The sequence below is a fragment of the Anser cygnoides genome, chromosome 3, assembly GCF_040182565.1.
Source record: "Anser cygnoides isolate HZ-2024a breed goose chromosome 3, Taihu_goose_T2T_genome, whole genome shotgun sequence".
In the NCBI taxonomy this organism is placed as follows: Eukaryota; Metazoa; Chordata; class Aves; order Anseriformes; family Anatidae; genus Anser; species Anser cygnoides.
The window spans coordinates 16,167,535-16,239,623 of NC_089875.1; the positions used below are offsets into that span (position 1 = coordinate 16,167,535).

Sequence of the window (72,089 nt, forward strand, 5' to 3'; positions counted from 1 at the left end):
TGAATCAGAGATCCCCTGACTAAATTCAGAGTTTTACTGAATTTCTGTAAGATTGCTGTGCTTGTGTTTCATGACTTAAAATGTAGTTTTAATATTAAAATTATGTTTACTTGCAACAAAGTGGTCTATTTCCAAAACAGTAATAAATGTTGAACTCTTCTACACATATTTGTGCCCCTCCAGGGGCTCTGATAATAACTGATCTTTCAGTTTGTCAGCAAAACTGAAAAGCTGCATCCAAACAAGCACTGGACAGTAGATTTTAGCCATTAGCCCAAGGACACCAATATAAAGGATGTGCAAAGTGAAAGCCTTTGTATGAATAGTTGAGATTTTCAAGGATGTTCGTTCTATGAGCAATCTGAACTAGTGGAGGTTATTCCTGACTGTGGCAAGGAGTTGGAACTAGATGATCTTTATGATTCCTTCCAACACAAAACATTCTATGATTCTGTGGCTCCCCAGTTTAGCATTGCAGAAACAAAATGTTATTTTGCAGAATTCCTTCTAATAGGAATCACATTTTTTTCTACTTGAACATTTTTCTAATCTGCCTTTCTAGGAATTGCAAAATAGTCTGCTCTGCAAATCTGCAGTATCCTGGATAATTCCTATAGAAGTTTTCAAGTTATGTTTTTGTGTAGTCTACCCATTGTAATCATATAGGAAGTCTTAAGAGGCATGAATTCAAACTAAGCTGTGGGTGTCTTTATCATTCACCAAGTGTGGGCAGTATGCACAGACGTTCATGATATGGATGCCTCTGATTGGCTGACATTTGGTAAATGCCTGTGGGTAGGATGGGTTTAGTATTAATCATTTGTGACAAGGCTTAAAATGAGGTTATATGATTCAGTATACTTTGATCTGTAAAAATCTGGACCTTTGATTTTAGGACAATCCTTTCTGAACGAATAACTTGACAACACTGATTTAAGAGTTGTCTAAATTATCTTGTTCAGTCACACAAACAAACGAACATATGTGTAGTGATAATATGAAAATGTGTCATTTTGCTATATATAGGAAGCTATTTATATATCTGCTAAAGAGTAATATGTAGTAGAGCATAACAAAACCTCAAGTGTCTTCTGCATTCTTGAAATAAGCTTTTTTGATTTCACTATACATTTAAAACACTGGATGAGTAAGAAAAAAAATATATATATATATATATAAAAGCAAAACAAACCAATAATACCTTTTACCAATAATTTCTAAAAAAGTAATGCACTTCTAGAAACCTTAACAGATACCATCTCTATCCACATGACCAGTGGGTGGATGACTTTCATTGATACCTCCATGTTCACTGTATGACCTTTATTTAGCATTATACTCATCATTTACTCTGAAAACAGATCTGCTATACTTTTCTTCTGCTTTCATTGGCTCTGCATGCTAATAAAGTTACTGATAAAGTCACTGTAACCTAATGTAGGAAGTATTATTTAAAATAAAAAAAAATAGTTTAGACTAAATTTCTAGAGAAACAGGTCACCTTTGACAAACCTTTCAAAAGAAATTAGAATTTCTGGCTATAATCATGGAGCAAGCTCATAGTTTCCGCATTCTCTGTGGGTGTCCCTATTTATCTTGGGGCATCTACGACCTTTTCAACATTTTGAAAATTTCTATCCTGGTCTAGAAGAAAACTTACTAAATTGTAATAACATCACTGTGTTTTATCAGAATATAAACTACTTTCTGATTTAACAGATTAGTTATGGAAATTTTGAAGTACTTTGGCAAATTTAAATAGCAATATGTGAATTTATGCTCATATTACATTATTCCACAGTAATGCAGGCAGAACTTAAGTAGTATTTGAAATATGTAAAACATATATTCATATGTAATTTATTCAGCTGTTCGAGGAAATCCTGATAATAGTATAATTTTGTATAAATATTTTACTCATTGGTACAGCTAATTTATAAATAATAAACTTGACTTGTTAATATTTTATTCAATGCAAAATACCAAAATCCACTGGATAAATTGCAACAATTCATATACTTATAATTGCTTTTCACTATCCAAGGATTCAAAAGTTTATTTTTATGTGCTTATATTAAGTCAGTAATGCATGAATATATCAGTGGTCTTTTTTGGTGTGGCATTTATTTATTTATTTATTTATTTATTTATTTATTCATTCATTGCCTGTGTTTACCTTTGTAGTCACTTACAGAGCAGTTAGATAAGTAGTAACTCATGATTCCGTAGTCAAAAAAAAACATCTTTGCCTAGAAGTTTGCCCTAGCTCAAAGAGCAGAAACTGGAAAAAAATAGAAAAAGCTTAGTAAAGAAAATATATATATATATATATAAACTCAAATTTCAAGAAATGAAGTGTATGTTTTAATGCAGGAAATTAAAAACATCAAGGAAAATATCTGTCATTTTGGAGGTTTGGACAACAAGGGGATTTAAGCATACCAAAAACGTCGTGGTGATGTAAGCTTACAATATGAGAATAATACAACTGCCAACAATTATAAAAAAAGAAAGAAATGTTGAGCAAATACTTTTTGCATTTCAGTATAGGTATGGTATACCCTCATTCCACAAGCCTGTAAAATATTTTCAATCAAAGATGGATAAAAAATATATGATATAGATAAATATTAAGAAATCTAATGGTGAATAACTTCAACAGTCCTAAAAATGTACCTGAGAATATCTGCAAATAATAGCAATTTTAAAAATAAATTTTGAAAAATTATCAAAACCAAAAACACTGAAGGAGTGTTAATATTTTGTGAATGTTCACAACAGGCAAGTAAAATAATCCAAATAATCAGAATATGCTGATTAGTTTTCAAAAGAAAATACTTCCAGTAAATGAATACTGATTTTTTCCTCTAGTATTCAGAGAAAGATAACTTTCTAAAGCTAATATATATGAACCTTAGCATTTGATGCAGTACCATCTAATATTCCAATTAAAAATACAGAAAGATACAACATTGACAGTGCACCTGTTAAACAGATTACATGCCACCTAATAATTAATTTGCAAATATAGTTTCCAATGGGGAATGACATGAGAGTTTCTACTCAGATTTTGCAGGGACCAATACTAGGTTTCTCACCATTTAACATTTTCACTGGTGTCTTAGATACTCTCACCAAGAAACTGTGTGACACAAAGATAATAGTGCATTTCACTATATCAGGTATTTAGCTTTCTTGAGATCTTGAATGTATTTGTCCGTCTGTGTTAAACTTGAAAAGCTTTTCAAGTCTAGTGAAGATTGTAAAAGTGGTTTTATGTTCACTCTTGACAAAAAGTCTTTGAAAGAAAGCATATACAGTATTGAAGTTCCCACACAATAAAACCATAAAATTTTTATATCCATTTTTACCAACTGCTAAATATTATTTAACTTTTTATTTTGAGAAAGCCATGTTAACTGATGTATCTTCCACTTTACAGATGTCCTTGAGTCTTTAGCCTAATACCATGACATTGGATTCAGAAATGTAAGGGGATGGGGAGGGATGGGTGAGGGGGGGGGACAGAGGACTGGGGACTGGGCGGGAGAAGCTGACGGGTGCAAATCAAATTTAAATCCCTCTTCTGGGGAATTAAACACTAGTTTAAATCAGACGTATAAAAAACGGAAAATGTGTTTTCCAAGTCTGCTACCAGCATTGTCTCCTTTGCTGAAGTAATTCTAAGTTCTATTGTGGAAAAATATTAATTCCCTATTCACATTAGTTTGCACCATAATGCATAATCATTAAAGTCTCAATGGTAGCTTAAGCCTGAAGGGATGAGCAGTTCAAGACCTTTACCCTGCAAAGATTTGTTCAGAAGATTAAGTTCTATTAACAGTAAGAAGAGTGAAAAAATGTACAAATCTAACTAATTAGTCTAAATTTTGCATTGAGGAAGGGGTACCAGTGGTCTAAGTGGAACTACTCACAGAACATTAAGTATTGGGATGTCTTTGATAGATCAAGGTTATACGTGGTGTTTCTTGCCTTTTGTACTGTACATGATTTCTGCCTTTTCTAAATGTGGGGTGTCAGACAAGAATTGCTGCAAGATGAATTATTGTTCAAATAGTTACTCTAATCCCCTCAGCCATACAATATGCTGTGACTCATTGGCCTGGGATATTTCAGCAGTATATCTCTTATTAGCTTGCTTTTAATGTCACCTCACTAGAGTGTTATCTGAAAAATAAGTTGCCATTGCAGAATAAAAACATTTTTATTAGCCTTCACCTAATCAACTCTTTGGCACATTTGTGTTTTTATACAATAATGTATAAAATGAGTAATGAACCAAATGGAAATCAAACTACATGTGAACTTCATAAAGAAGATGCGGAAAAGACGCTTCACTTTGAAAACAGTATTGAAGTAAAGTGCAACACACGGCATGAGCCCAATTCAAATAATATTTTTCAGTCTTATGAGTCGAGTCCTGAAAGATGTTTGCATAAAATCTGAATCTTCTGGATTTATTTCCCCTAACATATATCACATTGTTAGATAACTGCACTTTGGATTTCTTTCTATCTTAATACATAATAATAAAAAGATTTTTAATAAAAAGGTCTTTTGAACATACACACACAGAAAAAAAATAATGTTTTCTAAACAACACTATTTGCTAGCCTAAAAGGCAGACATTGGAAACTGTTTGACTTTTGCACCTTAATTTTGAAATATCATTAAATTTCTCATGTGGGAGAACTAATATAAGCATTCTTTTTTATATATTTGACAATATTTCCACTCACTGCAGCATTTTTTAATAGAAAAGAAGAATATGAATAGTCAAGATGTAACTTGAAATACTTAGTGCTTGGACTGAGGTTTCTTTGTTGTAAATGTGACTTTGTATCTGAATTTTTCATCTGCATTCAGAACAAAGGATTATTTCTAGTGGACACATTTTGTGTAGGTGATTATCCAAAATGAAACAGGCAACACAGTACTTCACACAGTACTGATTCCTTCCCACTGGATTATATAACCTTTGTCCTGTCACCCACATTTTAATCATTACATATAGATCACAGAATCACAGAATTGCAGAATCACAGAATGGCTGAGGTTGGCAGGGACCTCTGAAGATCATCTGGTCCAACGCCCCTGCCAAGCAGGGTCATGTAGAGCACATTGCGCAGGATGGCATCCAGGCGGGTTTTGAATATCTCCAGAGAAGGAGACTCCACAACCTCTCTGGGCAACCTGTTCCAGTGCTCTGTCACCCTCACGGTAAAGAAGTGCCCCCTCATATTCAGCTGCAACTTCCTGTGCTTCAGTTTGTGCCCATTGCCTCTTGTCCTGTCGCCGGGCACAGCTGAAAAGAGACCAGCTCTATCCTCTCAACACCCTCCCCTCAGATATTTATACACATTGCTGAGGTCTCCCCTCAGTCTTCTCTTTTCCAGGCTAAACAGGCCCAGCTCTCTCAGCCTGTCCTCGTACGACAGGTGCTTCAGTCCTCTCATCATCTTTGTAGCCCTTGTCTGGACTTGCCCCAGTAGCTCCATGTCCTTCTTGTACTGGGGAGCCCAGAACTGGACACAATACTCCAGGTGTGGCCTCACCAGGGCTGTGTAGAGGGGAAGGATCACCTCCCTTGACCTGCTGGCAACACTCTTCCAAATGCACCCCAGGGTATCGTTGGCCTTCTTGGCCACAAGGACACATTACTGACCCATGGTCAACCTGCTGTCCACCAGGACTCCCAGGTCCCTCTCCGCTCCAGCAGGTCAGACCCTGGCCTGTACTGGTGCTTGGGGTTATTCCTCCCTAGGTGTAGGACCCTGCACTTGCCCTTGTTGAACTTCACGAGGTTACATCATTGATACACCATTATTTGTTTATGCATATAAGCTCATTATGTTGATATTAATTTTGACTATAAAGTGCAAGGTAAACTGCAAATTACAAAACACAACTGTCTGCTTCTTTCTATAAATCTTGCTGTATCAAGTAGTTGTATGTAAAGTGAGTTGTATGTAAACATCCATTTAGGGTTATAACTTTAAATAGCGAATTGCACTGTTGGAATATCTTAGCAAAGCGATTTCAGATTTAAAGTGTAATTTGTGGATTTATGATAGTGAAACCCAAAACCATGTGTTCATATTATGTTAAGACAAGTTTCTAAATTAAATCCTTTTTCCATGAAAGGTCCAAAAGTATGTATCACTAAGCTGAAGACTATAAACATGAATCTATAAATATCCAGCAATAACATTAATCATAGAATCATATCATAGTACAGCTTGGGTTGGAAGAGACCTTAAATATCATCTAGTTCCAACCCCCCTGCTATGGTCAGGGATGCCACCTACTAGATCAGGTTGCCCAGGGCCTGCCCAACCTACCTGGCCAGGGATAGGGGACCCACGACTTTTCTAGCAACCTGTTCCAGTGCCTCACCCTTCACCCTAATCTTTGAAAGAACTATAAAAACTTATTTTGCGTCAATGAATAGAAATGTCTGTCAGTATCTGCTATCACCTGGAGGTAGAAGACAGACAAAGAAAGGAAAAATCCAAGCTTTCTTTCTCAATTTCATTAGCCTGTGAAAGCTGTGAAATTTTTGATTAGCAATTATTCAAAGAGAAAAATTACTCAAGTGCTACTTAAAATAAGCTGTCAACAGGAAAAGGATAGATATACTTGGCAGACTCATGAAATAGGGTTAAGACTGTAAATCAGTAGTGTAATTTAACATTCAGATTACCAAGGATGAAATAGAACAAACAAAAACTCACAAAATGTGGAATGGCAAGAAAAGGAACCGTGATAGTTCAGTATCCTGAATCCAACTGGACCCATAACGGTTAATCAGCTACACCCCTCAATGCGACAAAGCAATAATGGCTTAAACTGAAAGAGGATAGACTTGGATTAGATATTAAGAAAAAAATATTTGCTATGAATATGGTGAGACACAGGAACAAGCTGTGAACAGAAATTGTGGATGCTCCATCTCTGGAAGGTGCCCTTGCCTATGGCAGGGGGATTGGAACTAGATGATCTGTAACATCCCTTCCAATCCAAACTATTCTATGATTATATGATTCTACTAGGCTCCACAACATCATGCCTCATGTTTAGATTTTAAATGTAAGGAGATCCTTTTCCGTCTTTAAATTGCACAGATGTTCTAGTATGCAGCACTAAGATTTGATTAAAAAAAAAAAAAAATAAAAAAGCATAGCCGTACTCATATGACCAATTATTTTTCAGAGAAACTTCAAAGACAATTTTTATTTATGATACAGAAAGCATTTATACACAGAAACACATTATGTTGCTTCAGACTATTTCTAAAGATATCATGGAAAACAAGAGAGTAGTTTGAAACCAAAATAAATCTCTCAATTTTAATGTCAGTAGCAATGCTGTTATCTATTAATTATTTTCTTCAGAATGTGCAGGCCAAAGAAATACTTTGATCAGAAATAAAAGTAGAGCTGATCAAGAGTTTTCTGACAAAAGTTCCAAATTGGAAGTGTCCATCTGCTAAAATAGATGCAATGCAAGAGCACACCACTTGCAATAAGACTGCCTTTGAAGTGGTTTTCCATCCATGTGAATGTGTTAATCAGAATGAAAGCTATCTAGAGCAAGAACAGTCTTTCAGTCAGAGACAGCAATTGAAATCTTGGTCTTCTACTCTTGCATCATCCTTCTCTGAGGAAATGAGCAAACTGTTAACTTCTAGTCTCTCTTGATTTCTTCCTTCCTCCTCTTTGTTTCCCTAACATCTCTTCTCCCTCCTGTTCCCCCCAGAAAAGGTAAATCAAGAGTTCTTTTTGAAGTTTGCTTTGTCTTTGTGCATAACAGGAATATGGATGCAGGAAGTGCAAAGCATCTCCTTTCCAGGCTTAAATTTAGATTCCCCCTGCCCCCCGCCAGAACAGAAAGAGATAGCTGCTGCGAGCTGTATCATATTATATCATATTATATTTCTACTTTTGCTCCATATGTCTTATTTAATGTCTCTAATCATATTTTTAACTTTTTGTAATAGATACTTTCCTGAAAGAAATCTAGTTGAAGGCCATGACTGGTTTTAAAGTTTTTGTTGTTGTTTTTATTCCGAGTCAGCCTAAGCTACAACAGCACATAGTAAATATAATGAAACATATTTAAAACTTCAACCTTATATAGCAGAACAGTTATGAAATCTATTCAGTACACACCATCCTAGTTCATGTAGTTTGATGTCACTATAAATACTGAAAAGAAAAAAAAAAGAAAAAAAAAAAAAACAGGAATGATCATTGCCAGTACCCATTTTGATTCCCTAGTTGGGTCAGACTACAAATATCCATGTGTAATTAACTGAGCTCTACTATATTTTAGTGGGTTTTGGGAACCTAACATTAGACTACACAGTGAATGTATATTACTATTATGACTGTGTAGTTTAGAAAAAATAATTTCCATTATGTCCAACAACTTTTTAAATAGCATTTCTTAACATGCCTCTTGACTTTGTACTTTACGAGGATTAAAAAATTAAAAATAACTTGGCAGAAACATATTTTGTGGTGTTACACTATTTAACATCACATGGTTACACACACAGCAGATGAAAGTGAACTCCTATGAACTCTTATCTCTAATGACCTGACTAGACAAATACAAACCATCAGCCAACATGCTGCATGCTTCAACTGAAGGTGTACTTCACCTTACATAATAAATGGGTTGTTTATTCATGTTGGTATTTACAAATAAAAATAAGATTGTTTTTTATTAATATCACTATTTTATGTTTCTGTATAATAGCAAAATAAAAGGTGGTTGGGTTGTTATCCTTTCTGACTAATATAAAACACAATAAAAATTCTATCTCTTAAGTCAGGGAATATATTTACTACAAATGGAAGAAAAGTTTCATAATCACAGAGAAATAATAACTAGGCTACATCTGAGGCTCATACCTCACTGTATTGAGACAGCTCTTCAAGAGTGAAAACATGCCAAGATTAACTTCAGTTTAGATTAGCAACAATATTTCTTAACAGGAGACAGCAATGTGGATTTTGCATCAGATAATGAGGCCCATAATGTAAATGATTTGTCTACATTGTCTATCATATTTTTTGCCATTGAAAAATCACCATTTACTTCCCTTCATTTCTAAACCTCTATCCTGCTATCAGTATCTGTATTTCCTTTCCTCCTTTGGCATTCAGACTTTATACTTTATACTGAAAACTAACAAACAAACTTGTTTGTTCAAAAAAAAAAAAAAAAAGGTTTCCTGAGCACATATTCCATAATCATTTTTATTGATTATTTTTATTACTTCTTATTTATGGAGCTATTGCTTGTCTTATAATCATTGTTTCATGAGGTCTGACAAAGCTGGAATAACATCTTACTGATTTTCACGGACATTTTTTTTTGTGTGTTCAAAAACTTCTAATCAGATCTTCCACACTGATTCAAGCAAAAGCAGATTTTAGTCAGACGTTTAATGGCATGTTCTACCACAAAGCATTTACTACCATTCTGTTTAATACCTTATAACTAGAAGCATAACTGATGAATATTCTATGTACAGAGCTGTATCTGTTGACAGCCACAGAAATTTGACAGAGACTCTCCACTTTTTCAGTTAAAAAAAAAAAAAAAAAAGAAAGAATTATATATGTAATTAGAAGACTAGTATGAATATGTGTGTATATGTGCATGTGGATGAATCAATTAGAAATTTCATCGGGAAAATGTACTAGAATTTGGTGAAAATAATTTATAGGCATAATATTAACATGAAATCAGAAATGTAACTACATTGCTGAATTTGTAGACAAAGCAAATAAAATTGTTAATATCAGGATTGTCTAACATCTATCAAAGTAAATTATTCATATTGTTTGTGGTTTTGGTAAGTTTGAATGAGTCCAGTTGAAATTTTGCTAAGGTAGCTAGCCCATTTGTCATAATGAAATGCGTGCTTTCACCAGAGTAAAGGATCAAGAAAAACTAGCACTGTGCTTTGAAGTATCACAGCAAGTGTCCTGATTTGAGGGAAGCCCTGTATCATTGTTATCAGTTATTACCAATGAAGCGTTACACAACGTGATGGATTCATACTTAAATTATACAGACCCTGACAAGTCTGTCTCTTTTTCCTTTTTTAATTTTTTTTTTAAATTGTAAAACATCTTTATCAGCTTCTTCGAAAAAAAAAAAATGAAGTTTTAATGTTTGAAAAAATTCCAAGACTTCATGAGAGTAAAAATCCAACCCAGAAAAGTTACTAGATCAATATTTGGATACAATAAATATTGTATTAAACCACACGAACAAATATTGAATAAACATACCATGCTACGCATCTCCCCCTTGTGGAAAGAAACACAGCTAAAAAATGAAATCCAGCAAATAAATGAATTTTGAACAGATCTTTGCACAGAAATTCTTCCCAGAGATAGCCAAAAGGCTGAGGATTTTAGTTCTTCTCTTTAAAGTTCTTGTACCTCCACATTCTTGGTTTGCTTTTGCTAAGAATCTACTTGCCCAAAACACTGAGTACTGAAACAAACACCATATGCTTTGCTGTTCTCAACTCAAATCCTTTAGTGCTGTTTATTTAAGACATAGAAGCTTCCTGTACCTTCCAAATAATTCCTTGTCTGCCTCACACTTGGAAAATGTTTCTTCTTTCATTAGACTATGAAGTTCATGTTGAAAAACTGCAGTGAATGACTGTACAAAAATCATTGACCTGAGAAAAATTCCTCTCAGGAAGAGGTTGGAGAACTCAAGAATCATTTATGTACTAATTAAGGAGATGAACACATTTCAGTAGGCAAATTTATTTGATCATATAATCAAATAGAAATGTCTTTCAGAATTCACAACCTGTAAAGTGCCATTTCTAAAGTATGCTGGATAGAAAGAACTATTCACACTGAAAATCTAGTAACTTACTACAGCTTCGTATTGCTGTTCCATAACACCCATGAGACAAACTATAGCTCCATTCCATTACAGAATCTCCCAAGTTGAGGCTTAACATCCCATAAATAAATAGGCTTTTGTTTTGGTCAACCAATTTCACTGCAGATGATCCAACAATAAAAAACATTCCAATCAGCTGCTCCTGATCTTAACTAAATATTTTCCAGAGCTTCTTTGGCATCAAAACAATTCTAAAGGTCAATATCACTACTTACTCTTAAAAATCTAAAACATAAATGGGAGAGATATTGATGACCTCACACCATAAAAGAAACAGGACCCAAATCTCTGGTACTTAAACCCTAAATATGTTGCATGGTAAACCACTGTAATTTCTATTCTATAAGGAATTTTTCATTACAAGTTGAGATCATCTTGTTATGTTATTCAAGGAGAATTATAGGCTTTATATTTTTAAAGGCTAAATCCCTCTCCTATCCTACTCCATTTATTTATCAAAGACAGTTTTCAGACCAGTTTCTAGATTACCCACATAAGTAAAAGGCCATGAGAAGAGACTTCACTTCTGGAAACAACATACATGAACGGATATAAATCCTCTATAAACATGAACACTGAAGAAGGATATCCTTTCCTTTCAAATTAGATGCAAACACACGACTGCACAGATAGATGCACAGAAGTACTTTTGTGAAGTGGTAACCCAGAGAAACAATATTGTTTGTGTCAGTCAGCAGCAAAACTAATTGCCTTCCGAAGCGTCCAGGATTCATACACAAAGACATTAGGAAGAATGAGGTAACTAAAATGTCTGATAAATCTCATGTTTTTACTTCAAGATTATCAGAACAACAGGCACAAAACTGTGGTGCTTAGTAATCTTTTATCATTGAAATCCCACTTAAGCAACTCCAGACTAGTAAGCTGAAGAGGTAACTTTACCAACTGGTACCTCTGGAAAGGAAAATTTTATGTATTAAACTTCTGATTGCCCTCAGAAAATAAAGTACCTTTTCAGAAACATGCACTTCTACTTCTGGTTCCCTTTGGTAAAGGAGGTTTTATAGTCTTTCCCAATGTCCTTAAAAACTCTCGATTTATGCAGAAGGGTATTTTGATAGATATTCTTTGTTAGCCTTTTCAAAGGACCGTAAACTATACCAACTAACCACATAGTCTACAAACTGATATAGCCAGTCATAAAACAATCTGCTTTCAAACCTGTTGAAAAACAAACTTTAAAGACTACTTAGTAAGAGTTTTCTGTCTCCAAAATCTGTGCACAGAAAATAGCAAACACTTGTGTAGATTTATTTATCTGTAATAGAAGATTTTAACCAGCTTTATTTCTTCCCTTCCTTATGTTGTTTCCTTTATAATGAATTATCTGACAATATCAGACAGACTAAATTACAAAAGGTCAAAAGCCTTTTTGTAATCCTATTTTATCATATCATATGCCATGGTAATATTACAACTTAGCAGAGAATATTTTTTTATTTAATATTCAAGCTGTTTTATCTCTTGCTGACAGACTGAAATACTCAGGAGGACTTTTGTACTGAAAACTCTTTTCTTACAGTGACTATCTGATATTTTATTGGATCATCTATTTTAAACTTTCAAAGGCAAATACCTAAAATTTGGAAGTTTTTTCTCCACTACGTTTTCCAGGAAACAGTTTTATTAGTATAAATCACCATTTCTTTCAGTCAGTGTGAAGCTATATAGCAGCTGACCAACAGTTCTTTTGCAAACTGGCATTTCAATACACATGTATCATTCTGTTTTTGAAATATGTATACACTCCAATATGCAGTATACTGAAATATGGGAGGCTTTTGATTTAAATTTTCTTTCAAAGCTGAAGCAAGAAATCTTAATAAATTTGGACATTTTCTGGAATAAATTAGAATAGCAGCTTAACAACTCAGTCTCTGGAACAACTTTTAGGATGTATTTTGACTCTCATATCTTTCCTTACCACTGTCACATGGGTAACCTACGGATTGATTGGGAATGGCCCTTTCAGGCAGGCCTGGCATCACATTCACCTCCCTAGATTCCCATGCACTCTTGAGAATACAATCTAAACTTAACAGTTTTAAATGAACAAACAAACAAACAAACAAAGACTAGCCTTAATGGTGAGAGACAATTTCTAAAGCAGTATTCCTTGCAGCATTGCTCTAAACTTAATATGCAACAAATAGGCATATGACCTAAACATTATTCTTGCTAGAGTGCTGCTGTGGAACTAAATTATTATGTATGCCCTGGGTTTTGTGGAGTCTGGCTCTAGAAAGTGTCATTTTTGCATTTCTTCCTTTAGAAGTAGTCCTACTATGACTCAGAGTCAAATAGTGATTCAGTTTCACAATACACATAGAAAATATGATGACGTTTCTCTATGGCACATTGTCTAATCTTCCAAAATTTCAGTTGAAAGGATTTAACAAAGAATTATTAATTCAAGGGTATCTTATTTTAAGCAAAAAAGCAAAAATTATGAGGGCTGCCAAGGCATTCATGACTCAAGGACAGCTACTTTGGTGTAGAGGCTGCATGAAGTCAATATTTATCTCCTGAGCTTGCCAGAAGTGAGAGAAATGGCTTGACTGCAAGCCCTGAGGGAATTTTGGGGCAGTTTTGAAGTCCCATGAGGCCATCATGAATTGAAAATCCCCTAGGATTTCTCTGATTTACAACTTAGGCTTCAGTCACTGTAGCAGACCAGAGAAAAAAGCATACCAGGCAGTCTCATCACCTAGAAACCACAGACAGAGACCTCCTGTGCTTTTAGTAGCTTGTTGAAGGATTGATTTTGTTTTCAATAGAATTAATGGCAACAGAAATTTAAAACTATATATCTGTATATATATATTAGCGTATATATATGCTAACTACTACTCAAAGCTACCGGTTTCCTGACCTAAACTTTCATTTTATGCTTAAATTGCTTATGCTTTCCTTTGATGATGTCAGTTTGATGTATGAAATACTATTTTTTAATATTCAAAATGAACATTGTATAGAAGATTCATACAGGTGATATTTTTCCTGACTTTATCCTGTCAATCCTGCCTAGCAAGATTCTTAGCTGTGATCCTATTCAGCTGTAATTTATTACCTGGTATTGGAAATCTTTGACCACAATCACCAGTGCTGCAGGTATCTCTGCAGCAAAGTATTAAAAAAATTGTCCACAGGGGGAGGCAACACTGCCCTCCTAATTCACAATATTTTAAGACCCTGCAGGATCCTTCCCATGGGTCAAAACCACCAATAGTCATCAACAAGGGAAGCCTGGGGTTTTCTGTGATGTTCCCACTTCAGGAAGATTTACTTCTCAGATGCAAGCCACAGCTTTCACTTCTCCCAGGATTATTTCCCAGGGTATCTCTAAAAGTGTCAGCATTACAATTTCCTAAGGTTGTACCATTGCACACTGTAACATTACACACTGTAACATTAGGCCAGCAATCTCCTTTATTTTCTCAGAATAAATAAATAAATAAGTAAGTAAAACTTTCTTTATTTAATTAAATATCGGTATTTGGATTTGGGGTTGAGTTTCTGAGATCTACCCTTGTATGACAGTGCCCACATGCTGCATAGATCAGTAGCTCAGGGCAGCTGGGCTTCACCAGACAGGGCCTAGCCCACCACACCAGTCAGGAGCTGGGCAGCAGGGGACATTGAGGAAGCCCCAGCACTAGGCACTGGGCACCCTCCTGGGGATAGGGATGTGCCAAAGTTGGAACAGGATGGCAGGCCTAGGCAATGGGCCCTGTAGCCAGGAATGTCCTGGAGGCTGTAGGCAAAGCAGGGCCAAATGGCTACTGAAAATGTCTCCCCAGAGCAGTGGATGACTCTGACTGCAGCCCTCCATGGAGCATCAGGCCAAAGTCACCAAGGAGGATGCACGTGGGCCTTTACAGATGAGCCAACACTCACAGAATTAAATGATGAATCTTTGGCATAAATTATAGAATGTTTTGAGTTGGAAGAGATCTTAAAGATTGTCTAGTTCCATATCGCCTCCTATGGGCAGGGACACCTTTCCCTAGAACAGGTTGCTTAAAGCCCTCTCCAGCCTGGCCTTGAAAACCTACAGGGATGGGGCATCCACAGCTTCTCTGGACAACCTGTTACAGTGCCTCATCACACTCTGAGTAAAGGATTTCTTCCTCATATCTAATCTAAACCTACCCTCTTTTAGGTTAAAGCCATTACTCCTTGTCCTATTGCTAAACTCTCTAATAAAGAGTCCCTCACCAGCTTTCTTGTAGGCCCCCTTTGGGTACAGGAAGGCTGCTCTAAGGTCTCCCTGGAGCCTTCTCTACTCAAGAGTGAGCAACCCTAACTCCCTCAGCTTGTGAGGTGCTCCAGCCATCTGAGCATCCTCAAATCCCTCCTCTGGCCTCACTCCAACAGGTCCATGTCCTTCTTGTGCTGGAGGCCCCAGAGCTGAACGCAGTACTTCAGGTGGATTATCACAAGTAGAAGTATCACCTCCCTCGACCTGCTGGTCATGCTTCTTTTGCTGTAGCCCAGGAAAATTATATCCAGCTGTTTTCAGACCTATTCCTCAGTAACAGATTTTATCATGAATTACAGAAACTGTCCAAATATTCTAAGGGGAAGAATGGAACACCCAAATTCTAACAAATCCACAATACTTTGCTTAAGATAAAATATGATCTATAACAGTCAGCTCTGTCAAAAAGTGTGAGGAACATTAGAGTGACCTTAATAAATAGCTTAATGCTGCATGAAAATCACTATTGATAAACTGGAAGTACTGTACACTCAATGGAAAAAATATGAACATATAGATTCTAGGTGATAAATAACTGTATTTTTTAAGGTTAAAGTACTTAAATGAAAACCTCTGCTCAGAAGATTGTTTTGGCCAAGTAAACATATCAGAAGTATCTATAGAAGAGATACATGAGTTTGCTGTTACCTGAGATATTGTGTAGTATTATTCGTTCTCTCTGAGTTTAAAAAAAAAAAAAAAAAGCTTGAAAAAGGAAAAAAGGATCAAGGACTGACAATAACGATATTTATCATCCTTGGATGGTTCTCATTTGAAAAAAAATAAAATAAAATGGCTGTAAAGATTAGGATTATTTGACTTAGAAAGGTAAGAAATAAGAAAGTTCATGACAAAAGCATATAAAACAGTAACTGGTGACAAGATGAAAATAGAGGAGCTTTAGTACTTTAAAAAAAAAGGAAAATGGAATCACTCCATGAAACTGAAAAACGGCAAGTCAGGATGAAAGGAAATACTGTCGTGGAAGGTGCTTTTACGCTATGGAATTACCTGCCAGAGGATGTCTTTCAGGCCAAGAGTTTTGTAAAATGACAAGAAGACTTTGTTATCTAATTGGCCAAAAAAAAAAAAAAAAGAAAAGAAAAGAAAAAAAAGAGTTTAATAACGTATGATAAAATAAGTTTTGGAAAAGTTAAACACATTCTCAAGGTAGAAGACTAAATTGGGAATACGTCCTACTCCATATTATTTTCCCATGCTTCCATCGAAGATCCAGGTTAGTAATGTTCTGTAATCCCTAGAGAAGTTTTAACCTCATTGGTATGTTCTATTGTTGGTTATTTGCATAAGGATGTATATTTTTGAGAAGAAAATACAACTGAAAGCACAGCAAAGGAAAAGTACTAAGTATCAGTATCATGGCATTTTCAATTACTCTAGAAGGATATTTTTACACTACAAAACCCAATAATCTAGAGATCAAATAGTTTTATTTTACTAGAGAAATTGTAATGTAGTTAGCCAGGTGAAGTGTGCTTGGGGAGCTTTATAGGCTCTCATACCTTGCCATTTTGATGAATATAAAAAGCATCCTTATTTCAACAAAATCATGGACTTGAGCATTTATTGTAATTGTTAACCGTTTATACAACTAATTTGTAGCACATTCTTCCAATTTCTGTCTAACATTGAAGTGTGCAAAAATCAGTCTGAGAATGTACTTCAGAATTTCACACAAGTATTGTGAATTTCCAGATTGATACTAAAGGCTTCCTTTATTGATTATTAATGAATATAAAGCGGTCGAGGGCGACTGCCTCGGATCCGACACAGCCGCAGACGCCCGACCCCGCGTTATGGGGGGATTGGGGCCGTACCTCGCCAGGGTGGGCCCGGGACAGCGGCGCGACAAGGCCGCAGCCGCCGGCTCTCGCGAGAGAGGCTGACGGGAGGGGGCGCTGGTTTATCTCGCAATTACAGGCCCTGGTTATCATAGGGGATTTCAACTACCTTGACGTTTGCTGAAAGGCCTACTCAGCCAGCCATCCTCTGTCCAGGAGGTTCCTCCATTGCATTGATGGTAACTTCCTGATGCAAATGGTGGGTGTGCAGACTAGAAGAGGAGCGCTGCTGGATCTTGTCCTCACTAACAAGGAGGGGCTGGTTGAAGCTGTGAAGGCTGAGGGCAGCCTTGGTTGCAGCGACCATGAGATGATGGAGTTCATGATCTCATGTGGCATGAGCAGAATAACAAGCAGAATTCCAAGCCTGAACTTCAGTAGGGCCAACTTTGGCCTTTTCAAGCAATTGGTAGCGGAAATCCCATGGGACAGGGTACTTGAAGGTAAAGGGGCCGAAGATGGCTGGTTAGCATTCAAGGACTGCTTCTTCCAAGCTCAAGAACAGAGCATCCCAACAGGTAGGAAGTCAAGAAAGGGAGCCAGGAGACCTGCGTGGTTAAACAAGAAACTACTGGGCAAACTCAAATGGAAGAGGAGAGTCATGGAAGATCATGGAAGGAGGAGCTGGCCATTTGGGAGGAATATGACTGTTGTCAGAGGATGTAGGGAGGCTACTAGAAAAGCTAAGGCCTCCTTAGAATTAAACCTTGCAAGAGGGGTCAAGAACAACAGAAAGGGCTTCTTCAAATATATTGAAGATAAAACTAACACTAGAGGCAATGTAAGCCCACTGATGTGTGAAGTGGGTCCCCTGGTGACAGAAGATAAAGAGAAGGCAGAGTTTCTGAATGCCTTCTTTGTCGCTGTCTATAATGCAGGAGGCTGTCCTGAGGAGCCCCGTACCCCTGTGGCCGCAGAGGAAATCAGGCTAAAGGAGGAGTTTGCCTCGGTTGATGAGGACTGGGTTAAGGACCAGTTAAGCAATCTGGACATCCATAAATCCATGGGTCCTGATGGGATGCACCCACGGGTGCTGAGGGAGCTGGCAGAAGTCATTGCTAGGCCACTCTCCATCATCTTTGTTAAGTCGTGGAACGGGAGAGATGCCTGAGGACTGGAGGAAAGGAAACGTCACTCCAGTCTTCAAAAAGGGCAAGAACGAGGACCCAGGTGACTATAGACTGGTCAGCCTCACCTCCGTCCCTGGTAAGGTGATGGAATAACTTATCTTGGCATTATCTCTAAGGATATCAAGGATAAAAGGGTCAATAGGGGCAGTCAACATGGCTTCACCAAGGGGAAGTCGTGCTTAAACAACATGATAGCCTTTTATGAAGACATAACCAGATGGATAGATGATGGTAAAGCAGTGGACGCAGTGTATCTTGATTTCAGTACAGCATTTGACACTGTCTCCCACAGCATCTTCGCAGCTAAACTGAGGAAGTATGGTCTGGACAATCGGGTAGTCAGATAGACTGTGAACTGGCTGAAGGGAAGAAGCCAGAGAGTTGTGGTCAATGAGATGGAGTCTAGTTGGAGACCTGTATCTAGTGGAGTCCCTCAAGGGTCAGTACTGGGACCAGTACTATTCAGTATATTCATCATCGACTTTGATGAGTGAATAGAGTTCACTGTCAGCTAGTTTGCTGATGACACTAAACTGGGAGGGGTGGCTGATGCCAAAATGCTGTTGCCATCTAGAGAGACCTAGACAGGCTGGAGAGTTGGGTGGGGAGAAAATTAATGAAATATAACAAGGGCAAGTGTAGAGACCTGCATCTGGGCAAGAACAACTCCAGGCACCAGTGTAAGTTGGGGACTGCTCTGCTGGGAAAGGGACCTGGGGGTCCTGATGGACAGCCGGATGACCATGAGCCAGCACTGTGCCCTTGTGGCCAAGAAGGCCAATGGCATCCTGGGATGTATCAGAAGGGCTGTGGTTAGTGGGTTGAGAGAAGTTCTCCTCCCCCTCTACTCTGCCCTGGTAAGACCGCATCTGGAATATTGTGTCCAGTTCTGGGCCCATCGGTTCAAGAAGGACAGGGAACTGCTTGAGAGAGTCCAATGCAGAGCCACAAAGATGATTAAGGGAGTGGAGCATCTCCCTTATGAGGAAAGGTTGAGGGAGCAGGGTCTCTAGTTTGGAGGAGAGGAGACTGAGGGGTGACCTTATTAAATATGTAAAGGGTGAGTATCAGGAGGATGGAGCCAGGCTTTTCTCAATGACATCCAATGATAAGACAGGGGGAAATGTGTGCAAGCTGGAACATAGGAGGTTCGATTTAAATATGAGAAGAAACTTTTTCACGGTGAGGGTGAGAGAACACTGGAACAGGCTGCCCAGGGAGGTTCTAGTCTCCTTCTCTGGAGACATTCAAAACCCACCTGGAAGTATTCCTGTGTGACATGATCTAGGTGTTCCTGCTCCGGCAGGGGGATTGGACTAGATGATCTTTCAAAGTCCCTTTCAATCCCTAATGTTCTGTGATTCTGTGATATTTCTGCAAGAAAACATTCATACCTTCTTTCTAAAGCAATCCTAAATTCCAATACTGATTTGTGAAAAAATATATTAATATGTCGAAAGTGAGTCAATTTTAATATATCCACTATCCCAGAATTATTTATAAAACTTATGAATTAATAGGTGGATTTATCAAAGATGTCATGTGTCAGATTTCAAGGAGATAAGAATTTGTGAAGAGTTCTTAATGCAATAGGAGGTGGAAAGGAAAAAAAATGTCTAGTACTCCTAAATGTTTGTGACTGACTGTGGCTGCCCAGGGACTGAGCATTACATTGGCTATACATTGGCTTCAGTGACTGAAAATACCGAAGATGAGTGTTATGTCATTTTCACAATGAAAACTATAATAGTAGTTTCTTCTCCACAAAAATGAATATGTGATTGCTATTGATGTCAATGAGATATCAAAGAATCACAGAACTGTAGGGGTTGGAAGGGACCTCAAGAGATCATCGGGTCCAACCCCCCTGCCGAAGCAGGTTCCCTAGAGCAGGTTGCCCAGGTGGGTGTCCAGACGGGCCTTGAATACCTCCAGAGAAGGAGACTCCACAACCTCCCTGGGCAACATATATGAGGAGAGACTTGAGCACACAGGGAAAAGTAATTCACTGACATATGACTGACTATTTTCATTTCCTTTCTCAATGTATTCTACAACATAATACTACTAAAATCTACTTTTTGTAGTTCTTATGTACCTGAGTAGATACTGCAAGACCTCAACACTGCAGAAAATCAGGATGCATAGAAGAAATGTTTAAGAATTGCCAATGACCTGTTTTTCTTGACAACTAACAAAGTGAAATGCCTGTAAGGAGAATATGATCAAAACAGTGCAATCATTTATTTTTAAACAAAATGTAGTATGGTGTGATTTCTAATGTGACTGATATTTTCATGGTTGATTTATGAGGTTATATGCCTTATTAATCATTAAAATCTACCTCAACATGGATGCATAAAATATGATTCAATGGAAAAATAAAATCTGATCAAATTGTAAATTTAATTTAAATTCATCCTGTTGAGATGCTGAATTAATTTTAGATTTAATCTATGCATTCAATAAATTGATTATTTTGATGCTGATTCATCTGATTAAAATATTGAACCAATTTAAACCTTAAACAACCCAAACTAATGGACAGTCATAGAGAGAACAGAGCAGCTGGTCAAAATACTACAACAGTGTATTCACTGTATCATGGTTTTAGTATTTTTTCTTGAAAAAGAATCATAATAAATATAAATGTAGAGCCATAGATAGAAAAGTTATTTATGATCCTCTGACATGCATGTGTAAGTATCACTTAATAACAGTATTTTTGAAACAGCTTTATTGTGGAGTTGCTCATTTTGAATTTTCCAATGTTATTATATTTTTTTTTGACAGAAATGCTGCATTATATACATGGATGTTTATGACAGGTTTGGTACTGGCATATTGGAAATGCTTGTGTTGGAACTGCATGGTTTAATGAAGAAGCAAGCATTTATTCTTGAAATCTAACAAACAAATGATCCCTAAATCACTGATAATATGACTTAGGAAATGGTTTTGATGGCAATTTTATATAACATTTGTCCTGGGTTCCATATCCGGTGCTTGTTTTATGGATGGTGAATTATCACTTAAGCCGGCTGCAAGAACATAAGAAAAATGAAGACAACCGTGAACAATGAAAGATAAGATTTAATGGCCAAAATGAGTATGAACATTGGAAACAAATGGTTTGAAGTTTATGGTGCCATAATTTTGATATGAAGAGAAACTGTTTTCCATGGATTTCTCCCCACTTACAGTCTGCATGCAATTTTGAATCAACAAGCACACAAAATCTATACAAAGTTAAACAGCAAGGTTCTATATTTGAATTTCTATATATGTAGATCTGTATTTGACTCAGAACAGATATTTAATTCTCTCTGATGGAATTGTACAACTTTTTTTTGTAAATGATGATTTAATAATGCAAGCTAGGAAACTGGACTTCTATTAAAAAATGTGGTATTCAACAAAGATATTTTCTTACCTGAGCATGTTACAAAAACTAGAGTATTCTCCAGTGAAGACAGCCAGCAGCAAAATGCAGACTAAATTTTAAGTCTCTTCCATCCACAGTGCAAAGCAGTGTTCCAAGTCCATGCAAATCTTCTCACCAGTTTTGACCTCAGCATAAAAGATTTTCCCTTGCTACTGAAATTAGTCTTTAGATCACTGCTGAACTTGAGCTTTATTAATTTCAGTGATTAATATTGTATAATGCTTCTTTCAGTGAGAACTAGTGTCCATGTTGAAGCTCAAAAAAGAATCTGACTGATCAATGTAAGAAAAGCTTGGAAAAATAACTAGATTTCATGAGCAAACCAGCTCAATTGACTGTTTACTCAGTCTTTAAGTCTTTCCTTCTAGAAACATCTGAGAGATGTACCTTATAAACAAGCTATATAAGGGGATTTAGTCCACTTGAGATGGATGGAGTCATTTTCTATGAAATTAGGATTCAAGTGCAAGCTACTAATGATTAACCAACTGATGATAAATTTGAAGGAGGAGGAGGATTCTCTCTTTAGAATTAAGATGGAAAAGATGTTAGTTAGCCAGGTACATTATGAACAGTTATAATATAATGGTAATGAGGGGTTATTCAATTTGGAGGGGGCGTTAGCAGAAACACAGTAGGATTTCTAATTCACTGGGAAAGAAGTCCATTAACTCCTCTTTATAAATCATTGTCTCCCATTAAGCTTTATTCATAATACCATAAATTATATGTAAGTACATTCCACTAACAGCACAGAAACTGCATCAAAACTGCAATTTAATAAGATACCTTAAACATCTGAATAATCGTACGGAACTCCCTCACACTACAGGCATTCTCAATTTAAGCATATGGGCAAAAATTTACAAATCTCTTACGAAATAAGCACTTTCATTCACTTTTGTGTTCCCAGGTATTAACATGAATTTTTCACTTGGTCTTCCCCTACAGTTTGTCTTCCTAAAAAAAGTTTCTCATCTCTTCTTAACTTTCCTCCTTTGTCACAGCTATCCTAAAGGAAGAAGCTGACTTTTTATTTCCAGAAGCCTTTTCACCTCTTAAAACAGCTGAAAAGAAGAGGAGTACCATGTTACCATTATGGACTCCCCAGGCAAAGGCAACTGCTCTAGAAATCTTCACAGAATGACAGGAATAGTAATAAAACATGAATATTTAGTTAAATACTTCTCGAGTGACCTAGAAGATATGAATCTGTTTCATGAAATGTCAAGTGCTACAACACTGCAGACCAAAAAAAAAAAAAAAAAAAAAAGAGTTGTATCGTTGTATCTCTGTATCTCTTCTCAGAAAGCTCGATAGCTGTCACTCTTTTATCATGTTTTCCACATGGATTCAGAAGCCTAATGAGCTCAAAGGTCTTTAGTCATTGATTCTTAAATTTATGATCAAATATGCTGTCTTCCAAGGAAGTGACCTATCCACCAGATCATGCACTAGAGTCAGAATTAAAGTCACAGGGTTATACTGCTCTTCTCCGTTACAAATAAATAAATAAATATGAAATTAAATACTTATATATTCCAAAGTACAGAATATTAAATATTGCAATAAAAATTAAAAAGTACTTGAAAACCAGGATTTATAATGGAAATATCTTCTTGTCCATAGCAGTTTTTCTAATCAGAGTAATGGTCCCTTTGAAATGATTCCTTTGTCTTACAAATATTTTTTCTATTCCCATTGCTTAGAAGCAAAAATTTACTACATTTCACTATCCAGATTTAGGAAGTTGGATACTTTTAATTTGCTTTTATACACAGAAACACTTGCACCAGATTTACAGACAAATTAATGCATAAAATGCAATTGTGCTTAAAAGGATTACATATCAGAAACCTAGGGTGAATCTTACATTCTTCAGTGAAAAGAGGGAGGCTCAGAGGTGTTTCTCATGGGAAGCAGAAAGTTTATACAATTTTGAACCAGGAAGTTTTAAGTTTCTGCATGGTTTCCAGTTAGCACCCAGAATTACAGGAATGTGTAAGGGAAAGGTGGTACAGGGCATAATTTAGCAAATTTGGGTGGGCTGTGGACCCTGTGGGGGAATGTAATTGAACTTCAGATGTGTAGTTTTTTCTACTTGACTTTTTCTTTTCTCCGGCAAGACATGCTTGAATCAAGTAGTTTTGTCATTGTGAAAAGGAGAAAATGGCTTCTTGTCCAGTTGATTCTGTTGTCAGTGTTGCCTTGAGTTTAAAACACTTGTGAAACTTTGGTTTTAAATAAACGCCCTTTATCTCTGTGGTCTATGAATAGTCAATAAGAATGAGTTTTATAGGTTCCTCCTAACCTCTTTGTCTTTTAAATAACTGCAAAGAGAGAGGAGACAATGATTCATTCATACAGCTCTATTTGTTGTTGCAGTTAGCCTTATACTACATTCTTAGACCATGTATTTTGTGTACGGTCTATAGAAAAAGGCAACATGCTCCAAGGAATGTGACCCTGTGGCTGGCTCTATCCTGAAGAACACACATCAAGACCTTTCATGCTGCCCTCACTTATTGAATGTCTTTACTGATCTGTCCTGACAGCTCTGACTTCTTTAGGACAGTCTGACTCAATTCCCACCCTCTGTTAGTTGAGTACGGAAGAGGCATTAGTATTAAATAATCATGATATCAGATCATGATGCAGTCTGTTACAAGGGATACCCAGAGTAATAAAGTTCTGATTACATTTAGACACGGCATTTTGCTGTTATATTGTGTGAGGAAGGGGTTAACCACTCTGCACTTTGCTGCTTAATTGCCCTGCAAGGAAGTAGTTAACTGTTCTCCATAGAAGCTAGGCACTGAGCCTTGGCACTGCGCTGCAAAAACTAGCCTGAGTGCTTTTGCAGGAGGTACTAGGAGCAACAAGCATAGTATGTGACAAAACACCAGTCCAGTTTTGAGAAAACTTAAGCTCCAGAGAAGAGCAAGGTCTCCATCAGACACAAACAGGAGACTGAAGGCAAGCTAAGACCTGCACCTCTCTGACAGAAGCTCCACTGTGCATGGAAATGAGGAAAGATGATTTGTGGAGTCACAACAGGTATAATAATATGATTGTTAAATTTTATGATGTTAAATTTGTTAAATCCCAGTGCAGGGGCAATCTGTAGCATCTGTCACAGAAAGGGTACATGTTCTCTCTAGTATAGGGCAAAATGGCCTTTGTAATGCATTTTAGCAAAGTCTTTACACCTAATGCACTAGCTTACTGAGGCATACCGAAGTCATTTCCACATTAATCTACACCCAAAAAGGCTTCTCTGATAAGACTTGGCCTCAGTAAGTAAATCCTTCTCAGCTCATGTTAGTACTCCTGCAAGGCTAATTGCACAAGCAACAATCACGTATCTAACCAGGGGATTGACTTAATTTTAAGCTCCCATTGGAGCTATACTGTTGCACAATTCAGTGCTGATTTGCTATATCCTGATTTCCTTGGTAAAGTCTTACATATAAATTTCAGTGCTTAGTTTTTGCTGACTCTATTTCTAATAAAAATGAAGCATTTCCCCCCTTCCACATATATGTGCATGCACCTCCAATTATTAATGTTAAACCCTTGTCTGTCTGTCTATGTTAGCAAAGTTTAATTCTTTGTAGCAGTTCTCATCTAAATCACTTCACTGCAATCATTCCGTGCATGAGAGGAGCAGCAGATTAAAATGGCTTCTCAAAATGGTGTTAGACATAAATGCAAAAGCTCTGATTAAAGTTAATCCACATCTTTAGATAGAGTTCACTGAAATGAGGATTTGTAATATTTCTGAGGATGACTCTTATTGCTGATACAGAGTGCAGCAAGTTCTGTGTTACAGGAGGAGACTCAAAACATGAGATGTGTTTGATTCTAAAATTGACAGTTTGTAGAAGAAAGGAATTTATATGTAACAGAGTGCTGTTTTAAAAAGTACAATAATGAGAATATTAATTGTGACCACTGGGCCCAGGATGGCATGCTTTTTTTCCCTCAACAGAGCATTGCAGTCTTCCAGTTTGAGAAAATGAAACTGTTTAACATGGTGGCTCCCCAAAAATAATGTGATTAGTATAAAAAACACAGATTCTCTCTCTCTCTCTCTCTCTCTCTCTCTCTGTCTCTCTCTGTCTCTCTCCTTTGGGGGGAATGTTTCTTTTAATTTGCTTTCTGCATCTCTTTAGCTCATGCCTTTAATCTTTTCACTGAAAGCATGAAGATGTTTTATTTTTGAGTGGAAATTTGCTGATTATCATTCAATTCCTGTAGAGGGGATTAGGGAAAAATACCAAATATACCAAGATCAATATAAAATTGCAAAGGCTGGCAACAATTTTTCCTCTTAGCTTGCCAATTCTGCCACTTGGTGAGAAACAGAGGTCCCTACCTTCCTACACTAGATGATGTGCCTCCAGGGACAACGATGATAGCTAGGAAAAGTGGCCAGCAGGTCAAGGGAGGTGATAGTCCCCCTCTACTCTGCCCTCGTGAGGGCTCACTTGGCGTACTGCTGCATTCATGTCTGGGGCCCCCAGCACAGGAAGGATGTGGGTCTGTTAGAGCGGGTCCAGAGGAGGGATACAACATTGATCCTCTAGAGGTCTGGAGCAACTCAGTTACGAAGAAAGGCTGAGAGAGCTGGGGATGTTCAGCCTGAAGAAGAGAAGATTCAGGGGAAGACCTCATTGCAACTTTTCAAAACTTAAAGGGAGCCTATAAAAAAGATGGACAGTGACTTTTTACGCAACCTGATCAAGTGGGTGGCATCCCTGCCCATGGCAGTGGGGGTGGAACTAGATGATATTTAATGTCCCTTCCAACCCAAGCTGTTCTATGGTTCCATGATTCTAAAACACAACTTCTTGTTCCTTAACATAGCTTTCTATGTCCCTTGAGTAGACAGGCAAATAGAAAGGTATCATCACATACTCAGAGTTTACAGTATTCTAGCCTAGGAATAAACAAAACAGTACCTGCTATGTGTTCAGAGGACAAACCGTGTGTGTCCCATCACAACATTTTCCCTTATTCCAAAGGCCTGTCTTACTTTCCTTTGGGAACTGAGCTCCCTTTTTCCATCTTGACTAAGAAGCACGATAGCAAGTCATTATAAGTATTTTATTATTCCTATGTACTTTCACAGATTCTGACACAAAAGGTTTAGAGGACAATATAAAAAAGAGTGTGGTTTGGCACAACCTGATATTTGAGACTGTACAAGATTTGGGTCGACTGGCCGCTCCTTGAACTGTGGAAGAGAGTGTCAAATGCTAATAAGGATATACAAGAAACTTGCCTGGATCTATAAAACAATACTGTCTGTCAGTTTGCAGTGTAGAAAATATTCCTTATCACTGCAATTTTATACATAATGTAGTTACAAATGCTTGATGCTTGTGAAATATTGCCAATCTAAATGTGATTTATTTCTAATATTATTACATTGTTTAATGAATGAAACAGGAAGGAAAGAACACAGAAAGTAAAGAACTGTTGCCTACTACCATAATTTCAGAACAGAAATTTAGTTTTTTTTTCCTGCAGTTATATAGTGAGGTTGTGGCTACAACAGAAATATAGCTTCCAAACAAATGCATGTAAAGAACTGATAGTAAGTTAAAGTGATTAACATAAATATAGTATAAAAATTAAGAGAAACAAACATCAGGGCATAAGATCTCATGCTAAGGAAATGAAATAATTTAACTGGCTTAGTTTCTGCAATTTGAATAGTATTTTTGCATCCACCATTCAAAGGAGTTGTGAGAATTAATTCATGTCTGCTTTGACCTATAGATTGCTATAAAATGCCAGGTTTTATGAATAGTTCCAGATTATAGATTTTTCATAGGGCCTTGCCTTTATTATTTTTCATTCCCATATGTACAGCATATTTTATGGGTTTTGTTTTACTATTTATATGTTTAATGGATTGCGTGTAGTGACAACTACTACAGATACTCATATGGATATAACACTTGTAAAAAAATGTTTTTTTTTTTTTCAAAATAAAATATACTTGTCTGTTACTTCAGGTTAAAGTATACATGCCATACGTACTTACTCATTCTGTGTTGTCCATGTTTCACAGGGATAACATGAATTTGTGCAGAAGAACTTGAATCTCTGAAATATCAAGACTTGAGCCCCCCACAGAGCATTCATGGAGAAAAGGTACTTCACACATACAACACACTCTTGCATTTTAGATACATCAAGTTGACTAAGTATGTCACGAAGAAGCAAACTACACACTAAGATCGTAGTTATTCAGGAGATAAAAGACTGGGTATTCCCATATCCACCAATTGCAGCTGGTTTTGCTCTGACAAGGGATGCGGTAGACATAGTGCTTTTTTACCTGTTAATATGAGAGCTCTGAACTAAGGTTATGAGTTTCATTTAAAACATCATGTGAAAATTCAAGATAGAATACCTTTAGCTGTTAGAAATTAAACAGAGGATTAGCTAACTAGTGAAAAAAATATGAAAACTAAGGCAACTGTTACTTATTTATTATTACAGACTATTCATGTGTTTGTACAATTGCTGTAAAAATCATCTTCATTTCCTTTGGTTGAAAGCCAAGTAGTTGTTACCAAATTGTCTGTTTGTTTTCTGACATTTCTTGATCTCATGTTCCTCTAGGGAGGTTTTTAAAATAATAGTAAGAAATAAGAAGAAAGGTAAAAATGAAAAAGTGCAGCTGTAAATTTAAAAGCTTGAGCTTTTTCTTCTTCTTTAACTCTAGCTAGTAACTTGGAAAAGCAGCTCCCAAACTAAACTAAGACTTGATGGAGCATTTCTAACTGAAGACAGAATCTTGAGGCAAACTGAGTGGAAATTGATAATCTCATGGTAAATATGAGCTGAGATGAATTTTTCTATTCTATTGTTGAGAAATGCACCTTGCAAATTGAACTGTGTATTAGTTCAGATGAAATATATTCTAATAGGGTAGAAGAAGGTCTTGCTGTACAGTATATACTGTTCCAATCCATTAAAAAAAAAAAAAAAAACAAAAAAAAAAACCTATGAGCATGGCCAAAAGAAGAAAAGATCCATATCAAGCAACTGACTGGATAAACAGACATTGCAGACTGCTGCAGAGCGGTGTAACTGTATTAAAATATAGATATACCCTATAAAAATTGCATGATGGAGTTCCATTTCTGTCTCCCGCCAGTGTGTGTATGAAGTGTCCCTCACAGAGCACAGCCAGTGGGACCAAAGGAATACCTGATCCTTTTAAACAGCATTTCTTGTAGGAGAGGAAAAGCTTCCTGTGTTTCTAAAACCAGTGCTACAAATATTGCCACCTACTACCATTTTCTCCAGGGTCTCCCTCCTTTCCCAGACTTCTCTTTCTTTTTGTTTCTTTATTCTCCTCATGTTCTTCTTTGCTCTCTTGGTCCCAATACTCAGCAATCAGAGATCCTAAACAGATTGTGGAAGAGATTCGTCTTCAGCAGAGAAAGACAGTAGGAGCTAGAAGCACATGCACTGGTGTCAATCAAGACTTGCGGGGAGCATGAGGAGAATGTCAGATCTTCTTACGCTTGCACAGCCTTTTAATTAATACTTTATGCAGTGCATAACACAATAATATTTTTTATGCCACTCCCTACTTACTAGCAACTTTAATTTTGCACTCCAGAGCAGTTGTATTTTTATCCTTCATGCATTTGTAAGCATAAAATATCAAATCACTTAGGTTCAAAATGACCCTTAAGATCGTCATTTCCAACCATCAACCTAACACTACCAAATGCACCACTAAACTGCGTCCCTAAGCACCTCATCCACGTGTCTCCTAAATACCTCCAGGGATGGCAACTCCACCACTTCCTGGACAGCCTGTTACAATGACTAACTTCCCTTTCCATGATGAAATTCTTCCTGACATCCAGTCTAAACCTCCCCTGGTGCATCTAGAAGCCGTTTCCTCCCTTCCTATCACTTGTCACCTGAGAAACAGAGGCCGACACCCTCCTTGTTGTCCTTTCAGGTAGTTGTAGAGATCAATGAGGTCTACCTTCAGCTTCCTTTTCTCAAGAATAAACAACCCTAGCTCCCTCAGTCTCTCTTCACGTCTTGTTTTCAAGTCCTTTCACCAGCTTCATTGCTATTCCCTGAATTCGTTCCAGCAACTCAAAATCCTGCTTGTAGTGAAAGGCCCAAAACTGCACCCAGTACTCAAGGGGCAGTCTCACCAGTGCTGACCAACTACAGAGGGACAATCACTTCCCTAGTCCTGCCACCTGGATTTAACTCAATTCACAACAACCCTTGGGGCCCAGCCATCCAGGCAGTTTTTTACGCAGTGAACAGTAGATCCATCCATGCCATGAGCAGGCAGTTTCTCCAGAAGACTGTGGGAAACACTATTGAATGCCTTTTGAAAGTCCTAGTAAACAACATCCACAGCTGTTTCCTTGTCCACTAAGCGGGTCATCTTGTCATAGAAGGAGATCAGGCAGGTCCTGCCTTTCATAAACCCGTGCTGACTGGGACTGATCACCTCATTGTCCTGTACGTACTATTTGATGGCACTCAAGACAAACTGCTCCATGACCTTCCCTAGCACCAATGTCAGATTGACAGGCCTGTAATTCCCCACATCCTCCTTCCTGCTGTTCTTATATATGGGCATCACATTCCCCAACTTCCAATCAACTGGGACTTCCCTAGTTAGCCAGGACTGCTGGCAAATTATTGAAAGTGTGTTGGCGAACACTTCTGCTGGCTTCTTCAGCACCCTTGGGTAGATCTCATCCTGCCCCATACAGTTTTGTGTATTCAAGTGGTGTAGTAGGTTGGTAACCATTCTCCCTTGGATTATAAGGGCTTCGTTCTGCTCCCTGCCTCTGTCTTCCAGCCCAGTGGGAGAAGTACCCTGAGGACAATTAGTCTTACTAATAAAGACTGCAGCAAAGAACTCACAAGAATATCGCAATGAATTAAAAAACTGTTAGGTGAGATTTCTTACCATTCTAATGTACTACAGCTAATTTTCCAGTTAACTCTACGCAGCAAATAATTCCTCTAATAAGTTCTGGTGTCCTAATTCTGAAGTGGAAGAAGCATGATACCTACATTTTTAATGACTTTCTCATTGCCACCAACTGGTCTAGTCACAAAACTGTATTAGGAAATCCACTTACTAACTTCCATTCTAAAATTCAATCCAACAAAGCAAACAAATGAATATTTAATAAGGACCATTTACTGTGATGTGAAGTCATGTAATACAGAAGTCTCATGAAGAGTTCTCAGTCTCCGTACAAAAAAGGTATGCAGAAGCATAAGATATAATTAAAAATAAAACCATAAGATCAATTATGATTAACACACAAATATTATATGAATAAATATTATACATAATAAAGAACCACAAGAATAATAAATAGACACTGTTTTACTGAAATATACTTCTTCATGGATCATTTGTGTATTTTGTTCCCAACATGAAAATCACTCTTGAAAGGATTATAAGGATTATGATAGCCTGAAGCTCATCAGATAAGTAGTTGCATCCTTCCTTTAAAAAAAAAAAAAAAAAAGTGATCAAATAGTAATACTAAAAACAATAATACCTTTAAGCAAAATGTAGTTTTAAACCAAAGATATTATATCAGTTACCTTGCTTTTGACCATTTAATGTGATTTCCTTGAATTGTATCTCTGTCTTGAATTGCTGACAAAATAAAAGGAAGCACAACATGATGGATAGATTTGCTGTATTAATAAGTAAAAACATGGAAAAAAATTAACTTGACATTTGAAGAGGAGGAGAAACTGTCAAGAAATAATTATTTTTATTCATTATCCCTTGGAAGAAGGTTATTTTTCCTAACCAAGTCTAGGAATGCTGTCTACTTTTTCTATTATCTCCACTCATTAAATAAGACATGATTGACAAAAAATAGGTCCTCTCCTCCCCCTTCTGCTACACCTTTGTCCTGTGCCCGCCAGCTGAGCTGTTTCTCAGAGACATTCCTTTGTGTGAACAATTTTACTGCAAGTTACCTTCAGTCCATTATATATATATGTGTGTGTATATATATATATAATATATCAGAGAAAACTGAGATAGTGATTTCTAAGATGCCTGCAAAACACGACATTAAAAGGCTAAAAACTTCTGTAGCACTGTTCATTCACTATTATTTGATACAAAATGGCTACAAAATCTTGGACCAAATCCCAAGGCCAGTCACAGCTGCCTCTGCAAAATGAAGTCTGTTCACTTAAACAGGGAAGCTTTATACAGAGGAATCCTGTGTGCCTAAGCAGCACTGAGCCTCTCCAGCATCAGACTTCACCCTTCACCCCCATGTCTCCCTGATGCAGCAGGGGACTGCAGGGAGCCTGTGCAACCGATGCCATCAGCTGGTCTGAAGGGTTTTTCTTTTTGTATCATGGTACTGAGCTTTAAGTTTTCATCATAGAATGATAGAATGGCTTGGGTTGGAGGGGACCTTAAAGATCATCTTACTCCAATCCCCCTGCCACAGACAGGGATGCCACCCACTAGACCAAGCTGGCCAAGACTCCATCCAGCCTGGCCTTGAACACCTCCAGAGATGGGGCATCCACAACTTCAACTTTTGCTAAAGAGTGACTGATTTTAGCCAGGAGCCTCAAAGATGGCCTTCAGAATTTTAAGACCTTTTTTTCTCATATGAACTTGCTTGCACTAATATAAACCCTGGGTAAATCTGGTGCTGTATGTGCACACAAATGCTTTATATCTTTGTGTTATATCACGCTGGAAGCAGGACATTTTTTCAAAGTAATGATGTAATGCCTTTATCCAGAGTCTGATATAACTGATGAATATAGGTTGATCAGCATAAGAGCTTTCTCTTTAGCACTGGGGAGAGATCATACAACAGGGGAGCAATATTTTTTGACCTTGAGATGCTATTGTGTTCATATATTTCATCTACAGTCATTTCAAAAGATCTTGGGATTTGACTTTGAATTGAAAACTGATTTCAGCACAATCTAGAGACAAAACATGTTAACATTATGTGGAATATCACTGTTTTCCTGAATTGTATGGTATCTGATAACAGTTCTTTTTTTCTTTTTTTTTTTTCTTTTTTTTTTCTTTTTTCTTCTGGAAGTCACAATGGATCAGAGCACTGTTTCCTGACTGTGATAAGCAAATATGTTGAGTTCTGTAATTAACATTTTAAAGCCCTTTCTCTAATATTTATAAACAAAACAAAGAAAACAACAACAGCAACAAATGAAAAAACTGAAAAACCCTGAACCAGATATTCTTATCCAATTATGTAACTATATAGATTTTATTTTCTGTTATATGTCTTTCATTTGAGTAAATGAGAAAATTTTAGATTATTAAAATGTTTACAGGTCTGGAAATAGCCATTTTCCCATCACTGTTTCATGAAAAGTCATATAAGCCAAACGTAGACTGAAAACATTGCTTTAGAAACACAATAAAAGAACAACAGTGAAATCATGAGAATATGCTTATTTATTGTATGTCTCAAATAAAAATATAAAAAAAAGGCTTTTTAGAGAATTTTGAAATGAGTCTATATGACACCACTATTGTCTTCTATTCTCATGTTGCCACTGTGGCACTGAAGCATGGAATCAAACACACACACATGTATTTAACATTTTCTGTACTGAATTAGCATGATCTGGTAAATTCTAAAGGAAAAATTAAAAATTTATGATCAAATATTATGGTCCATTTACCTGCCTGTCTATGCCAGTTACATGAGTAACTGTCCATGCTTTCTTATGGGTGGACTCAAATTGTCAGTGTTTGAGGCTGTGCCCTTTTTCAATTTTCTGTTACAATGGCATAAGGAATAAAATCTTGGTTCTGTTTCAGTCAATGCAGGCTTTATCCATGACACTTGTGGAGGAAGGAGTATTTTCTGTGTTTTTTAGTGCGAAGGAATAACAAATTTTTGCTTCTGTTCAAAAAAAATATCTAACTCTTGGCGCCAGCAGTGGACAGGTATGAAGTCTTCTACAAATGACTGACTAGATCCCTAAGGGAAGATATTAAATAATTTTCCTCCAGCCTCACAGGTGGGGATCACATATTGTTGTGTCTGCTAGACCCTGAGACAAGACACTGTGAATGGTAGACCCATTCTGGTGGGGTACAAAAGAATGAAGGTTTTATGAAGAGGGATTGGTTAAGAATGATTCATGCTGCACAGCTTTTCTCCCTTCTCCTGGCAGGACCAACCTGGGGAATTTCCTACAAGATCCGGTATCTTATAATAACCTTCCTTTAGGAAGACAGGAAAAATAAACCAACAAACAAAAACAAGCAGTTACCTTTATTGCACTGTCAGTGTTTGACTCTTGGGCTACTGTGCCCCTATTGATGTCTTAATGGGGCCTCAGAAATAGTACTTCTGGCTTAGAAAATAATAATTCTGCTATAAAGATCTGCTTATTCTGTTCTTTTAAAACTATTTGTAAAGCAACAATCCAGAGAATTCATCACTGCATCAAGAAAATCAGAGTTTAATATCAGGAAGGAAAATAAATATGTTCTTGACAAGGGAAAATAAAATACCATATCAAGATTTTTTGAAACCCATTTAACATGTTAAAAGAAGTGACTTACAAAAAATCTTGTATTTAACTTTTAGAAGCGGTGCATCTTTCTAACAGGACCTATAAACTGAGATTTATATGACTTGTTTTGCACAATTAATGAATAATACATGGATTTTATCCTGCCCTAAACACTCCAATAGTTACCCAGAAATCTTGAAAAGAGAGCTGAAGCACAATGATACTTGGGTTATTTTTCTCCCTCTTCAAAAACTACATGATCTACATCCTGTGTTTGCTGTACTGCATGTGCACACTGTGTTTTTATCAGTTCAGTTGTTTTTGCTCACATGTTTGCTTGCTTTTTTTTCATGTTAGATTTCAACTGTTAAAATATAATTAAGATGAGAAGAGCAACATTGAAAATAACATCTTGACAATGTTTATGTTCCATTACTGATTTTCTTATAAGATGTATGTGGCTTAAACTGTCTGAACACCTCTTCCCATATTTGTTATACTATTCATAACAAAGTCAACAAAGTCTGTATCAGAAGCATCAAGCCGTGTTCTTTCTGTCTCAGATATTACTAACATCAGTAATTATTCTGTAATGAACAAGTGTGTGGCAGTTCTGTTGATGGCACACGAAACAGACTGGAATCGCCTTTGTCCTTACTTTGCTCAAATGATAACAATGGCAAATTGAGCCAATGATGTGCTCTTTCCACAAAGAAGGCTAGTGGAGGGCTGCATTATCCAAAATATTGCCATCAGGTCAGGGGAGGTGATTTTTCCTATCTACTCAGCATTGGTGAGGCCACACCTGGAGTGCCGGGTCCGGTTTTGGGCCCCCCAGTACAAGAGAGACATGCACATACTGGAAAGACTCCAACAGAGGGACACTGAGATGCTAAAGGGACTAGAGTGTCTCTCATGAGAAAATCTGAGAGAGATGGGACGGCTTAGCCTACAGTAAAGAAGGCTGGGAGGAAGATCTCTTCAATATCTATAAATACCTGAAGGGAGGATGCAGAGATGAGTAAAGAGACAGGCTCTTTTCAGTGTTGCCCAGTGACAAGATAAGAAGCAATGGGTAGAAAACAAAGCTAAAGAGGTTCTGTCTGAACATCAGGAAACACTTCTTTTACAGTGAGAATGACCTAGCACTGAAACAGGTTGCCTAGAGAGATTGTGGAGTCGCCCTCCTTAGAGATACTCAAAAGCAATCTGGACATGGTCTTGTGCAACATGCTTTAGGCGGTCCTACTTAAGGGAGGTGGACGGGGTGGGGGTGGACTGGATGACCTCCAAAAGTCCTTTCCAACTTCAACCAGTCTGTGATTCTGTGAAACATACCAGTGTCAGGAAACCACGCTGATACAGTTTTGAGGAACATAGAGTAAGAAAAAAATTCTCTGAAGAAATTCAATGTTTGTAAGCACTTTCTCACATATATTAACAGCTCCTTAACTATGTTGTCAGAGTTCATATAACAGCAGTGAATATTTTGTTGGTTTTTTTGTGTGTGTGTTTGGTTATTTTTTTTGTCACTCTTTCTGGACAGGTTTCAGTGATAGTCTATGGTCTGGTTGTTTATCACTCCTTCCATTTGCTACGGTCTCTATTAATCTAATTCCAGCTTTCTCAGTATTACTTTGGAATTATCAAGGCATGTCATAGCTGGCAAGTATGAATGTTTTGCCTTGCAGCTGCTGTGCCAGTCTGGGAGGAGAGCTGCACAATTATGACAAGTTGCTGGTTATTAACCTTTGATTGCTGAATGTTGTTTGTTGAGATGCAGAAAGCAAGAACATAAAGGCAATTTTAATTCTCTCATCCTTGCTGACTTCACACACCCTTTCTATTCTTGCCTGTCTGTTGTGGAATAAGCTCCCATCTTCAATTCATTCCCCTACATCAGTGTGCTCTTTCAAACCTTTTCTAAAAGCTCATTTATTCTCAGCAACTTGTTAACCATATAGTCATCTCTTCTCCCTTATTTTTATTTCTATTTCACCTGTCTTTTCATAAATCTAGTTTGCACTCTCTCTTTCATTTTTTTACTTCTTTCGTTGTGCTTATTTCAGTAGCTCATTTTACTGTGCTATATAAAAATATTTTTAGAATGCCTTTGCCAGGGGTGTTCTGTACAATAAATGACAGTAAAATTATCAGTCAGAATAGTGAGAATCAAGGCGTACCTACAATGTAGGACTCAGATGCTGTTCGTGAAGTAAAAGTAGACATATAGTTCTTCATTAACACCAACTCCAGGGTCCCATCCTGGAGTTCATTGAAATTATGGAAGTCACTCAATTCACTTCAGTTAGCTTTGGTTCAGGCCAGAATGAGAAAATAAAAAGGCGAGGTAGAAAGACGAATGGATTGGAAAAAAAATGTCCAGTGAAGTAGGTGGAAGATACATCTTATCACCTCTCCTAAAACATCCATTTTCATAAGCATAAAAACACAGTTTTTTTTGAAATGTGAGGTTATATGCAAATATTCTTTCTCTGATTAGAACTGAAGCCATGATGTTAAAAAAAATAAAATAAATAAATAAAAAAATCTTAAGTACAGCAATTTAGCAATCAGAAAAGGAATTCTTGGAGTTTCCATAGCATTCCTGGTTCACAAGTCAAAGTAATGTACAATGAATTGGACTTTTCACTTCTTTTTAGACAGATGAATACATTAAAAATATCAGATGCCTGTATCTTTCTCTTATCCTTTGAAATACATGTTTTAAAGTGCACCAATGTAAGATCTCTTGAATCATTAATTTTATATTTTCTTAAGAGCACTAACTGAATCAGAATACACAATTCTCCTGAAGTTGTTTTGAATAAAAAGAGAGAGATTTTAAAACAAAATTTAGGAACTTCATTCAGTCACATATAGTGATTTAAAATGGAACTTGAGGTCATTTATTTTGGCTTATTCTTTTTTTTTTTTTCTAGCCTTTCAGATTTTATATAAGGATGTTCAGGCCACAAAAGAAAGATAGTTTTGATACCAGACACATATTTTCACATACAGTTGTCCTGTTTTTTTCTGGGATACAGTTAGTTTTCTTTCTAGTATCTGGTATGGTGCTGTGTTTTGGATTTAGGATGAGAATACTGTTGATAACACACCAATGTTGCAAAGCAGTGATTACTCCAAGTCAAGGACTCTTTTTGCTTCTCATACTCTCTGGCATGCAAAGAGTCTGGTGATGCCCAAGCAGCTAGGAAGGGACAGAGCTGGACAGCTGATTCAAACTGTCAAAAGGGATATTCCATACCATATGGTGTCATGCTGACCAGCAAAAATGGGGAGAGTTGGCCAGGGATAGAGGTGCTGCTGCTCAGGGACTGGCTGGTCATTGGTCAGCAGGTGGTAAGCAATTGCGTTGTGTATCACTTCCTTTGTATTTTCTTTTAGTAGTAGTAGTGGTAGTGGTAGTAGTAGTAGTAGTAGTATCAATTCTTTATCTGTCCTATTAAACTCTCTTTATCCCAACCCATGAGTTTTTACCTTTCTTTTTTTCTGGTTCTCTCCTCCATCCCACCGTGGGCAGTGAGGGAGCAAGTGAATGGCTGTGTGGTGCTTAGATGCCTGCCAGGTTAAAACCCAGAATAATGTACAAAAGGGTTTTCAAATAAATACTAAATTTGTCATGGGGGTGTAATGGAATGCTATTTGTTTTAAGAGAAAAACATAAAATCTTACTAAAATTCAAACTGGTCAAGTAATTGCCACTTTTTGTCTTTAACAATGTGAAAATTTTATATTCCACATTGTAATGGAAAAAAAATCCACTGTTGCCCATGTGAGACAACAGCAGTGGATAACAGTTATTAGACTGTACAAGGCTTGGTAGTCTCTCAGTGACATCCCTAATACAAGCTCCTGGTAAGCAGCAGACTTCTCTCAATGGTGGGTCATGATAAAAGCATGACAATATCCAGTGTGTGTATATGTATATATACATGTATGTGTATACATATATATTGCCTAAACAGTAGACGCTCTTGTCTGTAATAAATTCAGGTTCAGTATATTTTATGACTTGCAGTTAAGTGTAGCCATGAAATACTCATTATGTATGTGCTCAGCTGTGAGAAGTAGACTTCTATAAAATATAACAGTTACCTGAAACAATTACTGATAATAGAAGAAGAATGAAAAGAAGACTAAAACTCTGAAACTAGCTCAAATAAAATGGGTTACAGATATTACTGACAGATTGTGAGATTTTGTCTAGTAAATAAAAGGAATGTTGGCCTGGAAATCAATGAACCAAAATTGGTGTGTTGGAACCAATTTTGGTTCATTGATTTGGACTTGTACAACCCCCATAGGGACAAAGGTCTATTTTATCAAAAGCAAAAAGGGAATCACAATAATCACAGCAACAGACTTGGGATCTCATTACTGAACTAACCTTTTCTTTTCTACCATGAAGAACTGTATGATAGATTAAGAAATTCTTAATATTGTACTGTGAAATTAACTCAATGGCCTCAAAGGGATCTTTATATGTAAAAGAAAACATTAAAACTGGATTCTGATCCTTCATTTTATTTATACTTTCATAATTCCTTTGATTCAGTTCCTTGGTGCCTTTCCACATGAGCTAGCAAGCTGAACAATGGTGAAAAATTCTCATGTCATTACAGGAGAGAAAAATTAGATCCATTTCTATCTGAGACAAGCCACCTTCTCTTGCTGGTGTTGCCTGTGATGACATATCTCCCTTACTGTTGTTCTTTAGCTTGCTGGCTAATCACAGATGCCCATTATGCTCCTACCTTCACTTGCTCTGTATGAAGTTCACCATACAGAAGCTGGGGCACCTAAAACACTTTTGAAAATGTGGATACTTTGTTTAAGAGGATGTCAGTCAGATTGACAGGTTCAGACAGACTCACGTAAGGTTGGATGTTCCTGTTGTATATGTCCTTTTTTTTTTTTTTTTTCACTTTACAGATATTGGCCCACAAATTTGAAAAACAGTTGCTCCAGTTTATTTCCTTTAAGATTTTTTTAAAATACATTCCAGAGAAGTGACACCATTAATAAGAAGTTCAGAGTTTGCAACTAACCTAACTGAAGTTACTCATTGCTAAGAGTTAATCAAAGTCATAGTCTAGCCATGAACATTTATAATATTTTTGTGGGAGCTTGGGGCTGTAAAGGGGTTGGATTTTGTTTGTTTGCTTGTTTTAATCTTAGAGCCATTCTGGTGTAAAATTTATTTCATCTTTTAAGGAAAATGTGGCTCTCAACCACTACTGTACATTGCTTGTACATACAATATGATATGTAAAAGTATTTAGTTGCTCATGAGAGATTTTGGAAATTTCTCCATTACCTTTCATGGGAGCATATTTAGACTGATTCCAAGAACATCTGAAAATCCTACTGAAAATGTACACTGTGGTTTAGTCAATAACTGAAGAACTACCTTAACTTTTAATGCTGGAGGAACTTGATATTACATTCTTAATTAATGCTAATTCCTCCATATACACAGATACATGCATGCATACATATATGCTCACAATAAATAAATGTTACAATCTGCTATATATATAATGTGTATAGGTAAACATTTAGAGAGAAATATATATGTGTATATGTGGTTGCTCTTATCTCATCTTACCACATGAAGGTTGCCAAGATTCATCAACATGATAGAGAAACTAACAGGACACTGAATCTTGAACAGGCTTTTTAACCTTCCTCCTTTCTTAAATTCATTGCACAGGAAAACAGGAGTATAAAATTTTATGTAAATTTGGAATAAACAGATTAAATATTATTCCGTGTTCAGTCATGTGAAACCCTCTCAACCTACTGTAATCAAAGATGAACACAGTAATGCAGAATAACATGAAAAATACAATGATAATACAAAAACTATCAAACAGTTACAGAAAGAAACATCCACAAGAAATGTGTCTCTGTTTATTTGGTTCATTATAAATCAAGTGTGCTTTCTTGAGAGCTGTGAACCTATTGATTAATTGTGGCATTAATTTGATGGTGATTTGCACTATAATTTTCTTTACATTTTTGTAATGGATTTACAAAATTCCTTGTAAACATCCACAGATGTTGCCCAGGACGTCTGTTACAAAAATTAAAACACAACACACAACCCAATAAAGCTTCCTTTAACTCAGTCATAAAAATTGATTTCCTTGTTTTGGTTTCATTTTTGTTATACTAATGGTCAAGGTACCACTGAATATATTGCTAATTAAGAGCACGAGCCAAGTAAAAATAACATATAAGGGAAAATACATTGCCACTGACTCTTCAGTCTGCTGAAACAGGTATTTTTATCATCCTGATCCAGGTCAGAGCCTGTAATGAACAACGTCTGGGTTCATGCAAAGTGCACAAATAGGAGTAGGAGAAATGTATTTTCTATTTAATTCTCTCTCACTTGAATATTTGTACTCTCTTTTAGACCACAACAGTGGTTAATAACATTCAGGGAACATTTGGCAGAATTAAGTACCTGGAGCTCTTCAAGAGGTATAATCAGTGGCTAGGACAGGAATGTTAACTAGTGACATTTGAATACATCATTTCACCATTATTATATCTATTTGTACATTTAGGGACAGAGCCTTCTCAGGTATAAATAGGCATAACGCCATTATTTTATAATGGCATAGGCATAACTTCACATCCAAAGAGGTTCTGATCTTCCATGCCACCTGCAACAAAGCCTTTGGCTGTGTATGGCACAGTCTACAGTCAATCACCTATAGTTATGGAAAAGCAGGAAAGAGAAAGGAAAGTACTAGTCTGTGTATATACTGCACATATGGAGCAATCAGAATCATAATACTTTGTATGGTCATATCTGAGATGAAGACAGGAGAAGATCAGGCTGGATCTTAGGAAAAAGTTCCTCACTGAGGGTGGTTGTGCTGCCCAGGGAAGTGGTCACAGCACCAAACGTTCTGGAGTTCAGGAAGCATTTGGAAAATGCTCTCAGATACATGGTTTATTTTTTTGGTGGTCCTGTTTGGAGCCAGGAGTTGGTCTCAATGATCCTTGTGGGTCCCTTCCAACTTTGGATATTCTGTGATTCTATGATTCTAAGACTCTAAAAAGATAGCATCTATTCTAAATGGTCTTGTTACAAAAACAACAATTTGTGTATCTATGGATATAATATAACTAATGTGTAGTTCTGGAATAGCACCCAATATAATTGTTCCCATTCCTATATTGTCTGCTTCTCAAGATGTCTCACATAGGACATTACTGTATATTATCTTTAGGAAAATAAATTGGTGGTTCAGAACTCATGTATTTCTGGACCAATCAAATGTATTCAGTGTTAAAGCAATGCAAAGAAGATGTTTCAGATTTTAGAAAGTTCATTCACCTGAACTGGAAATCTGCAAATACTCAGAATATCTTGATGCTTTTTCGAATTTTAAAATTGATCTATGTGATGTACAACTCTTGTTCTCTTCACATTCTTTTTGCATTTGCTACCAATTTTATTAGTCTTAGTGCACAGATATTCTCCTCTTGTGAAGACTTTCTCCTCTTGTATACACTTTTTTTTTTCTGTTTTTGAAAAAAATGCTTTTGAAGACCCTTGCAGTTCTGCCCAGGGTCTCAAAACAATACCAGAAAGAAATAATAAATACTAATATACTGTATGTTATCTTCTAGAAACAACCTATATCTGCCAAATAGTACTTTCCTTTGTAGTGTCAACAGCAGTATAATCATAGAAGAGCCAACTCCACGTATCTCAGTTTCAATCTTTATTAACAGGATGAAAAACACTTTCAATTGAGAAGACTTGGCAGTTCATGGCAGTAAGTTGTTTCAAATAGTTAATCTGGAGTTGATAGGCATCAACTAAGTATTTCTTTCTGGTTGTTAGAATCAGTTTTTTGACTAAAAAGCTGGCACATCTAGCAATGTGTGAATGCCTGTAAATATATTCAGTAGATAAAGGTTAGAAATCTATGCCTTTCTTGATTTTCATATAGAGAACATTACCTAAAGGATGATATATAACAGTAGTAGGAGATGACACAGCATGAAAAAGCAGAGAACTTCTACTTTCAAGTTCATCACAAGTATAATTTCAAAACAGCTAGATTGCTTTCACACAGCTCATATAGCATATGCCAGCTAGCCTGTTACCTAGGCAAGACAAACTCCAATCACTAGAGGTAGCTTTTGGCTAAAACAGTGATCATTCAAGCCCTGTTCATCAGTTCTACATGTAAAGAAACTAAACACGTTTTTCACACAAACTTGCAATTCTAGATGAGTGGCATAAAGCATGATTTCTAATGTTTTTGAGTTGTCACACACTAAAATTTAGTTACTGTGAGAGCCTGTAAGCCACTGCAGTTGGTTTAAGCTAATATGTTTGGTTTCTAACTGTGATGGAGTGGAAGCATTCATGCCATGAGTGATGGTATCTCAGGTCACTTTTTCTGGAATTAGATTTACCAGAAACACTTCACTAGGCAGTTTGTCTGAACATATTTTGGTTGGCACAAGTAATTCAGATTGGTTGCCAATATACCCTTGGAGATCTGGGTGGTGATTCTTTAAGGAGGTTCAAGTCATACCTCTTTTTATACATATAATTTACAGCTGGGATGCCTGTCCAGCCTGTTTCTGAATGTGAGTCCAGGTATACTGACATGAGTGGAATCAGAATCTAATTCATTTTTACAGGATGTTTTGAACATGTTAAAAAAAAAAAAAGTGAGACATAAAATAAATAAAACTCTTAGGCTTACATAGATTTGTGAAAAATAATTTGATATTTCCCTAGTCTGTTAACAGAACGCATGTTCAAAACAAACATCCTCCAGACATTGGTTAGTAGAGCAGACTTGCCAGGAATCAATGAAATGTAAGCAAAAATTATTTTGTTTGCACTGCAAGAGATTTCAGGCCTAAGTACTTGAAGCCAAGGTCTTAAAGCCATATTGAGGCTTCTAAATGGAATAACTTTGAAAAGATAATGCTTAAATAACCCTACCATTGCTGAGGTCAGTGAGAAGAATCCTGGGTGTTCATCATCATGGAAGTGTAAACAGTTATCATTATGAGAAAGGAGATCATTTGAAACATCAGTTAGATACTGTTTGTCCATGGGATAAACATGGAAAATGAGAAAGAGGTTTTCAGCACAAGCCCTAAGAATGGAATATCATTGAACACATACACATAAACACCAAAAAAAAAAAAAATAGATATATATATATATAGGGGTTTTGTTTTTTTTGTTGTTTTTTTTCCTCATAGGAGCTTCCAGACCTCCAGAAAGTACTTGATGATCTTAAGGGTCTTTTCAAACATAAATGATTCTATTGTTATATGATTCTATTCTAAGTAAAAAGTGTGAACTGCTGCATTTTCTTGAAATATGGGCAAAATCAGGGTGAAACATGATATGGAGCTTTTAGCTCACCTTTGGCATTTCACATTATAAGTACTTTTATACCTTCATACCAGCCTAAGGCAAGTGCTTAAGCCTTCCCTATTGTGGAAGCAATAGAAAAAAATGCAGTTATGAAAAAATTGGAGAAAGTCCAGGTGACGTTTTGAGAGTTTGGTTGACCACTTATATGAAGTATGCAGGCAAGAAAAGTGCTTAACTAACAAAAGAATTGTCTGTCCTTACAGAAATAAGCAAAAGAAAAAGAAAAATTAACCTCATGAAACAACAAAGTAATGCCACATAGTTAAACTATGGACTGATAACAAACCATTTTGTGTCAATTATAGATAGGATAATTAATGTGCAAGAGACATTTACAGAGACCAAAAATAGCACTCAGAGACCCTGTGTTTGCCTGAGTAAAATCCAGTGTTTTGCAATATAAAAGTAAAGATGAGAATAACTAGCTCAGACACGTAAATGAAAATCTCAGCAGAACAGCCAATCCCTCTTCAGATCAGCTTGCTACAGCAATTTTTTTTATCGTCAGCAAGACAATATCTTGTAAGCTACAGCTATCTTGGTCCTCAACCAGCTCTTCTATGGGTTGGGAAAAAATCTGGCAAAAGACAGCAAGTGCTGTCCACAGAAATGCAGAAAAAAATATCTAAGTATAATAATTCTGGTCAGAAATGTCACTTTGGAATCTGGAAAATAAGATATTAAAAAAAAAAAGAAAAAGAAAAAGAAGCAACGCTTCCTTGTCCATTTAAAAAATCAAATATTATTTAAATTTGTATTTATTTACAGTGGTGATTATGTTTGGGCTACAGTGATGATTATGTTTGGGCAAGGATACTAATCATACACATCTACAAGATGCAGTGCATTTATCTTACTCTGATACTCAGAGCTGTTGGAAGAAAACTGTGAATTTATTGTGCTTGTTTAGGAGAAACTGAGATATTTTTATGGATTATATACCTCTCTGTAAATTTTCACAAAATACATGTGGATTTCTTCCTGCAGCTCTTTCTGACAACTGTGTGATGAAGACTTCCAGAACATTTCAAATGCACTTGCTGTTCAGACTTTTTTGTTTGTTTGTTTCTGCAGTGAATGACTCTTGGCTAACAATAAGTTCATTATCCTTTGGTGATCTGTGAAGAATGTCAGTTTACAGTTTGTGTTTTGCTAATCAGATAGATAGCTGACATGCAATTATGCAAATCGAATGATATTATTCCTTCATCCTAACTGGATACTTGCTTCAATAACTAAAATGACACGTACTGTTTTCTTTTTTTTCTTTTCTTTTCTTTTGGTAGTTGATAAAATTCAAGCTTTCATACTGAAAATTCAACTTTTACAAATCTCCATGCGAAGTTGACTCAAGGTCTTGAATGTTCATAGAAAGCAAAAGTAAATGAATGATGCGTATGAACTTTAACTCAAAATTTACTATATGTAATACAAGGAGTATTAACTAACAGAGAATTCTAAAGTACATTAAATATACAAGCATGTTAAAATGAAGAGTTACAGTAAGTCTCAGATTTTGGCCATGTTATAAAGAATACATAATGTTTGCGGATTTGTTTATTTAATTTGTCCTAGAGGTTGATGGCAGGACAGACACAACACTTGGATAAAAAACGCTGAGTGATAGAGAAGGAGAGGCAGCATGGAGGGCAAATGAGACCTAAGCAGCAATGACTCTGTTAAACATGCAGCCAGAAAATAGGGCATGTCTGAACAATTTTCACACCAAAAGCCATCAAAGTGGCTTTGCAGATACAGGTGCGTCCCACGAGGTGGCAACTGGGGATGAAAGCTAGTAAGACCAAGCCTGAGACCCTGCACTGTCTTACTGATAACATGCAAGCACAAGCTGGAATCCTTATCACTTAGGATGTAACAAGTATGCATGCTGCTTAAATGACCCAGGATTGCATTTTTAAACTTTGGTGCCAGCCTGCTTCTCAGATTTTGTAGCACATTGCTGGTCCTCATGATTTCTGCCGTAGGCAGCTGAACTTCAAAAACTAAACCAAATAAAAATTCTGCATACACTGCATACCAAATATGGGACATTTTGATAATTTTTAATTCTAAAAACATTGTATAGCTTAGCATGCTTAATGCCCTAGCTTTGTCAGGGGTCAGATGGCACAAAATAGTCATCCTTTGTTCTGCATTGCACAGCATCATTAATTAAATTGCTACATCCTACTCACTGCACTTTTCCAGAAGAGTAAATTTTATCTTAAATGCCTTTGTGTCACTAAAAAAAAATAAAAATAAAAAAATAAATTAAAAAAAGCAAGCTCAGATTTACAATATCATAGACTTTTATTAGGACATGTTTATTCCATGTTTTTCAATATATCTGGCTTGTAGAGTAGCACTTCCTCAAAGTTGATCAAAGCGTAGGGCAGTCCATTTTCTTTCCTTTCCCAGTGACGAGGGCAATTATGTACCAAGAAGCCTCTTCCCAGAATGTCATAATTGCTGCAACCAGTTTCTTTTTATTATGCAGCATTTCCTCTCCTTGAATGTAACGCTTCAATGAATTCACAAACCAGCTCTGTCTGGTTCAAATCCATGAACCTACACTTATGATAAGATAATGAATGCATACACATCAAGTAGAACCATATTGAAAGTGCTGTGGGCAAACGTACAGTACAATAATTTTTTTTAAATGAAGATAATGTTTTTAGAGGCATATCACTTCTCAGAGGGGTTTATTCACTCATTCGGCCTCAGTGCGCACCACAGAACGAGGCTTTTGGTCATTGTGTGTTCAGATAGATGAAGTAAAACAGAAAAAAATGTAAATAAAACAAACAGTAATGAATATATATGCATTGGCATAGTATTTAACTAGTGGCAGTTGGAAAAGGGCACAGCAAGATTCAAAATTGATTCAGACTGATTCAAATGCTATCATAAAAATATAATCAGTAAGTCAGTCATCTAATGCCTGTCTAAATTTGAGGTAGTTAAAACAGCACAAACCATTAAGCTTCACATATAGGAAAGGAATGTATCTGCAAGTTTCAGTGGTTTAAACCACAGAGGCCAGGAGGCTTTTTCTCCTGTGAATAAAAAGAGGAAAATAGAACTCATCCCTCCTTAACCAATGGATTTTTAAAATGTTTAATTAATTAATTAATGCTTTATTAATGCTGCATTATCACTAGTAGTAATGAACAGCAGAAAGATCTCCAAACAGCTTCATGAAAATCATAGTGCTTTATGTGATTATTAGCTTCAGAAAATGTCATGGTTAGTAAGGGGTAGGTGAAGGGAAAAGCATTGTCTCATGTAGGCTTTCAGAAATAACTTAATCTCTACTTTTATTATTTGGGATACTCTGAGATATGTAGACTCAGGATCTGGTTATACTGTCCACAAAAGCATTTGATAAGATCACAAAAGAACACAATTTCCTTCTGAGAATTTAAAGACAGCTCACAAAATCTGTATTCCTCAGTAGATGTACAAGGTACTTAGTATCTCTAGGGTCAGGTGGAAAACTATTCTTTGACTTTCTGTAATTTCTTGGCATAGTTTTTATCCATGGGTCTTATTCCAAAATGACCTTACGGCTTCCATAGCATATGAGTTTTACAAACCAACATGAATGATGAATATTTCCCATACAATTTCTAAGGAACAGATTTTGTTATGTGATCTGCCATGCCAGGAAAAGTTGTAGCAAGGGTCACTACATCTCACAGAAAGATAGGTGCTCTACTTTTTCTATAACTGAAAATTATCCTGAACAGGAGTGTCAGCAAATTGCAGTCAGTGATGTATTGTCTAACAGACAAGAATTCATTTGGGAGCAAACAAACTGAGTTCAAAACTTCATTGTGCTGCACAAATCAGATCTGCTAGATAAGGCTATCTCTCTTAACAATAACAAGCCCAGACCAGCTGCTAAACTGTTCAGTTTAGAGGTACAGAAAAACTACTTTTCTATCTCATTATTGCTAAAGAAAGAACAAGAACACTTGTTTATAATATACTGAGAATGTTAAGTCCACAAATTAAGACTTATATAGCTCAATTTTATGTATAAATTGAAAATGTGTTTCATAAATCTGATCTGCTACAGATCTCATTACTATTTTTATACTTATTCCTTCACATCTTTTCTTCTATGTCGATCTATGTGTTTTCTTGCAGTTTTCTCCTGGCGTTTCCTGCCACAGAGCTATCTGACTCACTTAAAACTCTAGAGAAAGATGAAAGCTGCCTTCAGGCAGCTTTGGCAAATTAATAATCTTTCTGAAGGGTGACAGGGTCAGCTAATGCCAGAGTCACAATTCCCTATACATACACAGAATACTGAAAGTATTAAAAAAAATAAAATTATTTGCTAAGACCAAGAACATATTTTAATTGTTCAACTCAGTAAAGTTCCTATAGTTCAGCTATTTCCAAGAGGTCTTTGATGACCCTCAATCTGAATGTATTAACACTAGCACTGGCTCTGTGAGATTAAAATGATGCCCTGTTACACAGTAGTCTCAAAGTGACTTAATCTACCGTCCCTAAAATTCTGTACATATCTCTTCAAGCCAGTATGCTTAGTTTAACTTGCTTCAAAGTGTATCAAGTGCTCAAAACCAGATTCAACAAAGACAGTACAGGCCAACATATTCCCACCTGAATTCCTAAAGGTTTTCTATCAGCCATTCATGCTTGTAGTCAGTGTTCCACTCAAGCACACAAAACCCTTCCTTCTGCTTGCTATATTTCCAAATGAAGGCATCTGCTCCCTTAGACTGATCACAGGGAGGTTCCCCAGCCTCCCTATTGGCTTTCCACTTAAGGACAATGCGCAGCACTTAAAGACGGTGAAGTGTGATTAAGATGTTTTAATATTTATATATATATATATATATAAAAAAAATGTTTTCTAAAAAAAAATAAATTAGGCAGCTTCATTCTCTAGCTCTAGTTTTTCTAATGGTCCCTGCAATCATGAAAAAGAGTTACATAGTTTTAAGTCAATATGATCAAAACTTTTTCCAAATAGTCCAATGGAGATAAGGTCTGGATAGTTATTTATATTTTGAAGTAAAAAAAGTGTAAATTCATCTTTTATAACAATATAAAATTGTATGTAATCTTGAATTACCTAAAGTAGTGACACTGGATACTTAAAATAATTATTCAATTTGGAATCAAGAGCAAACAGCCATTGTTCTGCCAGCAAAGAACAGAGAACTGAAAAGAACACGAACCTCTTTAAGATCAGCAAATTATTTCCACACCACTGTGTCAAAGGCTTTCTCTGCATGAAGAGACTTGATGCATATCAAGTCAGTTGTCAAGTCAATTGTTTTTAACTTACATTTTTCAAGAGCAGAGAATCTAGTGAGCTACCAAGAAAATTTTTATGAGGTTAGCTAACAGTCAGGTTTGAATGATTCAGGTTTCTATTTCTATGGATGATGTTTAAATTTAAAAGAGGAAGAAAATAAAAAGGCTACAAAAGCAACTCTAGAGGTCAAAGTAGAAAGGAGATTTCAGTTGAGAACAATTGTGTTCTATATCGAGTATTTCTGGAATTGTGGAGAATAGTAGAATTAAATACCTATTAGCCCAGCCAACCATTCTGCCATTGCTGGAGATCGTTTGCTAAGATAACTGACAGCTTCTAGGAACAGTTGTTTAGTAAAGCAGGTAATAGCATTAATGGCAATGAAAGAAAACACTGATCATTACAGCTGTTGATGTATTCTGCCCTTGTAATTGCTTGTGAGGACATTTAATGATCAGCCAATGTGAAGTGCCTGTGAAAGTTGTAATTCCCCATTCATTCAAACACTGATTGAGCTAACTTCAATTCAGCCTCAGCAGAGAAAATTCCTGCTTTCTTACAGCCAACTCCTACCTTCATTGCATGCTGCCTTTGATGGCAACAAAACCCAAGTCCGGTGATTTGCAACCTTTTATTACTGAGTTGCAGCCTTGATTATATCATTATTTCAAGTCACAGAAGTAGGCATTTACTTTTCCTTCTTTCCATGAAAAAATGAGTTAATGAATTGATTAATGAAAATTGCATTCCACTTTCTCTCTGTGTGACTTTGCATACCTGTTGCTAATTACAGTGTGATTAGTTAACTCTGAAACTGCATTCAACTCAAAGCAGAAATGTTATGAACAGACTGATAACTCTTAACCTTCTGAAAGGAAAGCTCACCCACTAAACTTGATCAAGCCAGTCTTAACACATGCAGACTGAAAACAGCCAAAACATTTTGCTTTTTTATCTTATCTTTTGAGCTACGTATGAGGTGTTTTGGGAGGCTTGTAGCTCTTGTTTAAGTCCATTTTATCCCTAGTAATCTGTATCTTCAGAACATTTGGGCATATAAAGTTATGCTCTCAAACTATTAACGTGCTTTAATTAAGTCAGAAATAAATTCAGTTTGTTCACAGTGATCATGCTCAGCTGTTTATTATTTTACCATCCCTGATATGGATTTCCACAATATAGGAACTGCAGAAGGTTCATACTTACGTAGTATATGACTTTCTGGAAGCAACGTAAAGGATACCACTTACCATAATCAGTGCTTCAGTACTGATTTCAGCAAGACACTGGATTTGATTAGAGGTTCTCCTTAAAATGATTCTCCTTCAAAATATCGTTGATGAAAAAACTTAGTGTATGCATTTTAGATGGCAAAAAAAAGACAAAATACAGTACAGTACTAATACAAAATAATTTATTTTTCAATATATTCATTTAAATTGTTAGCCAGTAAAAATAATAATACTAGTGACACAAAAGCATAGAAATAATAACTTTTATAATAAAAACATGTATTTTATTAACAATAATCATGCAATTAGGCTTCTGATAAATGTTTTTGAACAACTATTTGCCAAAATAACCTTTAATATACATTTAATACTGTATATGTGTATCAGTGCCCTCTGCTGGATAGAGTAAGATCCAAACTGGTATTTGTGATCAGGTCTTCACCGAACTGCTAGATCATACTAGTTACTCAGTGCAGAAGGTAAAGGAAATTAATCCCTTAGTGACATAACAGAAAAAAAAATGTATATATATATATATAATATATATATATTATTTGGGGCTGGGGGGGGGGGGGGGGGATGGGACTAAAGTTCCCAGATTTTGTCCCTTAAGCCTTGATGCAAGTGGTTTAGTTAAGCAGCTGTACATGTATGAATTTGATTCTTTTTCCATGACCAAGTGTGCACCACTACCCAAAGGATTACACTGTGCTGAATTTCAGCATGGAATTTTATTTTCCTTTCTTCCGTAGCTACAGACTTCTATTTTAACACTAACCACCATGAGTGGTATTCAGGAATATTTATTAGCTTTTTAAAAGAACAGACATAAACAGCTGCCCCTGTTTTACCTGCTTTGAGGATAAATGGTGTACTCTGACTCTAGGGCTCTTAATATAACCTGCTCTAAAATCATAAAAGGCTATATCCTAATCTAGATTTCATTCAAGATCAGATTCTGCCTTCAGAGTCATTCATATAGTCCATCTCTATCTTCACGTAAAGGGAAAGAAGATTCATTCTAGCATTCCCAACAGGTCAGATCTGGGAAACCAAACAGGTCAAAGGCAATACTGAGGAGAAAATGCATTAAGCAATCACATACTTGAGGTAAGGTGCTGATGCCATATTGCTACACAGCTCCTTTTTCAAATTGGATGGCATATTACTCCTTTTTTTGGTAAAAGAATATACTGCATTCTGGATACCCTCCTCCCACTTGATAGTAGTACTCAGTTTTTTTGACTTTGCATAGCTACAAAAATAAATAAATAAATAAATAAATAAATAAATAGAACATAAAAATACTGCATATCAGTAATTAGGATAGCATAAGAAAACATCTTCCTCAGAACCCCCAAATTAATCAAAAGCTGTGAGCTGATACCTTGTCAGAACTCTGCTGCATCCACAAGAGCTGCAGATGACAGTTCGAGATGTCATCTTGCCCCGTTTCAAACGGGGAAGCACACTTGCAAAAAAAAGCATTTCACATCAGCACCAAGAGGACCGTACCAACAATATTAGGCTTAGGGACAAAGACGTATTGTGCCAGTGCAGTTGTCCCTGGTTTCTGGCAGACTCCAAGCTTAAGGGAGAAGCACAGAGACATCTGGTTTAGTATTTGCTTTGTAGAATGCCAGATCTGTCTGTGCTCAGACAGATGGTAACTCTGAGAATAAGCAAGCAAGTATATCCTCCACCTCTCTAAGGGGCAAAAGACAATGAAATGAAGAACTGTCAGGGAGATTTCCTTGGACCGTCGCCAGGTCTGGCTCACTAGTCTCTTGCAAACGTTGCTTCATTCCTCTTCCTCATGCTAAGCTACACATGGATAATAAACCAGAGGGCCATGGGTGAATGTCTGCACATAAATATGGGGTAAATGTTGTGTCGCCGTGTTGTGGCATGCTTGGTCAGTCAGGATGCTGTACTAAGGCTGCTGAGGTTCCAAGATGCTGCTGTCCTCTACTTTCACCACACGCATTTATTCAAACATCTTTTTGACTTCAGTGGGAACAAATTAAAACCTGTAGGATGAATCATGTTGATCATATACTTTTAAAGGGTCTATAACTAGATGCTAGCTAATAAAATTATTTTTTTTTGACTATGTAATTATTCCAATTATTCCAAAAGCTACTTTGTAAAAAACCAGTTCTTTTGTTTGTTTGTTTGTTTGTTTGTTTATTTAATACTTATTGTTCCATCTTTATTTTAAGCACAGTAACTAGATATATAATAAATTTTGGGGGGACAGCAACATGCATTGCAGTTGGCCACATAATCAATAGAACTTTCCCTTTTTACATGGACAAAACTGCATTTTTTTTCTGTCAAACGTCAGTTGAGATAAGTAAATCTGGTCACTCTGGAAATGTTCGTCAGCGAGAGGTGCCTCAACTGGTGATGATCAGCCATGAAAGTGTTCACAATTGAGCCTAATTAGACTTTGAAGTATAATCTTTTTAAATGTCAGGTGTTGCCAATCATCTGCAACCAAGCTTCCCATTGAAATCTGAAGGACTATCATTACAGAAAAATATTTTGAGTGACCCAAAAGAACTTAGGGATGCTTTTAATTTTCCTGCAAAATTAAAAAAGACAACCCTGTAGCAGTTTATGTTCTGGGGGCCATTGTCACAGTTTCCTTTATCACAGTGATATACATACTACAAATGACCAAACAGAGCTATCTGTCTGATTGTAAGTTGTTCAAAAATAAAATATATTGGATGAGACAGAAAATGACCAGAAATTATGAAAAAATCTGCAGAGCTTTCTTACCTGAGCTCTGGCATGCCATCAAGAGTGAGGTTTTCTAGACTATGCTCTCATGGGACAGATGAAAACTTTTGGACACATCCTTTGCCTAGGAGAAGTGTGCCAGTATAGACATATGTGGATACTAGGCTGAAATTATCATAAATGTTTCTATCTACTTTTACGCAGGATATTCCTATATTTGTCATTACTTGTGCACTTATTACTTAGTTTATTATTAAATAGTGTAGTAATCTGAGTACAATTCAAATACAAATATAAATACAAAATAAAGCTTCTTTAAGCTACAAAGATCCCACTGAACAGTAAGTAAACTTTTCTAAAACAAAATACCCATTGATAATAGAAAGAAAATTTGCAGTATCTAATAATATTGTAAGCTATTTTCCACATCTTGTTAATGAAAATTAGCGGTTTACACTGATTTATAAATGACCTATAATTGCTTTTATTAAGCAATATGTTAATAAAGTCTGATTTATAAAGTATTTGAAATATGAAATATGCCAGCAACTTAATATTTCAATTTACTCATTAATGCAAATGCTGTTAGAAACATACTGTTATTAGAAACAGGGCACTAAAACTACTTTCTGCAACTTTAGCAATGAAAAAGCAATGGTTATAGTATATTTCTTTGAATGTCACATACATACCATTAAAAGTAATAAAAAGCATCCAAATGATAATGCAACAGGCATCCAAACTAAGCAATAAGACATACTCTGAAAATGAACATTAGCTTCATTATTTAGTATTGTCAGTATATTATTTTTAATACTAAGCCACTATATGCAAAATGAAGAGTTTTTCATGAATCTAAAGAAGCATAATATTTATGAACAGGCCTCAAACAGTAGTTTCAATGGTAGTGCACAAGTTATATTCCTAAGTTATTTGCAAATATTTTTGAAACCTCTATTTTATCAATGAATACATTTATGATGTGTGTGGTTTTTTTTGTTTGTTTGTTTGTTTTTCATTAATCATTATTTTATAATTATCTGATATTTATTCTTATAATTTTCTGGATTATCGTATTCAGTAACCCCTTTCAGAAATAGACCTGGCAGTATGACATACAGATACCTAATCATAACTCAAATCTAGAATTTATGGAATAACCAACTCAGTCCAGTATAAGCTGGTTTATACACTTTACTTGAGACTTAGGATGAAAAAAACAGAAGCTGAACGTCAGCATATTCTGACTTCATAACATCATTAAACTCATAAATGAATTAAATCAGAAATGAACAATTCATAAACACCACTCAGTTCGACATTTGTTCACAGTGAAAATGATCTCTGAACAAATGGCCTGAATAAAACTGGTGGATCTCCTAAACTCTTCTCAGATCCTCGGCATTGCTGACATAGTGATTACACAGCACAGCTGGGATCAGCGTGCTGCATTTCCATGTCCAAATCCTTGGTTTGTCCATTGGGCTATGATACCTCCTTAATTCCAAGACTGGTGTTGTTTTTTTTCAAATGAGACCTGCATCCACAGGGACTAAATATGATGATAATCTGAAAGGTGATTGATGGTCTTGTGGCATTCTATTCACCTCATTCTATTTTGTAGTGGATAACTGACCCTGTCAAAAAATGGCTCTGTAAACCCTTGGCCTAGCTCTGTAATAGTGGGTGCCCAATAATAGGCTTGTGGCCCCTGTGATAGTTCGCAGTCCACAGTTGCTCTGTGCATGCTTTCTGGAGCTGTCTATATAATGCACCTCACAAGCACTAAGTTGACTTAAAATCCATTTTAAAATTTTAAAATTCATTTATTTCATATAACATTAATACTGCAATTTTATATAGCCATAAATCAAACATTTTAATTATACGATTTCATATGCTATGAATATAGAAATAACTGAAAGTCAAGGAATATACTTTAAGTCACCTGAAAACCAATTCATTAGTAATGTTTTGAGAGTGGTTGCTATAAATTGCATTCTAGATATCCTGCTTTCAGACTTCTACCTTCTTGCAGTGCATACAAAGTAAAGGATAACTTCTGAACTATACGCTTGATGCATTTAGAGTGCAATCTGCACCTACTTACATTGATACTACGCAGAAGTTTACATTTGTTTAATGAGTCAACGTGCACATTAACTGCAAATTAATGACATTACTTAGCTGTTTGTAGCACGTTTTTTAGGAAACATTCCTAGACATATTATAGGTGAAGAATATTCCTGGTAAACTGAAATTGTATCTAAAAGTACCACTCAGAATTTAAAGCTGCTTTTTTTTTTTTTTTTCCATCACAGCTCTGAAGTTTTTACAGCTGTTTCCTCCATTGTGCCTTTTATGTTTTGTACATACTTCAGTTTGTCAAAATAGCTGGAAAGGAAATCATAAGTAAATATATGAAATCTGCAAAATTTATCAATAAATGTGAGTTTGGTATGGAGCAAAAATAGATCTAAATTTTGTATTTATATATTCAGTGAACTATAGTAATCTTAAAAGCCATAAGCATGGGCAAAAACTACAAAAGGCTGTCAGACATGCAGCCTTCAACCTTGACAGCATATCAAGATCCAGACTTGCAGTCCAGATGCAAGTACATAAAGAGACTCTCAGCAGCACAAAAAACTGCAGTTCTCAATATCAATGAGGATTTTTTTTTTCCTGTAGGATTAAGTGTTCTTTTTTTTTTTTTTAATTAAAGAATTTATAATACAAACACAAAACCCACCTAATACAGTGCTGAAAAATAAAGAGACATAATGCACTATATTCTCAAAATGCTAACACTCAGAATGGAATTTGGTACAGTTATGTAAGTGAAAGCCAGGTGTCTGATTCAAGCTGCTCATCTTGTCTTCTTTGTCCTTACTAGTAGAGACAAATACCTGCTGAATGACTATTTCATCACACCAGTCAGATATTTGTCTTTGGAATGGGGTGAACAACACTATGGGAATATTTATCTCCACAGATTACTGAGACAACTCAAAAAAAGTAACAAGCCATTTTCTTAATTTTTAGATTGCATTATTTTTGCTAAAGATGGGGTGAATACCACCTTTAATTTCCACAGTCCTATTCCAATTAAATACATAGACTGTTTTTTTTTCTTCCTCAGCTGATTATCTTATTTCATTGAAGAGAAATATATCTTATTTGTGCACCAGTAATATTTTCTTTAGGTTTTCACAAGAGGTAGCTTGGCACTATAGTCTAATTGTATAGACAAATGAAAAAAAAAAAAGATTAAATTTTGTCATTCTAGAATGATTCCTCTTTTGGACTTCTAAGAGGAATGCTTCCTAAGGCTAGCAATTGGAAAATCAAACCTCCATCACAACATTTTCCATATTTAAAATCTCCTATTCAATGCTTAAAAATTCTATATTTAGACACGTGGATAACTTCAGTAAAGACAAATATGACATCTTGCCCTACTCACACTTTGCTATTATTTTAGATAATATTAAAATGAATTTACAGAGAACTACCATCAACTACTGAAGCAATCTATAAGCAATGAAGCAATGCTTTTTACCACTTTTAGTGGGCTGAATATCTTCTCTGATAGTTGAACCACCAATTTATATACATTGGCTCAATCTATCTTGTCAGTAAGAAAATTCACAGCAGAACATTTTGATTCATAACTTCTAGGACAAAACAATTGTGTTCCATGCTCAGATGAGCTGGTGCCTTCCCATAAAACAGTGAGTTAAAGTCAACTTTGCAGATTTTCCATGGACTGTCATGAAGATTTCCTGAACTCCTGTGGTTCTGCTATGGATGGCAACACTGCTACAATGCCATGGTGCAATGCCTACGATAAGGACAGAGGTTACTTTCTCAGGTCCATTGTACTGTGTTGCTAGCAGAACGAAAATGAAAGACAATTGATCTGAGCAGATAATTACTTGGAAGTACTCGCCATAGATGATAAAAATGTACATTTTCTTTGCAGTTCTGAAATGAAAACTTATAATTAATATAAAATCGATCACTGTTCAACTTTTGCTGCAGCATGTATGATGCTCAGTTTATTAAAACAAATGTCCCCATGAAAAAGCATTAGCATTTGGCAAATTGGGGAATATAATGAAGCATAATTAAGAAACAAATTGAAAGAAAACTGTTAAATGGTCTATGTGTGAAATCCAGCAGTGCCACAGGAAGCCTGCAGAAGGTCTCAACTATCATGTTATTCCAGTCATTTCTGCAACCTCCAAAACCTGGGCAATAGTGACTGATACTGTGCTAAACCCTATCAAATTGCTCTATTGCTACCCTCGAGAAGCCTGGGGGTGAGCTGTAAAGGTACCTCTTACTTTGCTGTATGTAACATTAGCTGTGAGAGGGTAAACTGCATAAAGAAAAGCAGTGTATCTAGGTTTCAGCAACATATTTGCGGTAGTCAACAGCATAAGTCTGTATGTAATCTGAGCAGCTCAGTGTTATAGCTAGTGTCTTTGCCCTTGGGATTATTTCCTAATACATTGATGTGTTGGGCTCTGATTTATCAAACCATCAGCTATTCCACTCAGGCTGAGGACTTGCTCATTATTTTATTTTGCTCATTGCTCATTATTTTGCTCATTACATTATACATTTGCTATGAAAATTCTGCCAATAGGCAATGCAGGAACTGTACAAGTAGCATATAAATAACAACTTCAGTAAATAGCCATTTGTAAGTCTGTGAGGGTCGACAAAATGTGAACAAAAGGAATACAAACTGAAAAATGGCCATTATTGTTGGTCAATTGCAAAATGCAAGCAGAAATTTGTAAATGCAGACCAGGCTGGGAACAAATACTTAATAGGTGTTAACAGTTTGTCCCAAATTACCTGCATCATGAGTAGAAGAATGAAGTACGAAATATTAACTGTTTGCACTGGCTTATTTCTATCCTGTACATAAGAACGTTTATGGCATTTACAAATGGAAGAAAGATTTGAACTCGGCAAAATATGTCATTAAAGTTAAAAGGAGGATAGGACATATGTATTGACATATTTGTTTAAGAAGGGATTAAATAAAAGTGTCGTTATTTTGACCATCTCACCAACAGAGAAGTAATACAGCTGCAAGACTACTCTCAAAACTGTATTATCAAGTCATTCTTCACATTTAAAATTGTTCCTGGTAAAACCTCTAATGACTCTCTAAATAATGTTTGGTGAAGACAAATGCTGTCAGTCAAGCAGAACTATAGACATCTGTGTTCATTTTTAACAAATGACCTCATTGAGTTTTATATATAGATGTATTAGGAAAATTCCATGTTGCTGGAAAATAAAGAGAAATAATAGCTTGACACCAGAGTCAAACTTTTCTGCAGTATCATCAGCTGAGAATGCAAAGATCATTCTCTCCTAGTACTGAGGCAGGTTTCTTATTGATCGTGCCTATGCCAGGAAAAAAAAAAAAAAAAAAAAAAAACAGATTAAAAGAAAAAAAAAGGGCTTCTTAGTCTCAAGCAGAAATGAAAAATAGCTCTTAGGGGGAACAAAAGAAAGGCAATCAAAATTACTGTATTGTGCCAAATGCAGGAAGTTTCAGCTTGTTTTGAAAGATTCATTCACATAATCATAAAAGAAGACTATAGCAGAGGTAAAATAATAATAATAATGTTTTGTCTAAAAATAGGTCATTAGTATGATTATTAGCTGAGATTAACATTGCCATATAATTGTTTTATTCTAATTTGGATTATTTTGTGCAAATACCTGTTTCCAAAAAAATAAAAAATAAAAATCAAACAGCAAAGGACTATCTTGAATCAAGCAAAATTCATCAGAAGGAAGCCTGAAACTCTCTGTGTTTGGATAACATGCAGACAGTCTACTAGGAATGCTCATCTACTCTTCAATTGAGAAACTGCTTTGAAAGAAATTATCAATAATAAGGAAGTCTTAATTTGCAGCATATCTATATTCCTGGAAACAACCATCTTTCAACAGAATTATTCTTCTGGAAATAGGAGTAATATCACAGAATCACAGAATTGTAGGAGTTGGAAGGGACCTCAAAAGATCATTGGGTCCAACCCCCGTGCCAAAGCAGGTTCCTTAGAGCAGGCTGCCCAGGTAGGCGTCCAGACATGCCTTGAATATCTCCAGAGAAGGAGACTCCACAACCTCCCTGGGCAGCCTATTCCAGTGCGCCGTCACCCTGACCGGGAAGAAGTTCTTTCTCACGTTGGTGCGGAACTTCCTGTGCTCCATCTTATGGCCATTACCCCTTGTCCTGTCCCCACAAACCACTGAAAAGAGGTTGGCCAAATCCCTCTGTCTCCCACACCTCAGGTATTTATACACATTGATGAGATCCCCTCTCAGTCTTCTTTTCTCCAGGCTGAACAGACCCAGGTCTCTCAGCCTTTCTTCATAGGGAAGATTCTCCAGGCCCTGTACCATCTTTGTGGCCCTCTGCTGGACTCTTTCCAGGAGATCCCTGTCTTTTTTGTACCAGGGAGCCCAAAATAATATATAATATGCCCATAATATAGCATTATATATAATGCTAATAGTAAATAATAATATAAATAATAATATAAATAATATATAATATAATGCCCATAATATAACATTATAAGCTATGTCATATGACTGGCTTTCCCAGGAACAATCTCCATTTTCTTCCTAATGGTGTGAGAAGAGCCTTCCTTTGTTTTTTAACAGTCATACCATTTAATTCATATTCACACCTGTTTTTACAGTCTAAACAATATAATTATCGTCAGTATTTGTCAATGACTAAAATGACCTGCCTATTTCAGAGAATATAAACCATATGCTACTTTAAGATACAATTTCAAAGCAAACATTACTTTAATTTTACTTACATCTTATTTCTTAATCAACAGTGTATATCCAGTATGTATGAGTTCACTTGTATTAGAGGATCCTTGTAAAGCTTGTTTGGCTGTACCTATAATTCTGAAAATATCATATACTTACAAAATAAGTGTTCCACAGGTTGTCTCTCTGCCCAGAGAAAAACAACAAATGCACTTGCACTGAAATTAATATTTTCAGATAATCTAAAAAAAAATAAAATAATCTAGCCTACTGTGAATATAATAATATATACTTTTTATTACCTTGGGCTCTAATGAGTAATACCCAAATTGTGTGTAAAATGCTGTCAACTTAAATTTTGTTTTGTTGCAGACTAGATCATTCAGGTGTAATTAGCTTTTGAAAATTAGTTCATTAGAAACACAACATCCTCAGGATTCCAAATCATAACTGTAGAGGATGTCCTGAATTTTAAATCGTCTGTAAGTGCAAATAGGAAGTTAGTGGATTTTTCAGAAGTATTAATTACCTCATCCAATTCCAATTAGGTAGCCAGTGATTTTCAGTTTCTCCAAGTTTTTCAGTGTCACAGGTTAAATTTCTATATATTTACTCAGTCAAAATTCTTCAAATTATGTCTTACACAGAGGTCTTGATTGCACAAATTTGCATTAGTTACATTACTTACAAATTTTAAATATACAAACATATCAGCAGCTAGCAGTTTAATATTGCAGGAAAATATTTAATTGGAAAAACCCTCTGCTACTTCACTTCCAAAAATCTTCTAAATATATAGATTTTTAGATACTTTAATTGCATGCATGCACATTAAACGTGTGTACCCATGTTTTTTTAGCTGCATTTTAGGAAAATTCCTGTTGGCAGTTGGACTTGATGATCTTTGTAGGTCCTTTCCAAATGAACTATTCTATTCTGTCAACATAAAAAATTGAATTCTACTACTGAATCCCATTATTTATTTATTTGTTTATTTACTGATTTGTCAAGAGAACATTTAAGTAGTTGAAAGTAATTCATAAGATTGTGGGAATCAAGGATATATGTTATTATCTTTCCAACAAATGACAAAAGATTTACACTTATCTACCAACGTGGGATGAAATGCATTATTACACATTTCTTTTTATTTAATCATAAACAATGAATGAATCATATTGAAGACCTAGTGCCATAGTTTATTGTGTTCATAGTAAGATAACATTAAGTAGCTAAATCAAGAGCACATAAACATAGTTACTATAGCTCCTCAAGCACAGTATTCACAAGCACTTCTAGTGAAAGTGCTGTGCTCAGTAATTGGGTTTTCAAAGGGACTACCACAAGAAATGTTTACACATTCTTACACACAGTGTAGCCCTTCACAAAAACAGCATCTGAAAGGAGTCTGTGTTAGGGGCTACAAAAGTATTTTGTAACCAAGTATTAATGCTATAGCACTTGGATGTCAACTGCAATGCCCCTTTCTGCTAGGTAATGGCAGGAAGGAGATTGCAATCCCTGCCATAAAGGCTTGTAACAAAAATTTGGCACGGGATATTGGGGATGGAGGAAAAAAAAATAGATGGACAGGGCACTGTTCCCAGACAGACAAAGTCAATACTTAGAAATTACCCACTCTAACTTGCTAGCAAACTGCAAGCGTGCTCAAATACTAGAAGGGGAGGGACTGGAGAACTGACCTACTTGTATTTATAAAGCTACATCTATTTTCTTTGTAAAAGTCCTTTGGCAATTGTTTGGAGGATGCAGACAGAAAAAAAATGTCGAAAATGTGTGACCCAATGTAGAAACGGAAAAGAGGATTCTGCCATGTCATATCTCCGTAGCAATGTCTATAAGCAAGCTGCCTAACAGCATTCTGCAAATTGTATAGGTCATTGCTCAAAACAGCCTTGTTCCTTATCTTTAAATAATAGTATAATAATGTAATAATGAATTATATATTTAAATGTAATAATAAATGTAGCTGAGCAGAAAATTCCATTTTAAGGGGATCTAGAAATTTCTGAACTTGGTTTAGATATAATTTGATTTTGCTCAGAATTCACTGAAATAAAAGGATTCTGGGTTAAAAGTTTCTGTCCTTTGGAGCAAATGCAAGATGGAGAACAGAGCAGAAACCTTTTAGTCTTATGTGGTCCCAAAATAAATTTGCCATAATCTAAGCACCAGAATGAAACCTGACACTTCTCTACATGGAAAAATAAACTTAAAATATATTTTCTTTGTTTTGCAATGATATACACTTAATTTTTGAGAGCTGAGATGTTGCCCATTATACTTCATCTGTCAGAGTGAAACTGTCTCCTTCTTTGAGGGTTGTTCTTACCTTATGAATCAATGCATTATAATGAAATGATTCTGATGAACTGTCTGGAAGTTTAACACTAGCAGGGCTGCACTGCAGAACACATATTTTTTTTTACAAATGTGAAAAAGAATGTGAAACACTGGCATACTGGAAGTATACCAATATCAAACTATGTGCTGTTTTGTTCACTGTACAGATCTCAATAAAGAATGACTCTTTCTTCTATGGGAGTGGCAAATGCCACTAAATAATTTATTTCCTTTACAATTTGATCTCTGCACAATCCTACAATCCTCTGAAGATAAATATGAAAATAGGGGAAAAAATAAGAAAAGGGAAAAAAAAGTCTCTATTTGTGATCCCACTGCTGCCAAGGAAGGTTGACTGTGAGGCTGGCATCACCTTGTGCTTCAGAACAAGGACCAGCAAAAGGCAGGCTTGTGGTTTTTGTGCTCCAAGGCTAAAGGACAACAGCTACAGCCTTTTATATCACTAGTTCTTTTAATGCCCAATAACAAAGCCTGGCCAGAGAGAGATGAGGAAACTGTATTGGAAGGACTTGTTTTTTTCAGATGACAACTGTCTCAGAAGATGAAGTGAAGAGACAGAGCTGTTCTCTGTCTCACTGAAAACCCAGTTAATACAATGCTTTTTTTAGTGTGCCTCTGATTTTCTCCTTGGTGTGGTAACTGAGGAGACATAATTGAACAATAAACCTAGACAGTTGGCTTCATCAGAAGCAGGTCCATATTCTATATTAGATATGGCTCAAAAGCAGCATTCTAAAACCGAGGAAAATCCAATGAACTTAATAAGATCACTAGAACATGAAAACACACAAATATGATCAACATTAATCCTCAAAAACAGAGACAAAAAAAATCTGAATTTTTGCAGCAATGACTTCTTAGGCAGATTCCTTTTGCATTCAGTTTTTTTTGTTTGTTTGTTTGTTTTGTTTTTTCAAACATACAGAGAAATTTTTTATCAGTTGAGCTATCTAAGTTAGGTGTAGAAATTGTAATTTGCTTTCTTATGGAAACAATCCCTTTCTTTCAAATGAATGAATGCAAAATCTGAATTTAAAACTTCTATATTCTTGTGCAGTTTGGAGGCAAAATAGCTGAAGTTCAAGTAAATCAGAGGCAGAATAAACTAATTTTCTTGACAGACTAGACATTTAGGCTGCAGAGGCAAGAGACAGTCTTTCCTACCGTATATGCTGTAGCCATCTGTTTTCCCTGTGTCTCAGAACAAGAATGATGGCTGATTAATTCACTTCGTGAAAAAGCATAGAGTTTACAATAAATGGCCTATAATCATTTGTGAATAATTGTGTAATGAAACAATTAGTCAATCTATTTATGTGGAGAAAGTATCACTAGGAACATCAGTCAAATCAAAAGTGAAGGCTAGGTGCAGTTTTTCTAACCTTTGAGAGTTTGGACAGCAAATAGGCATTGCATCTCTAAATGACTCTGCTCCAGTGGGCTTAGCATTACTTATCAGCCACTGTCAGTGTCTCAAAGAGTATCAGAACCATGATTAGCACAGTATTTGTGGCATTGCTCAATGAATTGTTCACTAGTCATTAACACAGGCTGGTCACTGGTGGTACATATTGCCTGTTCCCAATACTGTTTATGTCTCTGGGCTTTTTACGTCAATTCTGTTGTGTTACCCAGGCCTGTCTAGCTGTGGCAGAAGGTACCTGTCCAGTGAGGATTGCCAAAGTTCATTAGCAAGAGCTATATCTGCACTGACGTTCATAGACCAACCTGGAATATGTTGCAACTGTCTTGAAGCCAAAATAGTCATGCATCCTTACTATTAGCTGTTAGGAGATTCTCTATAGATTGTATTTGGAGGAAAAAGTCAAGGTTACCTTCCAGGAGACACTGTTCTGACCAGTTCCAAATGGAACTGTCAGATAGCCTACAATTATTTGAGGCAATATCATATAAAAATAAAAACCTGGGAGAATAACTCTCCTGTCCTAGGAGGGCTTCAGCACAGCACCAACAGTCAGATCAGGTGGCATTTGGAGAGAGCAGATAGAGTGGACTCCAACTAGGAGCTTAGTAATATCAGGACAAAATCTAATAGACTTTTTACCATAAACGAAATATACTCCAGCTAACAAAAAAACATTGTCTCATTCCTTTTTTTCTAATGCTTGCCCTTCCAGCAATCTGCCATTAAGTGTCAATTGGACTTTTCCTAATTTCTAGGTGTAGACAATAGCTCATTTTCCTCACAACTTTGGCCAGCCTGCCAAATTTTCCACTTAGTTCCAAATACAGCATTCTCTTGTGTAGTATGAAAACTCCTTATAGGCACACGAGTATATTAAGTTGCTGTAAAAAAGTCAAAGAATTCACAGACAATAATATTTTTTCAAATTAAACCAAGCTGGGTGAGAACTGACTCACCAAATTAAAATCCGATGGTCTATGTCCTCCCATCTCTGACCCAAAAAACTATCATTTTGTCTTCTAACAATTCACTGATGTCAGAATTTTAATGATCTGCAGCTCCTAACTACAAATGCTATAAAGTGTAGTGAAGTTAAATCCAGTACAGTAAGAGTTAAGTAGGACTCTATAAAAGTATATAGGCATGCACATGGATGATATTAATCTGTCTGTCTTCAAAGGATACAACATAGTGTAAGTCTCTGTTGCACCAATTTGAGCACTGTGATGACCTAAAAATGCTCATAAATTATTGGTTCTGATGAAAAAAAAAAAAAAATCCCCAAATAACCCAGGATCTGTGGGTGGTCCATCCAGGGAATTATGATTGGGATCACAATTAATATATTATCATCTTAAAATTCCAAGGAATGTACTTCTTTGCAGCATTTAATGCAACTTTTAGTCTTTGTTGCATTTTTTTTACAACTGCAGATTTTTGCCCCTTTTACAGTTCATATCAGTAATTCATTGTTTTATCAAGCAGACAAGTGTCAATTTTTCTTTTACTATCAGATATTAAAAAAATAATTGTATGCAAAACAATGCTTTTCCAATTCACCCATATTTTTTTCCACTATAATATCTCAATTCTTCTTCTTTTATGATTTATGACAATTGCTAAAGGCAATCAACATATACTGCACAGTTTGCAGTGTTAACCTTGTATCGTTCTGTCTTGCTTTGGTTGGAATTAAAGCAAGGAAACAGTCGTCTAGGAAATATTAAAGTCTTTCCATCAAACTACGGTCCATATGTCTCATTTTAAGTTGGTTACAAGGCTAACAGAGTTACAGAGATGTTTTAAAACCTTTGCCTGTAAAAACTATGGAAGACTAGAACTTCCAAAATTAATGGCTCAGCTAAAATATTATCCAACAATCATATAAAACTCAGAGGATTAATTTACTCCTAGATGTCACAGGCCCTGAAGGACTCATTTGCGAACTAGCTCATGGAAATAATTAATACTGGAGGTCATGTGATCTTTACATTAAAATGTCAGTAAAACAATTCCCTGTTAATCTCATTAGCACAAAACAAAATAGTAGACAATATAACTACCCACATTTTCCAAGCCAAGCTTTCATATGTGTGTGCGTATATATATGTATATATATATTTAAAATTAGATTAGATAGTTTGAATGTATATAAAAATATGAATTGGTAGTTAATTTTACAAGGTATTGTATTACCTTATTTGCAGACTATTTAATCTAAAAAACAAATAGGTAATTCAACTATTCATTAATCAGCTAAATCTTGCTGACATTTTCAGAACAAGGGGAAGAAAACATGAGATGTTTCCCATTATAAATAGAAGAAATATGAAAATTTATTTCATCCTCACAAGACTTTTGAAACTTAGAGAGGTACAGCCATTCCAGATACTCAGGTGCTTTACTGTGATCAGTGTGCAACATTATAAATGACCATCTCTAAAGCTGTAAAATGAAAAACTCCAAAGTTATGAAATACCAGACTGCAGTCTGTAGTGCCAATTATTTCTAACCCCCCTGTTTGGGTGTATGATGCTATACTCTTTAATTACATGAGCACACACTGTTTTTCCAACAGAATGCCTGCCTCAGGGCACAATATGGATGTGGCTCACTTACTGAGCAGCTAGTCAATATTTGGTGTTATCCTTGTTGTTTGAAGTGCTTTATTTACTGCATGCTACTCAAATCCAGCTCAGAAATCTGGCATTACTTTTCACACAGATTTTTCTATGATACTCTTCTGTATAGCATTTCGTAAATTGTCACACACATCACATGGCAAGGCAGGCTGCTCTGGAGACGGTCAGTTCGGCTGTGTGGATGTTCAGGGTGGTGGATCGTGGTGTACAGGGCTCTTTTCTGAGCCAGGGAAATCCCAGGTTAATGGAGATGCCCACCAGGCTGTTCTCATGAGAGAGGCTGCTAAGGCTTGTCCATCATAGAAGGACAGCAGTCTTTATTAGTAAGACCAGTTGGTCTCAGGGTACCCAATCCCCTGAGTTCGAAGACAGTGACAGGGAGTGAGATGAAGGTCCTGTATTCCAACAGGAAAATATAAGTGATCTACTACATCATTTTTATTCTGGAGAAGAAAAGACTGAGGGGAGAGGTCATTCTTTTCTACAACTACCTGAAAGGAGGTTACAACAAGGTGGGTGTCAGTCTCTATTCTAAGGTCACAAGTGATAGAACATGAGAATATTATCTCAAATTGCACTGGGGGAAGTTTAGATGGGACATTAGGAAGAATTTCTTCATGGAAAGGGTGGTCAAACATTAGAACGGGCTGCCCAGGGAAGTGGTGGAGTTGCCATTCCTGAAGGTATTTAAGACATCTGTGGACATGGCACTAAGGGACATGGTTTAGTGATGTGAGTCAGACTGATGGTTGGACTAGGTGATCTTGAAGGTCTTTTCCAATCTACATGGTTCTATGATTCCATTATTAAACATTGATTATATTATTTTCACAATGTGTCTGTAAAATGAGAGATAGCATTTACAGATCACAAGCTTGAACTGAGAAAGTATCCCTTAATTTGGTAAGCTGTGTTTCCACAATTCTGATGGTCTAGTGGAGGCAAGATTTGTAGGAAGAGATGCTTACTACTGTCCAGAAGGCTGTTTATCAAGCACAGATTCATGTCATGGTAGTCTATGATACTGCGTGACTATTTCCAGTTTCTGTTTGTTCCTCTTGGGTCTGCATTATGATATATCCTCCTGTTCTGTTTTTCACCCAGCTATGTCTGATTCCTTCTTGCTATATAAGTTTCTGTTCCCATTTTAGCTTTCTGTGATCCTGGGTCTGGCTTAATCTCTTATCTTTAATTGCTGCTTCTGTTTATGTATTATGAACTCTTACCCTTGCTCTTTCCTCTGCTTTTGCCTGGACTTTTAGCCTTGTTTGTACTTTTAACAGTTCTAGGTATCCTTTAAATTTAGTTTATCAACTAATAGAGAACAAGTCTTACGAGGAGCGGCTGAGGGAGCTGGGATTGTTCAGCCTGGAAAAGAGAAGGCTCAGGGGCGACCTTATCGCACTCTACAGTTACCTTAAAGGAGGCTGTAGAGAGGTGGAGGTTGGTCTATTCTCCCACGTGCCTGGTGACAGGACGAGGGGGAATGGGCTAAAGTTGCACCAGGGGAGTTTTAGGTTGGATATTAGGAAGAACTTCTTTACTGAAAGGGTTGTTAGGCATTGGAATAGGCTTGCCAGGGAAGTGGTTCAGGCACCTTCCCTGGAGGTCTTTAAAAGACATTTAGATTTAGAGCTTAGTGATATGGTTTAGTGGAGGACTTGTTAGTGTTAGGTCAGAGTTTGGACTAGGTGATCTTGGAGGTCTCTTCCAACCTAGATGATTCTATGATTCTATGATTCTCTAATAATTTTGGTGACCATCAGGTCACCATCTAGCCTGTTTAAGAGCTAGATCCAAGAGAAGAGTTAAGGAGAAACTAACCTAGGAACATCTTGTTCTTTTTCCCATCCTTCCATGAAGGCAGAAACTTCCCCAGATTTTAAGTCTTCGGTAGTTCAGTTACAGTGTATACCGAGTCTACCTAGTAGGCTTTAAATGCACTGAAACACTCTGAAACACTTTGTGCACAGCATCTTTAAGCATGGAGAAGATTTAGAAATTATGTTTGTCTTCTGGAGCAACAGAAAAATACAGACCTGCCCCTGGAACTTTCCTTTACACAGATAATCATATTAGGCAATGCAAACTCTCACATGATGAAGACTCAGATGACTAGGCATTGCCCCATTGTGGAATCGTCCTTTCTTTTCCACCCTACTAACATCAACATTTTGTTGTGGACTGTGTGTTAAAATAATTTTTCTTCTGTTTGTATTGGCTGTTTTTTCTACCATAAATTCTCTCATGTTTGGAGAACAGACTAATGACTCAAAGCAGAGCCTCACTTTTGGTTATTAGTAAGGTTTCTGATGCAATCTCACATTGTCGAGAAATAATGGAGTCACCAATGCAAAGCATGTTTCAGAAGTGGTTGATGCAACAGGCTATTCACAGGTATGATAACATGATACACTTGGTGTCCTTTTATGTTTTTATACATATTATGATCTTCATAAAAGTTACTCCTGTACTAAGGGAAGTTTTTGTTGTCCTAAAATGATTATGAACTGCTGAAATTAAAAGTAACAGCCTTTCTTATGCAGACTATAATATAATTCAATAAAGATAGCTTTAACATAAAAAGGGACTCTCACAAATTATAATCACAGTCTCATGTATGCATAAATTTTATTGTATCCATAAATATAATTGTCAGTAAAGACAGAATTTTGTCTTTTTAACATGGATAGCTCCAATGAATTTAGTATTTGAGGCATATAGCAAATTTCAGTGTATCTCTAAGTGACTACATTACAAGTAGATATTTGTCTTCTGATTTTGAACATCTTACTCTCCACCAATATGCGGATCTACATATAGATAGCTATAGAGAATTTCCTGGGGTTCCAGAAGACAACATTTGCTTGAGTATAGCTTAAAAGAAAATTATTACGGGAATACTTGTTCACTATGAGTTCTTATGCATGTTTTACATGGCATAACTCAATAATGAAACACTACAGGGTCCTGATCACATCTATTTACCATATTCATATACACACATCAAATTATGTTTCAGTTTGATGTAATTAAAACACTGTTTCATATTATTATGCTTTTTTTAAAAAATCATGTCACTATGAAAACTACCAGTCTCTAATCTCAGATCTAGTCCCCAAATCACAATATTTTTATTTTTTTTTTTCCTCTGGCCATTTTCTATGGAGTTCCAGTATATTTTTTTACTTTGGTCCCTACAAAAATATTTCAAACCCACTGTACACTTTTTTAAAGTTTAAACCCCAGCAACCTTTAGAGCAGAGCCAGTAACGTTAGAAGCACTCAATATCAGATAAGCATTAGTGTCATAAAACGAATTGCATGGACAGGGAAAAACACAGTTACAGGTAGTATCAAAAGCTAAGGCAGGAAGATGACAAGCTGTTGGATGAGAATAATGTCTTGGAGACATTGGAAATAACCTGAGACTTAAAAAATATCCTGAAAATACACTATCAAAGGGAATCAGAGTTTAAACCTCTGTAAGTTTCTCACCCACAACTTCAGGGAGTTCATGAGGTCAAAATAAAAGCACATTCTTGATATGGAAAATGCTGTTTCTGCACCCCAGTCTTCATTAGATTGGTGATACAGTTTGATGGGTTGAGACAGAATCACAAGCAAAGACTGTGAAAGAGGTTTAAGGTAGCCAGTATCTGTCTAGAAGACCAAAATGGTCTAATGAGTTATTGTAGTGTGTTACATTTGCAAAACACACTATATAAGAGTTGTGATGCTAAAGAGAAACTCTCCTATTCCTATAGGAAAAGGCCATGATGATGAGCTAGGGCAACCGAGCAAGGAGATTCGCAGTAGAAAGAGAAAATTAAGAAAAGTTAAAATAAGATGGGAAGAGAAGCAGTTGTCATAATCATATCCATCTGAGGGAAGTTTACTGTCAGACCAGCAAAGTGAATCAAAAGTTTGTATAAATAAAAGCTATGTGCTTCATTCTACATATTAGGAAAAGACTAGTATTTATATATTAGGAAGTTACACAATCTTAAACAAGAAATGATGTGTATTTTTTTATATTGAAAATAAATGGAACAAATTCAGCAATGAAGCAGTAGTTATTTCTTTTCACAGGATCTTTCATTGAAAAGACACAAATCTCCTTACAGGCAGAGCTATGACTTAGAGAGTCAGCATGAGATAGAAAGGGGATTTGACAGTTACCTAGTGAGGTTCTTACTAAGGTATGGGGCAAACTGAATGGTCAGAATAGCTCCTTACCAACCTTAAAAGAAGAAGAAAAATGTGGTTTGACTGTAGAAACATCTGAAGAAAACAAACAAACAAACAAAACTTATTGGGAAGTTGGTTCTCAGTACTGCCTGCCTTAGGAAGTAACAGTGCCAGATAATTGACAGTAATACTTAATACACTCCTTGCTGTGGACTTGCAGCTTGGCTAGTAGAAAGCGATCTACAGAAACACTGGCAATTAGAGGAAATTTGATTTTCTAGTGATTGCCATTTAAAATAGAAGCTGCTGCTCGCAGAGCTTGGGCCAGCCTCATCCTTCCAGTTGTGCTTATCCACTAGGAAGTAGGCTGCAAGGTCATAAAGCAATATGTGCAATTCCCTCTAGGAAGGTAGAGTTGTATGCCTTGAAATTAGACCATTCATTTCATAACACACAGTCTTTGAAGTATAAGAGAAGCTAACAGGTTCAGACAGCACTATTGCGTACTCCAGATTGTACTCCATCACTGTTGCCTTTCTGCCTGTTTGTCCCCAAAGAAAATGTGGCTGCAGCCACCATGTGTTATATGGCTCTCCTAAAGGCTCTCAGACGTAAATGAGGTTAATCAAGAGAAGTGTGAAATCACAGCAAAGCCAGTGTTTCCTGTTTTGCAGATGGTGAGCTGCCAGAAAGGATCAGCCCAGACTTAATTGCAAGGCTGATGAGAAAGGCAGGCAAGATGGGAAGGTATGTGATATGGTGTGGGCAGACCATTACATAACAGCAGGGCTGTTACACACGTGGTCCCATATGAATCAGCCCACACCAAAAAAAAAAAAAGCACCATCTATGTTTTTCTGCACTCCAAAAATTCAGAGATAATATACCCCCATTATTTTCCATCTGCATTGGATGCTGAAGTTTCAGTATACCAAGCCACTAACAGCTGGGGAATCACTTGAAAGAAGTAACAACAAAAATGTAGTTTGTTTCCTTTACGATGGGCAACTCAAAGGTGAATGCAAAACACATTACCAATATCACCTGAAGTGCAGACAAAGGGCAGCAGTTGTCTTTTGGCTGTATGCAAACTGCTTTATGTTCAGAGGGCCAAACACTGCGTTATTGCACTAGTCATAGTCTCACCGATATAAGGCAAACTTCTATGAGACTGATCAACAATCTGACAAGATTGTGATTTAAAACTTAAAAGGAACCTCTACTCCCTTTTCACCTTGCCCCAGGAAGATACAGTTAGTCAGATGCATGTATAAATACACTCATAAGCATATATGCGGTCATGTACGTTCAGTACTCATATGCTGGGTACATATGTATATATCCTTATAAAAGAACAGAGTTGGGTTTTGTGGTTGTTTTTTTTTTTTGGTTGGTTAGTTGTTTTTTGTGTGTGTGTGTGTGTTTTGTTGTTGTTGTTTTTCATTAGGAATAAATTTTACCCCAAGGCAAGGGAATATCCTATGTCAATGTCACTCCAAGAAAATTTCAAAGAAACAATCACTACATGCAAAGTTGTGTACTTCTAATCCTTGTATTACTTTTCTGCATTGGCCAGTTGTAACAAAGTTGTGCTTATATTTATCCTCCCAGGGGCAAGGTTACC

The 72,089-nt window shown here is 36.3% G+C and overlaps 1 protein-coding gene across 2 annotated transcripts; it reads left to right on the forward strand.

The window, feature by feature from the left end:
* The first annotated feature begins 15,964 nt into the window (after window positions 1–15,964).
* LOC106043156 (uncharacterized) lies at window positions 15,965–29,272 on the forward strand. 2 transcript variants are annotated; one of them, XM_013192489.3, is made up of 2 exons: window positions 15,965–18,318; window positions 27,770–29,272. In XM_013192489.3, exon 1 carries the CDS (start codon window positions 17,303–17,305, stop codon window positions 18,221–18,223), a length of 921 nt encoding a protein of 306 aa, XP_013047943.3. In that variant the 5' UTR covers window positions 15,965–17,302; the 3' UTR covers window positions 18,224–18,318; window positions 27,770–29,272. The 2 variants fall into 2 exon arrangements, 1 of the variants encoding a protein (XP_013047943.3); XR_010830078.1 differs by lacking the exon at window positions 15,965–18,318 and adding an exon at window positions 23,309–24,744.
* The last annotated feature ends 42,817 nt before the right edge of the window (window positions 29,273–72,089 follow it).

What these genes read in the sequence shown, in the direction of transcription:
- LOC106043156 (XM_013192489.3), top strand. Translation starts at nt 17,303, where the DNA reads ATGCAAATGGTGGGTGTGCAGACTAGAAGAGGAGCGCTGCTGGATCTT.